We start from the raw sequence: 72,089 nt of genomic DNA, 5'->3' as shown, positions 1-72,089 counted from the left end.
GTCGGTTTGTTTAGCCTCAAAGCTGAAATTTGCCATAATTTTCAAGGACAGTAAATTTTGTGTGTGGTACAAGCAATAGTATTTTCCAAAAATATCCTTTCCAATCTTGTGAGTACAAAAACTCAGAGGTGTTAATTTCTGGGATGCACAGGGCTAGGGTAAGTGGAATCAATATTCAAAATACAGGAAGAGTAAATATGGCATCACCTTGCAACCCTTATGAGAAAACACCAGCATTTTGTACAAATAAGTACAGGCAGCCCTACTATCAGAAGAGATCCCTCAAGTGCAGGCAGAGAGTAGGACTCAGCCTGAGCTGGGGGTATTTTAAATGAACCCTTGTTTCTGAGTGTGTCACACTCCTCCTCCCCACAATGTCTTCTGCTTTAAGGGCTTTGCTGCCTTAAAGCAGTGAAGGAGGAGGGAGCAGCATTGCTGAGGACAGGAGGTTAAGGAGTAACCTGATTGGGGAAGAAGCCAAACAACAAAGGTTTAGAAATATCGCTGAAAATAGCATAACTTACCATTTTCCTCTGCCAGTGGCTGTCACACCACATTTTTTGTTCTTTTTAAAACCACAATGAACCATTCCCAAAAAAGGAAGTGTAACCTCTGTCTTCTACACTTCTGTCCTTCCCCTCATCTGGGGAAAACCTTTCCTTGCTGTATTTCTCATGACGCATTTGACTGGAGGGTTTCTTCACAGAGTTTCTGCTGGGGGCTGTTTGTTTTATCTCGCATTTTGCAGCAGATAACAGACCTGTATGCTGCATAGATTAGAGTTGGCAAATTTTGCCACTGACTTCTTTAGGCACAGATAAAATGCCTTAGTCTCCCACTCATATCTATACTTAAAGCAAAATTTTAAAATGTCTGTTAATGGGAGCCCCAAGTGATCTCTGCGTTTCCTCTGCTTCTCGGCTGGCCATGTGTGCTTGCTAATGAGACTCACGAATATTAAAAGTGGAATTTGGAGCAGAGCAGAGGCCAGCCTAATAAATCTGCTGCTAGTTCAGGCTCTGTGGTGATGTGGCTGCACCTGGGGGGAGGAAGGGCAGAAGCTGGGCGTCAGGCCCGAGGGACAGAAAAGAAGTCAGCTGTGGGCAGGCAGAGAGGCAGAATCTCCATTGCTGAGGGCTGGAGGCAAAAAGCAGCTTCTGAAGGAGTGCTGGGGGCAGGAGACTGGGCAAAAAACAAGCTGTAGCAATTTCATTTCAGGTGGTTGTACTGCAATGAGAGGATGAGTGGTTTTGGCATAAAAGGTTCTCTGTATCTAAGAGTAGAAAGTGAGAATATTTTTATATATAGATACATGTAAAATTATAAAAGTTTAATGCCTTAATTTGGAAGCCTCTTCCAGGAAAATAAAGCAACCCATTTTTGTCCTTCTAGTACAGACAAGATTTTATGCTGTCCAAGCTCTGACTTCAAAGCTGACCCTTCTCTGAGCAGGGGACTGGACCTGCTGACCTGAGAGGTCCCCACCAAACCTGAATGTTCTGTAATTCAGTTATTCTGAGAACTGAAGGTGAAATCTCTGCTCCCTTTCCCCTGATACCAGAAAATCTGGAATATTACCCTAAAAGAGTAATTGTAGTAAGTCATGGCCAACAGAGGAAAAGCAATTTAGATGAGAAAGGCTCTGTGTGTTCCAGGTTTGAATTTGATGGATGTCAGCTACAGTAGCTTGCCTGCCATGTTAGAGCCACTGACTCCTGTGAAACAGACAGGTGATACCCACTTCCCACTGAACAAAGGTTTAAGCAGCACCCACTTAGAGATTGGTTGGTAACTCAGCCTCAGAGGCAAGGATTTGAGTTGTAATAGTGGCCTCACTACTTGCTCCTGTTTCTCTCCCATGTGCAAGCACAAAGAATGTTTTACAGAGTGGGATTGTGGCTGTTAGCAATTTCATGTACCTCCAGGCCAGGCAGGGAGCAGGCTGGAGCTGTGTCTGTTTGGCACGTGAAGAGGGAGGTTTGGTTTCAGGAACTGGACGTCTGGTACTGTTGTGAGCATCAAGCCCATACAAGTGTGAAGGAAGAAGGCTGTTGGAAGAGAGAGGTTGTTCTCCAGAAGGGCCACACTGGCTTGGACTGGAAAACCCTATCAAAGACAGAACATGCAAAGCTGTAGATAATTAAAGCTATGGAGCAGCTCTAAACCTATGATGAATTAGACACTTGGTGGATAACAGAATCTCTTCAAAGTTACTTGCAAATGCTAAATTTCATTGTTACTCTCTCATGAAGTGTCTGTGTTTTTCAATTGTGCCTTCTTTAAAGATGATCATGAGTTGTAGCTATGCAGAAAAAATTGTTTCCCTGAAGTTATTTAATTCCAATTACTTCTCCTCAATCACATTCAGAAGAGACTTTATAGAGGGAGGAAAACAGATCTAAACAGCTGAACCTCATCACTTTACATTCCTGCTACATTCCTTCTAAAGGAGAGATGAATGCTTTTGCTGAGGATTATGAATTTCTTCTCAGAATTTATTTGGGTTGTTTCATCTAGTCCAATCCCCTGCGATGAGCAGGGACATCTTCATCTAAGTCAGGTTGCTCGGAGTCCTGTCCAACCTGTCCTTGAACATTTCCAGGCATGGGGCGTCCAGAGCTTCTCTGGGAAACCTCTTCCACTGTTTTACACCTATTCATAATTTTTTAAACTTATATCTACTCTAAATCTACCCTCTTATACTTTAAAACCATTCACCTTTGACCTAGTGTAACAGACCCCACTAAAAAAATTTGGCCCCATCTTCCTTTTAAGTCCACTTTAAATATTGAAAGGCCTCAAAAAGGTCTCTCCGGAACCTTTTCCAAGCTGAATAACCCCAGCCCTTTCAGTGTTTACTCATAGCAGAGGTGTTCCATCCACATCATTTCTGTGGTCCTGCTCCAACAGGTCCCTGTTCTTTCTGTGCTGGGGACCCCAGAGCTGAATGCAGACTCTGGGTGGGGTCACCAGGGTGGAGCAGTGAGGGACAATCCCCTCCCTCACCACTGGCTGATCTGCTTTGGATGCAGCCCAGGACACAGCTGGCTTTCTGGACTGCAAGAGCACATTGCCAGCTCATGTCCAGCCTTTCATTCACCAGCAATCCCAAGTCCTTCTCCTCAGGAATGCTCTCAATCCATTCTCCGCCAAGCCTGATTTGTGCTTGGGACTGCCCCAGCTCAGGTGCAGGACCTTGCACTTGGCCTTGTTTAACCACATGAGCTTCTTCTCTCGTTGCAGCACTTCCAGCTATTCCCATCCTCCTTGTCCTTTTGTGCTCCCTTTGTTAGCAATGTGTGCTTGGGCCACGATCACCTCACTGCATGCTGGCTATTATGAAGCTGCTGTTGACTGAATTTCTAAGAAATGCCATCAGATGTATCTCTCCCTATCTTATTTTTCATTTTTACAAGCAGTACACATCAAACAGGAAAATAAAGTGTGTTCTTTATACCATTCAAATTGCTGCTTGGAAACAATACATGTCAGCTCCAGGCTTAATGTACTAAATAACCTTGTTTCATAAACTCACAGCTATTTTGCTGAACAAACTGCTTCATCAAAATGTTGGAAAATGTACTGTACCACTGGGACAGTTCTGCCATAGACAGCTTTATTCCCCTCTCTTCTGTTATTTGTGCTTTAGGAAAATAAAAAAAGGAACAATATCATCACTATTGTTTTTATTACTCAAATATTTGCTCTGGAGCCTGGAGAACAGAAATAGTTATTATATATTAAGTAAGTGATATCTTTAAAGGAAGCAGTCTTAAAACAGTGCTACATTAACCCTTCTACAGCACCTAGCACCTCATTCTTCTTTGGCTGTTGACAAACAAGGCCAATTAACATCAGCAAGCTAATTAACTACAGCTCCAGGTAGTATTTGCATCTGGTCTATTGCTGTTTGGAAGCTGTCTCTTCTCCACACCTCCCTGCAGCTTGAAGGTGCTAATTTTAACACCTACAAAGTATGAAGTTTAGATTTGGTTGAAAGAAGAGCAAGAGTGTTTTTGGAGTTTTTTTTGTTATTTTTATTAAAGCATTAGGTGAATAATTATAATAGTGAAGTGATTTTAACCTTCTGCTAGACTTTTTATGTTTCTCCCAAATCATTTGCACATTCCGAGATGCTTTTTAAAATTGTCTTATATTCCATATGGCAAATAATTCTTTTTCAATGTCATATACTTAGAGTGAGAACACTTTGTGGATTGACTTAAGTGGTGGTCCAAAACCAAGATAATCATGTTTGTTGCCAAGGAAGGAAGAATCTTTTTCCTGGAGGCACAACAGTCATTTTATTAAATGATTGTACCAGCTGGAAACAAATTATTGCCTTTATTTTAAGCTGTCATTCAGAAGTCTAAGGCTTTATTTCAACAGGAAACAAATTTTTAGGAAGACTACAGCCCACCTGTTCTTGTAGTTTTTACTGGAGTGTGCTAAATTAATATAATTATCCATTACAGTGTTATTTGCCTTGGTTTTGATGAGCCTGTTCTTAACCTGCAAATCAATAGTTGATCCTACTGTTATTTCCTTTCTGTCTGATACCTCAGTTCATTTTGGAGTAAAGAAGAACATGTGCAGCAGGTGGGCTGTGTTTCTAAAAACACAGTTTTTAGTTTTCTTAAACATGTTATAAAGAGCCTTGCCAAGAAAATATCACTGTAGTGTTTTGAGCCCAGCTGGGTATGTATTGGAGCCTGGGGAAGGGAGGATAGAACAGCAAACTGAACCATGTTAATCTTTGGAGTCTCTCAGCCAAACTCACCTTGGGTGAATTTGGCTCTCCCTGTCCTCTAGAAAATGTTTTTGCCTGAGATTCTGTGGAGGGAAATTGAGGCATGTCTTGTGGGCACCTGGCAAGGTGAATGTGCACATTTATTTTTCCCTCTTAATGAAATTCTTATAAAATGTAGTTTCAGTTTAGAAAGGAACTCCTGAGGTTGAGAGGAACTGCATAGCTCAGTTATCTGGCTCAATTTCTTGATTGTGTGGGCACCCAGAACAAGAACAGGCTGATGGACAGAGAAGTTTGAACAAAAGCTCCCTAGGCCTTCCTTTCCCAGCTTTCCAAGCCAGAAATAGATAAGATATGTCTAAGAGCAATAGCAGTAGGGGTGCAGTAAGGGTCTGTGTTTTGGCAGCAAGTCGGATTTCACGGTCTCTAGATCAAAACTGCCTCAGCCACGTAATGCAGAGTGCTGACACACTATGAACTCACACTAGCATTTCAAATCTCTTCCAAAATGTTGAGGGATTAGGATTTTGACCACTTATCTTACTATCAACTCAAGTCGTTATCTCTTTAACTGTAGCAAGCATAAAATCCATATGCCTTGGCTAATCAAATGGAAATATGATCTTGGGCTCGTTCCTGAACTGAGTTAAATTTGTATTGCTGAATTATATCTGTCAGGCACTGCACTGCCTGTGCAGTACCAGTTTGGCTGCTCCCCTCCCTTCTCCCAGAAGGGAATGCAGCAAGGCTGGAGTGGTATTCCTTAGTGCTTTTCCAAAGGCTGCTGAACTGTTTTGGCTGGACTGCTCAAAAAAATTCAGTTTTATGAAACATGGAAAAGTTCAGTATGATTACATGCATCTGAAAAGTGCCAGGTAATCCTGTCAGCCCTGGGTCTTCTACAGCAAGTCAGACTCAGAGTACACATTGCTCTTCAGGTAACCATGATTAGCAGATGGGTGGTATGGCACTCAGCTTATTTTAAAAATTTCATGTCAAGTAAACTCTGTCATATACATGAACTTCTTTTCTTCAAATTAAATGTGGTGGGAAATAATCTGGTTTTTTAAGGAGTTTAGAGTTGGATTTTTTGTGAAGAAGTCAAATCAAGGGCCTCTTCCACCTCTTTGTGACACTGCCTTGATAGAAGCTTGGTGTAGAGAATGCTAATGTCCCCTAGCTTTTATGTCTGCTGTGCTATATGTGTAAGATAATTTCTGTAGCATTGTGCTGTAGTCTCCTGACAGCCTCTGAAAAATGAGTGGCTGTTGCCCTTTTCCTAGCCAGTAGGGTAATTCTGAAAATGTTGCAAGGATGCAGCCACCTACCTCAAACTATTGCCAGAGGCACCTTAGCAGCAGTGCCCATTTGTGCAGTAAAAGCTCTGTGATTAATTTAATACACATGAAGCACTGCCTTCCCTAGGGAAAGCAAGAATGGGATCAGAGAAGATAACCAGGGAGTTTGAAGGCTTCAGGAGAACAAACAGGTGTTGTCTGTGCGATGTTGCCTCCCACTTTGCATCTCAGTCTGGAGGATACATTATTTTCTTCTGTGACATCCAGGTCTTTTGCTTCAGGAAGGCTTTTTTCTTAGTCAAGTCTGAGTCCTGATGCATGAGCTAAAAGCCATCTGTGTGGTTTTTTTCCTTTTTTTCCTTTTTGGGTGTTACTGTCGCAACTGACTCTGCAGTCCAGAGACATAAAAAGGTTGAACAAGAAAGTAAAAAAGCACAAAATACCCTTTGGGGAAAGGAACATACAGTCAATCACCTCAAGGTCATACAAAGTACAATGAGCTTGTGCACTGGTGTAGGTTGAACAGATTTGATTCATTAATCAGAACTCATACAGTGATTGCAAAAAATAATTGACATTAGCAGAGCTATGCTACTTAGGATTTTGATATTAATCTCTCTGTTTAGTTATATTGAGGTTTAGAGTCAGAAAACAAGACTTTGCTTGTTCAGTAACAGTCTCCTTTATTAGCAGAGCAAACCTTTTGTCATATTATGTAGGAAAAATATTTTATTTTTAGCAATTAAGTAAATATCAAATTATTGTGCTTTGGTTTGGTAGAGGTCAATGCCAGATTCTGAAAGACGCTGCACTCTGAGGGAGTTCTCATGCACATTAGTGGGGGGAACCAGGAAGAAAATTTCAAGCATTAGTACAATACATTTTTAAAAGGTATATTTTTCTCAGGGAGGGAGGTGAGGAGGAGTGGGAAAAGAGAGGGGTCAGGATAGGGAGAATATATTGGGGAGAGGGATTTATTGAGTGGCTGGCTGAAAATGGAAAAGTGAAGGCAAGAAAGAGTTGTATTGGTATGAATTTAAAGGAAAATAAGGTGGATTACATTTTTCTCTAATAAGATAAATTCAAAAATATTTGATCATGATCTAATAATTGCATATTGCAGGTGCTGCTTATCCTGCAAATCATAGAATGAACTAGGTTGGAAAATGAGGTGATCAAGTCCCACTGTTAACCCAGCACTCCAAAGCTCACCACTAAATCTTGGTCCCTGAGCACCCTATCCAGACATCTTTTAAATACCTGCAGGGATGGTGACTCAACCATTTCCCTAGGCAGCCTGGTCCAGGGCCTGATAACCCTTTCTGTGATGAAATTTTTGCAAACCCTCCGCTCCCAACACTTTTTGTTTTGTTGGACCATGCCACCTTGCTGCACCCTCTGGCTGGGACAGCCTGGGTGCATTGCTCTACAAAAGGCAGCAGCAGTCTCCTAATGGGATGGTTGGTCTGGAGGAGGACACTCAGTGCTGCAAATCTGCTGCTCCCAATGCTCCACCCAGGCACCTGCATTTCCCAGTGCTCCTGCACATGCGCAAGTAGCAGCTCACTGGGTGAGCTATGTGCTTTGTTAGCTCAGTGCCTGGCAGAATGTGGCTTTGATCTGTGAAGCATCCATAAATATTGCTACAACCTGCATGGCTGGTCCACTCTTTCTGATGCTAAGTATCTGTCCTGTGGGGAAATCCTGGTGAAATCAATGGCTCGACAAAGCTATTGCTCACTTTAACAAAGATGGCAAAAGCATCTCCTCCTATACTTCATTCTTAATTGAAGACATGTTCCACAGCTGGTTTGTGTCCAGTGTGATCACTTCTCCCCTTTTACCATAGTTGGATTATATAAAAATATAGTTTGTTTAGAATAGAGAAATTCAAATAGAGAATAGAGAAACTTCTCAATAGAGAAATTCAAAATGTTTTTTTTTTTTTCAGTGAAAGTAAGCACCTCTCTATAACCACTGTACTCTTTCTGGGGCCTCCTTTCTTCACCATTTGAGGGACATTCAGCCACTCATGCTGGAGGGAGGTGAGCTTGGGGAAGTTCCCAGCTGAAAGGAGACAATCCGTGCTCCCCAGGTAGGTCTCATGAGGAGCTGCAAAGGTGGTGGCTAAGAGAAAGAACATTAATTGCTCTTTGTTTACTGAAGCTAAGTCCTTCCCCTTGTTCTTGGGCAACTTTTGGGTAAGGAATGGTCTGCTCCAGAGTTTCCATGTGCAGGTGCTAGGCTGAGCTCTCTGACCAGGGCTGGGGTCCTGCTGGCTGTTCAGGAAAGCCACAGCACAGAGGTGCAAGAGCTTTATCATGGCATGGGAAAAGGGCAGTGGCAGTGTCCTTCTCCATGTTCTCAGTGGAAGGAAGGGACCTGTCTAGAATTAAACTGCTTGGTTCTGCCATCCCACAGAGACAGTTGCTGTGGCACTGTCATTGGCCTCAGGAATTATGTTGCTGAAAGAACCTTCTAGCAAGAAAGTTGGTCCAAAATGGGTGGGATAGCAGAGTCCCTTCTGCACAGCACTGTAAAACAGAGCTGCACACAGCCTCTGACACACCTTGCTGTCTGCCTAGTCAAGGGGCCCCACAATAAAACAAGGACTTGCTCCCCCTCTAACTCTGCTAATTTCTGTTGCTTCTATTCCCCATTTTCATCTGTCCATCTGTCCATATTGTCACAGACCTCCAGTTTTTCATTTTCCTAAATAAATGCACTCTTTCAAAGGGGGATAGACTGTCTGCTCTTTGACCCAGCTGGTTTTCAGTAAGTTTTGTAGCTAAAAATTCTTACCTACTTACCTAGTACTTCTGGGTTCGACTCCTCACAGAAGGTATCAGCCAGGGAAAGCAACACTTCCTTTTTCTAACTGTAGCAGTTCTGTTGCCCTGACAGGACCCATTTTTACTGAAAGGACTAATAATACCTTGCTTTTCCTGCTACTGCTCTGCATTTTTCCAGTACTGCAGACAATTTCACTGAAAGCTTAACCAACATGCCCTCCTCTGTTTCCTGTGTCAGGTCAGGGTGCCACCAGTAATTTCAATGTAGCTTTGGCATTTTTCCAGCATTATCTGCCTCTTCAGGATTCAGCCCGTGCACCTCTGCATTGTTGACCTCTGGAGCTATTGATTTCTGTAGCTGGAACACATTCAAGTTGCTGAATGAAGAATCTGCTTTACCTTATCACTGAAAAAATTTTGGTCCTTCTGTAAACTGCATTTTTAATTTTGGGGCTTACTTCCAGAAAATGTTGTAAACAATGCTTGTTTATTAATAACATCTTGCTTATTATTTTCTATTCAGATACTTAATAAAAAGTAAACACCAAAATCTTTTGTTTAGAAATTACAAACTTAAGCACAAATCTGTACATCTAGTGGCAAAGTTCAGTGAGATTTTTTACAGAACTTTCTGATTTTCATCATTTTCCACATCAGAAAGATGTTTTCCTCACATCTGGGGGGATAATTAGGGGCATCTGGAAAAGTTTGTGCAAAAGGGCATTCACCCTTCCACCCACCCTACTCTAAATGGAAGAGGAGATACTTCTCCAGGCAGTACTGACTACATAGAAATGTGCTTCTTTCTTTGGGAACACTGGAGCCCTTTGCTGCCAAACTTCAGTTGTTCTTGTGTTCTAATCTTTTCTTTTCTTACTTATTTTATTTGCCAATGACTGCTGTTTCTCATGCCTGGAAGATATAATTAAAGACACCTGTACATCACAGACGGTATAGAATCATTTCCATCATCCTTAACATATTATGGATTGTTGATGAATTCTCAGCAGTGATTTGGCTCAGGAGAAGCAAAGTGTGTCTGATTTCACTGGCCTTCTCATTTGCACCAAGTCTGCCACACAGTGTTCTGCTAAAAGGGGCCTTGAATCAAGAACATTTGTTTACTGCCACTACTGCCTTCTGGCATATCCTAAGGAGCTCTAACATTGACATATTTGTTAACTGTGTTCTGACTGGCTGCATTTGGGACACTTTGTACACTTAGGCCACCATGTAATGGGGGAAAAATTAATCTATGGCTGCATCTTTCTCTGGGGCAGTTTTGTTTTCCGTGGTTGTCTGGGGTCTGTGGGTTTTTTAAGAGTTTTTGATTATGTGGTTCTCTGGGGCAGCCTCAAAGACTGTGGCTACAGAAGTCTGAGAAAAATGGGTAGCTGCTGATCTTGCAGTTGTGTGTTTGTCTGTGTACCTGTAGGTTGAAGGGCACTATTATTTCTTGAAATATTCCCATCAGCTGAAACACAGATTGCTTTTATGAGAACTGCAAAAATGGAATGTAAATGTTTATTTTAGTCTTTAAAAAAATACTGATGGCTGCCAAACAAAGCTATAAATTTTATTTTGTCTAAACCAAAAGAAAGGTTCAATCTTCCCAACATGAGACATTATGCTTTTTAATTCTCTTCTGAGACTTGAAGGCTCATTCAACTTCTTTAATTCCTCCCTCTGGAGCTTGTTATCCATCAGTTTAATAGGTTGATACAAACTGCTGTTTCCTGGTCCTGGTCTTTACTAGTTTTCTTTTTTAATTAACTAAATATTTTTTTTTCTCTCATTTACTTTTTTCATACTCTATCCATCTTTCCCATAGTAATGAACAAGAAATTGTCTTAATAAATTTGAATTAAATAAAGTCTGATTGCTGTCACAAATATTACCCAAAGCATGTTTGTGTGGAGTGAGGAGTGAGAGAGTCTTTTATTTCCTAATAAGTACCTCATGTCTTGCACACAGGTTTTTTCATCTCCTTTATCATCAGGTGCGTCTTGCAGGTTCAGATGGACAGACTGTGCCTATTGTAGCTGTGCCAGCTTCCCTGCTAAATGTTTGGCAGAGAAAGGTGTAAAACCCTACTCATGAACAGTCAAAAACAAGACCTGAAAGCAAATTCCCCTAGTGACCAGATCTTACATTTCCTCTCCATCCCACTGCTTCTAGCTCATCATGAATCCTCATCTCCCAAGCAAAATTAATATTAACTGTAGAAGTAGATCTTCATTGTAGAGGAAATGGTATTTTTTAAAGTTATCCTGCCTTGTGATTTACTTGGTTTACAAGAGTGCTTATTCTAATTTGATATTGTCAAGCCCTGAATGTGTAACTTGTAAATCAGAAAAAAAGGAGTCAGGCTTTAGTCTCTACACTGCCACCTCAGGTCTGTGTACGTGCCCTGTCTGGTGCAGCTCTGTCTTTCCAGGTCTTTGCTTTGTTGCTGGAAAAACAAAGCCCTGTCTTTTAAAAGCTGATAATATTTTCTTTTTGTATTTTTTTAATTGAGATGACAGAACATTTACAAACATCCACACAGACACACCAAATTTACACTTTTCTCCCCATGAATCTCTGCTCACTCTCCAGCAACTGCTGCTCTTTTCCTTGCTCTTAATTCACATACAAGTATCTGACTTCCAGTTGTCCTCCCTTTTCTTGTTTTTGGCAATACAGGTTTACTTTTGGAATCTCTACTTACAAAAGATTGACACGAAGGTTTTTGTTCCAGTGGCATAAAAAGTCCTTCCATCCACACTGAAAATCATGTTGCTTTTCAAGAATTCCACATGCATCCAAGTAAAAAGGTGAGGACTGCTGACAACGTGTACCTTTCAAAATTTAACAATATAGACTATTAAAATCAGTCCAAACACCTTGAGCTTTGAGAAATTATTTCCTACTGAACTGATTGGGAATCTGGAGAGAATAACTTTGATGTCCCACACAGTTTTGCAGACAAAGCCCTTACAGAAATGAGCTACACTTGTCAGGGAGTTCAGCAGAGCAGTGGGCACCACAGACACAGGAGATTTGTTTGTGCTGCACGTGCCCAGGTATTTGCAGAAGAGTGTTCATCTCAGTAAATCTTCTATTTTCATTTTCACTGTGAGCTTTGCTTTCACTTTATTGTCACAGGGAGGGTCACGTTTCAGCAAGGAGACTGGCAGTGATGAGCCACTGACATCAGTGTTGTCTGGCACTGAGAGTGACTCCTGCCATGTACAGCCCTTTATGGAATAAATATCTCAGTAACACTGCTTCAGACCAGATCCTGGGTCTCTGATATGTATTTTTGTATAGGTACTGATCTTTTTCTGGTTAATTTTGTTTTTAAAATAAATTTTCTGGTATGTGGAAATAGAATACAATATGTATTCAATATTTTTGGCCCAGATTAGCTGGAATTGTTTTGTGATACTTCTGGCTACACAAAAACCAAAACCCAAAACCACAAACAAATAAAACCAACAACAAGAAAAAGGTAGTGCTTTTGTAAAATCCAACCTTTTTCTTTTCTCTTTTAAATAAAGCCTAGCCAGCTAATAAAATCCAAGCTGTGTGGCTCTGCAAATCTACTCCAAAAAAGTATGTCTCCCCCTATTTCTAAAATCAGGTGTTTATGGGAGTTTCTTTTTCTAGGATTCATTTTAAAAATAAATGGGATTCTCTTTAAAAAATATTTTGGATTTGTTGCAATGCTGGCATTCCCTAATTTTTGTGAACTGCCTATAAGCAAATTATATGACATGGACCACTTAAATGAATTGGGAATATCTCTATAATCTCTACAGGTTTACATGGAGTCTGGTGAAAAACAGTATTGCCAAAATCTAACAAAAATATATTTAGACCAGTTGCATCACACTGGTTATCCTAGGATACAAGACTATTGGATTCCTGATATCTAAAAGGATTGTTTAATCTTGGCTTCTCCACATGCTGAACCAGAAAAATGGAACTATAAATCATACCTTGCAAAACTTGGTCAGGCTTCGATGCCTCAGACTTGGCAAGTTAATCTTATTATGAAGCAGCTGTTTCATACACTAAAGTAAACAGTAAAAATTAAATTTTTGAAAATAAAAGGAGGGAAAGAGGGTAAAAAGAGAGACTGACAGTGGAGGTTGTTCCAGAGCATGTAGCTCTGAAAGGGCATCTGATTCCCTGGGGTGTGATAATAAGAATTGCCTGGTTTTTTTCAACAGGCTGCACATGATCACTTTGAATCAAACCAGCCTGATGAGGAGAAGCACAGGCTCCCCTTGTTTTGGGAGACTGTGGTGTACATGTTGTGCTTCATACACCTTGTCTTTGGCTTGTATGGTTTCAGGGCAGCAGGGCACACTAGCTCATATTTGTTTGATTTGGAACTAAGAATGCTTCAGCAACTCACAGCGAAATAACCAATGGGTCTAGATGTAACAAAGGTCTGGTACTTGCCAGCTCTGCTCTCCCCAGAGCGTGGCCCCAGATCTCACATGGCCAATTCCTTCAATGGAAATAAGTTAAGCCTTCTTTGAATCCAGTGTTTTCTTCCTGCAGTTGTTTACTTCCAAAAATACTGCTTATGAGACGTGTAAACTGGAGAGAATCACGTTAGCAAGATTGGAAATCCATAGAGTTAGCAGGGCTGTGGTTGACTGGTTTGTCTTTTTGACTTACAGCATAGTGGTATTCAAACTGTCACCCACATTTAAGTCGTATTTAAATGGAAGTGACTCCAAACTGGCATGTAAAATTCAATTACAACACTGTGACAGCTCCTCTGTTGGCAGTCTGAGGATTGTGAGCAAAACAGCCATTAATGCTATATCTTAATACAGAATTATGAAATTTCTGGGGTCAGTTTCCTGTTGAATGATAAACAACAAAAATACAGAAGTAATGAAGTCTCATTTTAAAATGCAGCTGCTGTATTCAGCAGAAAATTAAGTTAATCAATAAACTAATTTGACAATTTAAATTCTGAGTAGAGGCTATGCATTGGGCAGATTTAATGCAGTTTGAAAGACAGATTAAATTATTAATAACATAAGCAGGCTGAATATCTTTATCCATTCATTCATACTGAAGGAGTGGGGCGACTAAATATGTAACAATAGCTGTAATAAGTGTTTTATGTAGGAAGAATAAGTTAGTTCATTTTTGTCAGTTTTGTGTATAGAAACTTGTTTGAGGGAATCTAAGCGAGAGAAGCACTGTAAATTGGTGCTGTGGCTGCTGCTTGGTGTTGGTCATAGTGCTCTTAGATAACTCAAGGAAAGCACGGAGTCTGTGTAGACTCTGTCTGCTGCATGTCTTATACTTAGTGGTGGGTTTGTTTTTATAGTGACATACAGATCTGGGAGACCATGGCCACAGAGTGATGGTCCTTCATATAGACATTGCACAAAATATCAGTGTAGAAAAGCTGGAGTGGTGGAGAGCAGAGAGAAGGGAGATCCTAAGGTAAATGGATGTGGTTCCTTGAGGTATTTGGCCTCATATGAGCCAGATCCTAGGCAGAGAACAGCATATTTAAAACTGCCTTGAAGAGACAATGTGGTCCCATTTTCTTCCTTGTGCTTTTTCCTTTGTTCTGTTCTTCTAATCAATCAGTCTTACCTACCTGTGTAGTCTTTTACTTGGACTAAAATTCTGTATATTTCTTATATTGAAGATAATGAATCTCTCCATCTGATCACCTTACTCACTTTTTTCTGCAGCATTGGGACTGTCATCCAGCTGCTGTCCGCCATGAGTTTCCTTCCTCAGCCTCTCCTTTCCCTTTCTTGCATGCCTGTATTTTGTTCTTTATAAACTATCCTGACTGCTGTAATATTTTGGAGTATAGTATCTTGGAAACATACACAGATTGATGATTGAAAAAAAATTATGTCAGTAGGCCAAAGAATCTGGTAAGAGACAAGAGATAAAGTTCAATTGAAAAGACATCCTGATGCTCAGTATACATCACTGAATCTTTGCTGTTATGTCTAAATACAACTGTATTTTCTTCCTCCAGCACTGATCTTTATATAAGCCTGTTTCTCTGACCTTCAGACTATATGAAGAGGATCTTTCAAGTTTACAGACTTCAAGAAAATACAAGTCCAGTTTTTCCAGGCTTCTCAGGGTCTCACACCATCATGCAGGAAGCTGCATCAGTCATAATGCTCAAGGACCCTGCAAAGCTGAAGTCATTGTATGCCATTGCAGCATTATACAAACAGGTCCATCTTGTTGGTTTTTGCCAGGTAAAACTGTACAAAGCCTGGCCTTGGCTCTTACAGTGCTTTTAGCCTGTCAGTGACCATATTACTTTCCTTCCATGCACAAATAGGTGCAGAGGTCATTTTGCACACTGGGTGTAGCTCCTAAAATGAGCCAGAGAGGAGGGGATATGAGCATGGGGGAACAGGTTCAGGAACTGTAAGGGAACCACTCCCAGCTAGTTAAAAAATTATTTCCATGTGAGCTAATACAATTCCTAAATCTCTTAGTGGAAACAGAGTTCAGTATTATCTAGCTACATCTGGAAAGGCTCTTAGAGTAAAATTTTTATAACATGGCTATTCTAGAAGCAAAGTGGAAGCTCTGTTAACTTTCAGTTTAGCTCCCTGAATGCTCTCACAACACTCAGGGTACTTTCCCTGCTCGACTAGCACCTGAATTATAAGAATAAAAATTTAGATCCAGTTGAACACACCTTGTAGTTTTTAATGAGTTTTCTGAGTAGCCGTAGTGAACATGTTTCCTGCATGGACATTTGTGTCTATGTGAGTGTGGTATGTGTTGTGCTAAGTGTGTATTACAGAGAGCATCAGAGTACTGAATGCCCACACTCAATATAAAAGCCTTTCTCAGGTTGCTTATGATTTCACAGCAATACAGCTTGAGAGTTTATGAACACCTGATGAAAAGGGCAAAGAAGCTGCTCTATCTTTCTCAAAGTGGGGGTGTGTGCATGTGTGTACACATCTTGTTCAGCACAGTCACTGTTTAGTGGAGGGAGCTGAGCACAATCAGCTTTCACTGACATCACTGACCATCATGAAAATTGTTTGAGACCATGCCACTTCCCCATTCTCAAACTTGATTTTCTTATATAGCAATGTCTGAAAGGAGGTATCAGGTGGAGAAGCATGGGAGAGTGTTTTGGTTGTTGGAAATACTACTAATTTTAGAAATATCAGGGAAATTAGAATCTGGATTTTTTTTTTTTTTTTTTTTTTTACTTTCCTGAAGGAACTTCAGAAGGTCTAAGTGAGATTTATTCTGAGCATAGTTATCCTTATTCAATTTAGTTCAGACTTGTACCTTTTTCTCCAAGTCCCTTCATTCAGTCCCTCTGTAGGTCTCCACATACTGTGGAATTTTCCAGTGCAGACAGGGCTGTTGTTTTGAATGTAAAACAGTCTGGGAAAAACACACCCCATTTTCAGTGGCTTCTCTCCATGATGAATAAATCTATAGAGGGGAACAGGCTTGTGCTTTTCCTTTCCTTGCTTTTCTGAAGCACTAAACTTCAGTGCAAACAGGCAGCCCTGTACTCTGGGTAAGTGGGATGCTTAGAAAAACAGGTTTTAGAAGTAATCCTGTAGTAAAGATCTGCCATTTTTATTATCTAAATAACAGAAGATAATTTTTATTGCTCTTCTTTTACAACTCTAGCCCATAAATCTCCCTGAGCATAGTTTATGTACTAAACAGCTCATTTGCCTACCTAGAGACTGTTAGAGCAGACAACTACCAAACTTGGTGCTTCCAAAAACCTTTTTAGGTTGCTCTGTAGAAATAACAAAGCAAATACAACCTGAAGCAAAAGTGAGATGGATCATTTTGAACAGATTTTAGGCTGAAGTACTGGATGATTGAGCTATAAAATGAGGCAAAGCCACTACTGCATCTGAAGTTGTGCCTTTGTGCACTTCTGCCTAAAGTCATTCAAAGCCTTCAAATTGACCCACTGTATGTAAAACACAGAGGGGAATTTGTTCTGTGACAAGTGGATAATTTCCAAACATGTCAGTAAACCTTCCACCATTAATAAACTGGCTTTAGTGGAATGATTGGTTAGAAAGTGTGGACAAACTGTATTTGGAAAGCACAGGGAAGAGAGAAACTTGTTGTAAGTGTTTATGTTATTTTCCTTTCTATGTATAATTTGAAGGAATTTGTAGGAAAAAAAAAATTGAAGCACATTGTCCTGCCTCTCTTCTCAAAATTAGAGCAGAAGATTGGGTTTTGCTAACCAGCAGCCAGCTGTGATTCTGTAATTTTCTCTAATGCTCTGCCATGGCTGGTGCAGGGCTGGCTAGCAGCAGGAGGCCATCATCTCCCAGGTGCTCCTAGCAGAGAATTACATGTATCATGAAGCTAAAAAATGTGGGGGCAAGATCACTCTGCTAGCATTTTCTGGTGTTTTTACCAGATTTCTGAATAGGTCAGGCTGAGAGGAGTCTTTAAAAGCAAACAAACAAATAAAGAAACCCAAACACAACCAAAAATAGCAAAAGGCACCAAACAAACTCCTCTCAAGTGTTATGAGAGGAGGGAGTCCATGTGCTGTGATACTCACACAGAAAGGCACCACAGTTTGTATGAGCAATGAAAATACAAAAAAAAAAAAGTAACAATAAAACCTTAGTATGTACCAAGACACAGTTTTTCACAGCTCTGTCAACCATCTTTGATCTGTAAATGCAAGCAATGTAATGTAAATATACCTTCACATTATTTCCACTCCTTGTGGATCATTTACCTAAAGTGCTTGTGGAGTGGATATTCTGCAGGCTTCTGGGCTTCTTTTGGTGTAATGGTTTTGGGGTTTGGTTTGGTTTGTGTGGATTTGAAAGAGACGAGATTACATTAAGAAAACAGCATATATATATACATATACACACATATATATATTTGGGGGAAATGGAAGAGCTTGAATCTGTATGACAGCAGACTCTTTACTGGAACTGAAGTAGCCCCATCTGCACAAGCAGGTCATTTCCTAGAAGGTGTGAGCAATAGTGAGGACAGAGGTTTTTGAGGCTGGTGATGGCAGGTTCAACACATCCAATGTTCCTGTCAATGTCAGTATTTCTCAGCCTGAGGGAAAATGCAGCCTGATGCAAACTGCATTAGGGTTGGGGCACTCAAATGGGAAGCATTTTTATAATCAGTCTATTTCCTGAAATGAAAGGAGAAGACCCACTGTGACATGCTGAGATATATGTTGTTAATTGCTCGTCATAACAATTCTGTTTCTTCAGTAAGATCTCTCTTTTCCCTTACCTCCTCTCCCTATGAAATGATCTTGTCAATATGGAAAAAGCAACCCTGAGGAATCTATAATTTAATGAAAAATTGCTGTTGCCATGGCATAGAGTTCATACGTTTATATTGAAATAATTTCTCAGTCTTCATTTGCATCCCCTGACTCCCTAAAAGCTATATCAGCTGTTAAGATGCAAACAATTAAAAATGCTCAATTATTAAGGAGAAATTAAAAGAAGAATCAGCTTAACACAATTTCAGCTCAAAAAAGCCTTCCCCAGCAGCTCAGAGGAGAAGCATATTTGGATGCTGTTAACATCCCAAATTGGCTTAAATTAAAATACACCGGGGCAAGATTAAACCAATGCAAAGACAGTGGAAAAAGAACCAGTGTTTTCTTTTCACTGTGAACAATATGAAATTTCATCAGCTTTTGTTGTTAGGATGTCATATGAAAATACTGTGCTGAAGCCTGCTGTGCAGGCTGTTACAGTTTCCTAAATGAGACTCTACTATAGATTTCCTGGCATCTACTGAATTCCTCTGTTTATTTGACTGAAATATTTGTGCCAGGGCTGTTCTTTTTCCACCTTCAGTGACTGAACATGAGGGAATTTTTGCTCTTCTTGTTATTTTTTTTAATTCCTTGGTTTTGTTGTGGGGTGTAATAAAGTTTTTCAATCCTGATGAACAGATAGTAACTGGGTTGAACTTAACAAAAGGGAGGCAGATGGCACCTACACCTCCTTTGCTATTCCTAAGACACCTATTGCCATAGTTAGAAGCCTCTGCTGTTATCATCTTGGATGTCTGCAGGATAGATGCTGCAAACTGCACTGCAGCTCACCAGATGATTTTGTGGCACATGGGGTGGTGCAATCTGTTGTACAATCACCAAGAGCATTGGCCAGCTTGTATGCCCCAGGTTAAAAAGCCTAAAACCATTAAAGTTTGGCTCCTGCCCCTTTAGATATCCTGAGCCAAACTTTGGGAATGTACGGCTGAGAAGTAAGAGTTTGTGTTTCCATTTTATTTCTGTCACTGAAGATTTTAGCTCAGATTACCTGACATAGGCAAGAGAGCCAGGCCTTCCTGGGATAATCAGCTTCAGAGCTCAAAGTCATAGTGGCTCTCTGCCCTATCTTGTGCTCTTCCCTTGGTGCCCTGCTCTCCAGTGTGACAATACTATTTTTTTCTTTTCCTCCCTCTTCCCTTCCCTTTCGAGAATATCCACTTCACTGTATATTTGACCCTCAATCATTTTCACATCTGTGGTTGAAATTCACCTCTAGAAGAAAGTTCAAACAGCACCTTAGGCACTTCCAGACACTCCTAGACTTTGAGAAGTGAGTCACACTCGTGCTCTGTGGTCTGGGACTGTCCCGAATGACATCACTGACCGTGGTTTGGTGATTTCACTCCTGCGTGGGCGAACCTCAAACCACTGCTTTGAAAATGAAACTTAACTTTGCTCAGAAGGAGGCTCTTCACCTCTGTGGCATTCCACACAGTGTCCATACGCCAGGGTTAACATGAAAGTCCTAATGGTTTTTCACTTGGTGAGTTAAAAGGCAATGATGGTCTAAGAATCGTTCACTTTTTTCAGACTTGCCATTCATATTCCCCAGTTTGCCTCCAGGACAGCTGATTTACAGATGGTTCTTTTACCAGCTATTTAAGAGCTAGCTTTATGGTACAAGGTATGGTCTCTTTCCCGGGCCAGGATGATTCCTCAGGAAGATCTGTCTGCTTACTTGATATAAGATTATTTTTCTAGCCTACAGCAGTCAGGAAGGCTGAGGTTGTTTGCCTGGAGGATTGGTTATTATTTGCTTTTTTCCCTAGACTACTGCATGTGTGGGGCAGAGGAGGAGGAAAAGGTGCAGATCAAAGCCTTCTAATCTCTAGTGTTTGATGAATAGTTAGTTTTGTTATTCTAACCTCATATAGCCATCTTAGGGTTGATGAAGGGATAGAAAATAATTGTGGACAAGTAATTTCTTAAACTTACCTGCCATAGCCAGTCTATCCCTGAACTTCAAGATTCATGTACTTGTTCCTAAAGTATCAAAAAAAACCTACTATTTTTATTTTGTATTCCCAAGTGACTGAGTCATTAAATATTAATAATCAAATTACTAGTGATTGATGTGGTCAAGAAAAAATGAAGCTCCCAACAAATTCGCACCACCCAGCTGGAGACATTCAGTTTCATTTCTATATGGAACATATCCCAAACTTTTAACTCACCTTGTAAATCAGTTATTCTTGGGCACATCAGGGCCCAGTGGTAGCTGATGCTCTTTCTCTTTTGCCAAGCTGGCTCAGTATCATGCTGTGACCAAAACAGGTTCTTCATCTGTCATTTAAGGAAAATATTTTTACTGCTTAAAGCTTCAAAGCAGAGGTAGTTGAATAAAATATTTATTAGGGCCTGGTGAGGTACTGTCAAAACGTGTAATGAACTCTCAAGACATGGATGATGTTTAATGAAAAATCTTCTCAACATTTTGTTTTCATAAGAAATTTGTTCATTAAACATGCTCATGTTTAAGTGTTGAAGCTTATATAATATTCTAGGCAGGGTCCAAAGGCTGCCCAATATTGGTTGTATGACACAGATTTTTCTTAGAGTCCTTGATTTCCTGTTTAGTTCAATTGAAACATAAATTAATCTTGGACTGGCATACATGGGCAGCTGCATTTAATAAGTGCATGCATGTTTCATATACATATTTTACAGAAACATATCAGAGATGAGCATGAGCTTGGATGGTGCTAATTAGAGGAATGAGACTTTGCTGGTGAATCAATTCCTTAGCAAAAGAAGTCTTTTTGTAGAAAGACTTCATCTTAAGTGGGATTATTGCTATCCTTTGAAACACTGATGAAATCTTCATAGGAATTAGGTGACAATGTTTGTCAGTAAGAACACCCAAGTTGTGTGTAAGAGCTAAACTGACTTTTGATCCCTCAGAATTATCTCCTGAGAACCCTTCTTGATTGCCTTTGCAAAACCAGATTTAACTTTATATGTTCTGCCTCCAAAGTCTTTCCTACCCTCTGCTCAGTGAATAAATAAAATGCTTTTAGATAGGTAAATGTTACCCTTTCATAAGAACAAGAAAAAGATATGCTGTTGTGAGCAGCTGACCTTTCTTTAGTCTTTTTTCCATTTCTCAGTGAAGCAAACAAAACCATGTAAATCTCAAGTACTTACAGGAAGGAAGAAAGAGGGACAGGCCATCACTTCTCTTTTTTTGGATCAAGGAGCAGCGCCCAGAGACACTCAACAGAAAGAAACACCCACTGTGCACAGGTTACATGGACACATGAAAGAAGCAGCCTGTTGTTTCAATATTACTGTGATAAATGTCTGCATGTATTTGATAACCCATAGTGTGCTGCTGCAAAGTGGTTTGTCTCCCAACAGCATCCCAGGAAATGTGTGAGTCTGTTTGCATTGCTTTTTCACAGAGCTGGAACTTAGAGCTGCTGCCTCACCAAGCAGAGGAACATGAGGGTGAGTTTAGATTTGTTTGGAAAGCTGGCTCCAATGTGGTTTCCTCCTGTTTGCCAGGTATCAGCTCTTGCTGACAGTATTCTGCAAGGGAATTTCCCCTAGGAAGAAAGGTTTTTATTGGACAAATGCTTCTCTGAAGGATGTATAAAGGAAAATAGCACTGGTAATGTCAGGCATGAAAAAATAACGGTAAGAGCTCCAGCAGGCCTCCCTAAATATTAGCACATGTTCTATGATACAGGGAATAAGAAAAATAAGTAGTGACTATAGAAAACCACATTTATATATGTTTTTGTTATCCACAAAGTCAGTATTGTATTTGAACAAAAGGACATCTCATACAATGTCAATTTTATATTTCTACCTTTTGTAAGAGGGCATGAAATTTCATAGTTCTATAATTCAGAAATATGATAATTGCCTGCTTCAATATTTAAATAATGAAAAGCTCTTAATAACATGGTCAGCCATGTCCAAATACTTTATGAAAAGTAGCAGAAAATATACTGTGTAAGTACACAATTTGTTAAGCCTCTGTATTTTGCACTGATGAGAAATACAGTGCAAATATATATGTATATATATATACACATATGTTTGAAAATGAAACTTTCATCATTATCATTTGATGCTTCAATTGCTAATTGTAATGTGGGATCCAATACAGCAATAAGCATCTACAGTAAACAGAAGCTAACTGTAGCTCAAGAGTAAGCATTTCCCATATCTGAATCTCACTTCTAAGTGTACATAATCCCATTTTTCTTTATTGTCTCCCCAAAGTTGTTTTTCTTCCATGTTACAAACACTTCCAGCTGTCAACCCAGAAGTCATTCTTAACTCGTATAGCTTAGGTCTGAAAAGCTATATATTCTACCATATTCTATCATAGCCATTGAGCCATGAAGGAAAGGTATATCAGATCTCCTGCTTCAGATTTTGACTGATAGGGACAAGCAATAAGAAGAGAAATCTCTCTCTCATCTTCTATCTCTGCTCAATTCAAAACCTTTGGATCCCACCTATCTCCTTGAGCTCTCTATTGCCTTTTCTCTGTGATTCCTCTGAGGAGCTGTTCCCTCTGCTGTCCTTAATGATATGTTTGACTCCCTGGATTCAGAAAGGCCAGTAACCCAGATTGTTGTTTTTTCTGTTAGCAGGGATGAAAAGAGAAAAAGTAAATATTTTTTTTTTTTCCATTCACATATATACTTAAAAGTCTATTTAAAATTCTATTTGTAATATGGGAGTGCTACACCTTTTTTCTCCTTTCCCCAAGTTGGCTCTCATTTCCTTGCTGACCTTTTAATGTAACGAGCCTGGAGATTTTTCTACTCGTTTTCAGTGGGGAAGCTCCAGCACTCCTGGAAATAGAGATACCTGTGTTAATCAGTGAGTGACTGAGCAATTATCAGATGAGCAAACATCCAGATTAGTGGACTGCTGTGGAGGATTTAGACCAACTTGTACCTTTATAAGCAAAAATACAATTGCTTCAACTGAACAATCCAATGGAGAAAGAGGGAAGACTAGAGTGTGCTTTCTATTTTATTAACATTTCTCTGTTCAGGTCCTCAGGAAAGCTCTGACCAGTATTTATTTGATGATGTCTCTGTCCAGGATAATATTATAAGAATCAAAGGAAGCGGGAAAAGTTTTCTTACTGAAATAAAGTGAAGGACAGTTTTTTTCCATTTTCCCAGCTTAAAGAACCTCTGGAAGAGTAACCCAAGATAGGACTTGGCAACTGCTTATTATGCTCCCTGCCAAATAATGTGTAGAGATCTAGCAAATCTAGTTATTAAATGAGCTAAGCAGGAAAACCTGTTTGAAACTGCATAGAAATACGAGCATTCTGCTCAACAGAGGACCAAAGATGCAAGGATTATGAACTGCAGTCACTGAGGCCTTGTGTTAACTAAGATCATAGTCACGAGCAGGAGAGAAGCAGGAGAGGGAAAATGAGTGTTGTTGAGGCTTGTGTGCTGCTCTTGGCACTCCACCTACTCTTGTTATTGTTACTTTGCTTGGCTTTTAGCTGATAAATAAAATATGGAGTAGTGTCTAGAAACACAGCCAGAAGACAGTTCATCTAGTGCTGCATAATTGCTGGGTGCTGCAGTTGCTGCATAAGAGCTATATTTTTGGAATTCAAATGGGAACCAGTGGCATCTTATGGACTGGGACCAGCCATAATGGTTTAAAGTAACAGACCATGAATATGGTGGTTGAGAGAAGTATAAAGGCTTTATTCCTAGGCAAATCCTGGGAATGGCATTTAGACAGACTGTCCAGAGAGTCTGGTCTGTAGCTGAACTGAACTGGCACCAGTTGCTAGAGCAGATTGCATAAATGCCCCAAAAGGGATGGCAGAGAATAGCTTTCCAACTCCCAAGAGCAGAGGGATCCTATTCAGGGAAGTTGTCTCAGCTGTCAGGGCAGTTTTTCTTCCATGTCAGTGGTCTGAAAAATATCTCTATTTTCCCCTTTGCAATCAAAAGCAAAAGCTGGCTTTTGAAAGACTATTTTAAAAGTAGCAGAGCTTCAGGCTTCTGAGGCCTGATCTTCCAAAATTTTAAAGGTGGCTCACAAAAGCTAGTATTCTGCAAAGAGACACTGTGCAATTTCTGCATTGCATCTCCTTAAAAGGTGACTCAATATGAAGGATAATGCACTTGCTATTTTAGAGGTGGGGAAGGTGCAACTTAATTTAATTTTGTAGCTGTATGGTCTCTCTTTTTCAGTACTGGGGAGGAAGTGCTGCTTCTTCCTACTGAAATCTTGCATAGGTGTGATGGAGAGAAATCTTGCCAGGAGCAGTGTGGCTGGGGTTCCCTAGGTAGCTTCTCTATCCTCCCAAGAGGATATTCACTTTGAGGCAGTGTTACTTGGGAAAAGGGGTGAGCCCTGACTGACTGAATTGTGCTGTGCCTTGAAGAAAACAGGGGAGAGCAGCAGCTTGCATTCCTCAGGGTTTCTGGGGCAGTAGACCAGGAGAGGTCTCCCGTATCTTTTTTCAGCCTGCTTTGGCTTTCCCTTCTTGCCTGGTGAAGGAGGGCCTCCATGTGCTTGGGGCTTTACTCTGAGCTCAGGGGCTGGGTTTGGGAATGGCTTTCGAATGTTAGCCAAAAATATTCGTCTGTGCATGTGTATGTGGAAGCGTGGGGGAGGGAGCGCTGCTCCCTTGTGCAGTCACACAGAACAAGCCACAATCTGGCGTGCTTTTGGTTATTAATAGCTAGAATATGGAAGTAGGGCAAATATCCATCCTGATTTATCCTGACCTGAATAATCCGTATAGTCTCCAGGCCATAGACTAGCGATTCTGTCTCTAGCTGTCACATTCCTGAATTTTAGGAAGCGATATCTGTGACCATTTTGTGTCATGATGATCAATGTCACATTAAAGAGAGAAGCCTGCAGGCAGGCGTGTGAGCTGCGTGAGCACTGCTTGATTAGGGAGGCGCTGGGGTGGGGATCCTGCTCGCTGTCACTCCTGCTCCCTGTCACTCCGCGCTGTCTGAGACCATGAGACAAAGGATCCCAAGGGAGAGGTCACCCTGGCCTGGGGCTGCTCTGTGGGGAGGGGGGAGCGACAAAGATGCTCTGAGAGGCAGGTCACAGGCAGAGGAGAGGAGTCACAGAGCCATGAAACAGCACTGAAGGAGGCAGGAGATGTTAGATTCAAGAGTGGGAGTGGGGAATGGAAGAGGCAGAGATGTGCAAAACCTTGTATCCCTATGGTTAACCATTTCTAGGCATTATCAGGGTATTCAGTTACTACAAGATGGGCTTTTTTTTCATTTTTGTTATAAAAATCATTAAGATATTAAATCCTATATTTTTATTCTCCTCTCAGCTTGCAATATGTTTTTCTTCACACCTACTTTTGAAATCAGAGCAACTTTTTTGGCCAATTCTGTAGATTTCCAATTGTGGCCTACAAACATTTCTAGCACGTGAAGAGAGACAAGCAAAAGGGCATTAGTTATGACAAACCCAGCAAAAAGATGCCTGGAACATAAATCAGAAGTCCTCATTTGGTCAGGTTTACCACTGACTTCCCCATGAACTGACATGATTCTTGAGTGAAGCATGCAAGCTGGAAGAATAGGGTGCACATTTGCATCCTGTTATTGTTCTGAGCATTATTCTGGCAGCAACTTTCTTTTTCTGGATGGGCACACAAAAAAGCAATAAATATTATTGCTGATTACATTTTAGAAACTACAGGCATTGTTGGAACATAGGCTTATTTATTAAGGCTAGAACGAGTATAAAGGGAAACAAGTTCTTGCCCAGAAGTATTTAAAGACAGATATTAAATCAAGACACGATGTAAGAAACAAGACTAGCATGAAACAAAGATGGTTGTGTTAACAGCGTGCTGTTAGTTAAGCCAGCTAATGAACAAACTGATAGCTTCAAATCACCTAACATTTTGTGGTATGTTTCTGTTCTGCTTTAACACAGATAAGCAAATACAAAACTGATTTCTACCAAGCTAATTTCTGGGGATGCAGTGTTCTACCAGAGCAAATTAGTCCATTTGTCAACACTCTGCTTCAGTGCTAGGAGCTCACATGCCAGTATGAAACCTCCCAGCCTTCCGTGCTGCAGCTCAGCAGCCATGGTTACACAAGGCGCAGCAGATGAGGATGCACTACAGCTCCCCCGGCTCTTCCCTGCGGATTTCACACTCTTCCGCCAACAAATGTGAGCCTCCATTGCCCTTCCCTCGGGGGAAGCTCCCAGCCAGAATGGCAGGCAGGGGATGCTGCCGCCTTCCCAGCACCCCGCCTTTGTCTGGGAGCAAAGGGCACTCACGGGTAGCATTCCCTTTCCTCTCCCAGCCGGGGAAACCACAGGGCCCCCCGTCCTGCCCCAGCCAGGGAGGCTGAGATTCCCACAGGCAGGGAAGATAGAGCAGGCCGGGATTTTCCTGTTTGTTTTCGAAAGGCAGGTGCTGGCTGTACGGGTGTCTGTGTGTGTGTCCCATGGGAAGCCTGAACCGGTGCTGGGCTCTGCGGCTTGGGCTCGGGTTTGAGCCCGGATTGTCAGCGGCGAGCTATTCTTGTTGGATTTCCAAGTAAACATCAGACAGATCCTTACCCCTTTGAGCTGTCATAGTCTGCCAAGAAAACTGTCTGAACTTTGAAATGTCTCCTTTTATTTTCCGCCTTCCTGACCCTGCCTCTGCCGCCGACAGCAGGTCCCTCTTGTCAGGGGAATGTCCTCCAGGCACAACACAGGGAAGGAGGAGGGGAAATTTCACCTCCAGAAATCCTGTTTGGCGAGACAAGGATGTCTGGGCCTGCGAGAGGGCCGGGGCAGGCAGCTCGGAGCAGCCCGGGCCCATGGATGAGCCTCTCCCAGAGGCTGCCCGAGCTGCTTTCCGCGGGGAGCGGGGGGCAGGGCAGCCGCGGGAGCCCGGTGACAGCGGCTCGGGTGACAGGCGACAGCTCATTAAGCTGTCACGGCGCCATGGCAACAGCGGGCATGGCATCCGCGTCTAAAGCAAACACACCGCCTTTGATCGGGCTTGTCTGACTGCACCGGCGGGGCTCAGCTGAGCCCGGGCTCCTCGGGAGCTGGGGACGTGGCCGCTTGAAGGATAAGCCCTGTCTTCCTCTGCAGGGACGCTTTTTTACCAGGTTGCGTTTTGCCCTGTCCAGTTCCTATCCAGGGCTAATGTGGAGGGTCAGCTTGGCCATCCTCTGAGCTGCGTGCAGGCAGCAGCCTTGGCTTTGCTTGCCTTCATTCCCTCAGTGAGGTTCTGCTCAGCACCTGGATACACAGTGGGGAGGGGTAGGGTTTGAAGGGCTTCTGTTGCGTGATCCATACCTTCCTTGGGCTTCCATGGACCCTGTGACTGAGATAATAAAACTTTAAAAATGCTAAACTATCTTATCCTTCTGCTTCTGCTTGTTTTCCCTTTAGGATATGACACAAAATTCTTAAAGCTACCAGTGTGAATTCTGGAATAGAGAGCATTAGCCATACTCCAGAACAGAACACCTTTTTGCTTTGAAAAATGAGCAGCTCTGGAAATGGTGTTTGAAGACAGTTTTTTATTGTGCTTGAGGTGCTGCATGCAAAGCATTTATTAATTACAAAAAGTAGTTTTACAGTTTTGGTCCTTGGAAGTGGTGAGGACTTCTGGCCTTTAGGGATTTCTTTGGTGAACAAAAGATCCAACTCTGCTGAATTAATGGGGTTTCTTCCATTGACTTTTACATTTTGGCTAATGTCCAATCTGACCTCCTTCAGCTTCTGTCTGTGTGTTTGAACAGTTAGATCATATTTGGCAGCTAGTAATATATTTTTGAATCTTTTATACCAAAATGAATCTCAGTGTTCAGCAGGTTATCAAAACACAAGCTTGCCTTACTGCAAAGAAGGCATTGCTGTTTGCTTTTCAAAGCCCAGTCTAGTGTTTCTTCTCATGTTGGGGAACAGCACTGTAAACGACACAAGGGAACAGAGGCATGGTTCATATGCATCCTGACAGTGAGCAGGTCGGTAAATACAGATGTTTTAGGAAAGAATCCTTGTGATGGATCTGTTTCACATAGGCTTACCAAATGTTGCAGGAGGTTGCATCTTTTATATGCCATGCAGGTCAAATCCTTAATAAAAATCTCCTTTTTCTTGTAATTCTTAGGACTTACACCTTCTTCCCAAACAAACATTTTCCTCTCTTCCTGCAATTCACTTTGTCCGGGTGTCAGGTCTCTGTGCCACAGGATTCTTCTATTCATGCAGGAATTCTTACTGGTTCCAGCTTCAGTTCTGGCCATGCCCATCTCCTGTCCTTGTCCTTTTCCTTAGAAGATGACCAAGAGCCAAAGTCAGTCTGTGATGGAAGGTCTGTAAACAGTTCTTAGAGCTGCAGTTGCCAGCTTCAGTGGTGCTCACCAGAGTAGGACCCAGCCAGCCTAAAGGGTGTGCTGAGCTGAACACATCCCAGTTACCTGTCATAACATACAGCGTGTACCATGCTGACAGTCATTTGTTTTTAGCATAGGTAATCACTGGCATGTTCTTTTAAGTGAGATTCATAGATGCTGATTACATTTACTGCATAAATTACTTCATTATTAAAATCAGGTCATTTGAGCCCCAAAACCATTAACATGCAAACTATTACCATAATTTCATAAGCTAATAAATCAAGCACAGGAAAAGAATTAAGTGGTTCCTAGTGATAAGTGTTTCTTCAGAGATTAAGAAACACAATTTTCTTATGCATATATTAACATTTTAAAAGTAAATTCATGCAAAAGCAATTTTTCTGCATATATAAAACTTACATTTAATAATCTCTGTACTCAGCCTCCAGAGTTGCTTCAAAATGAATGTTTTTCTTCTCAAATCACTGTACAGGAATTTGATGTTGAACCAGTCAGCCTGTTTCTGTATACCCTACTTGTAAAACACTTTATGCCTTTATTAAATAGTCAAAGTTAAGAAATAAAACAAGCCAAGATACAATTTGAAAGAAAAATAACTTGGGTTCATCTTACATAATGATCTGTTCATCAAAGGTAAATTTTGTGTTCTTAATATTAAGCAGTACCAATGAAATTGTAATTATCTCGATAATTGCAATCGAGAACTGTGGTTGTAATCTTACTAAAATGGTGCATTAAAATTGATTTAACTCTCATTTCTTACACAGTATAATATAATATTGGCCAGAATAATGCAAAGATAGACTCCTCTACTCACATTACTGACTAGTTTTAAAATAATACAGTAACACAACTGTTGCAGGAAAACAAAGAAAATTCCAATGTAAATGAAACTGTAATAAGCAACAGATGACAATGCCTAAGTATTTTACTATATTGCAAGATGTCCATGATTTATTTATGTTTAGCTTGTTTTGTTTTCCAGGTTCTAACCTGCTGTTTTGGTTTGTTTAGTTTATATCTTTTTCAGTATGAGGCACCGAATGTATTTGCTCCAGGGAATAAGAAAATGTGTTTTCAGAATGGTGCTCACTATCCTGCTTATTTCGGGTCTCTTGGTTGCTGCAGCAGTACCACAGCCTCCCACTTTTCTAGCCCACATGTGAAAAGACACTCAGAGAGCTTTTAGCAATGGCTTGTGCTTGCTGCTGTTTAATGGCTCTGTCGACTAAGACAACACCACACTGAGAAATGCCCCTCTGGAGAGGGTTGGCCTGTCCTGTCCCTCCCCCTGCACCAGTTCACTCAGAGGGCAGATAAGGACCACGACTGGTGGTGAGGAGGAGGTGACAACAAGCGACGTGTGGGGACATCCCTTGTCGTGGGAGCTGGCTGCTGCCTCAGATTTGCTGCCATTTGGAGCCACAGCCTCAGCCCCAGGAGAGACAGAGCATTGGGCTGAGCTCACCCACAGGCAGCTGAGGTAGTGGGACAGTCAGTGTTCAGCATGTGCAGGAAGGAGGCAAAATAGGGGACATGTTAGGGTCACTCTTTTTACAGAGGTGTAGTTTGCTCGTGTGGTAGATGAATTAGACCTGTGGCTCAGAAAGCCAAATATTTATTCCCCAAATAACAAAACAGCACTGTTGATTTGAAGCTTTCCATGTCTGTTGTCCTTACCCTTCTGGTTCTGTGTCCCATCCTCACCCCTTTGCCTCAGAAAGTACATGGATGCTGTAAATCTCTCAAATTATTAGCATTCTCCTTACCTTCCCTCTGCTGCAGGATTCAGTGCCTCATTCCTCAGTTATGGTCTCTTTTACATTCTTCATTTCAAACCAGATATTGAACTACTGCTGCTCCTGGCAAGTCTTCAGTTTGTTTGGAGGTTGTGTGTGCCATTGTATATGCATAAATCATTTCTATCTGTTCTGGATTCTACTGGGCTGTGTTTCAGGTATGTCTTCAGAGGAGTTTATCAAAACTCCATTCCAGGTCATAAACTCATTTTTCAGTGTTTGTGTAATTAATTGCACAGCAGAGATGATATATCTAGCACAGGGCAGGTGACAACACCCATGTGAAATGAGAATTTTCTAATCAAAATGTGAGTAATCCCAGTAAAATGGTTATGCAGTATTTGGCAGTGTTGCTTTCCATATTGCTGAAGCTGAATATTAAAAAGGAGATTTGATATCTCGTCTGGACAAATTGGCATGATTTGGGCATTTTTACAACTCAACAGTCCCTCTGGAAGATAAATGGAGGTGACTGCAAATGCAAAACATGCTTAGATTGTTTTGTTCATATGTGGCAGAATCCCATTGAAGTCAAAGGCAGATTACTCACCTGAATAAAATTTCTGGGTCAGGCTCCACATTTGCATGAATGAATATGTGTAAAAACAAGAATTTGAATGTCCAGGATTCTGTAATAATTATACTCAGGTAACACTGCTATCTTCCCTTTTAAAATGCTAACAAGTCTTTTTTAATGTGGAACACCCAACGTGAAGTACTTCACTTAGCCAGACAGTGTCCTAATTTTCAGCAGTGTGTGAAGGACAAGATTCCTCCAGGCAGTGTTTAGTGCACCTACCAAACTTCTGCTCTCACTGCCTCTCAGAGGACGGCATTCCTCTCCACATGCTGGAGGGGAAACCTCAGAAGATGTTTAGCTGGCAAAAAAGGCATTTCTGCCCAGGTTCATTGAATGTTCTCCCAAGAGAACAACAGAGAAAATAATTTCAACCACAGCACTTATGTTTCACTGTTAGGTTTTTTTCACTGTTGTTCATACTGCCATCCTTTCTCTTTCACCCTATTTATCTTTTTCTCTGTAAACTTTTCTCCCGACAAAGAGGTAATTTCAGCTTGGATGCAATTTCCAGCATAAACCGTTTTCTGGTGCACCTGTTTATCAAGGCTTACTAAGCAACGGAAACGGATATTTAAAAATCAGTCTTTGAATGACAGCTTATTCATTACCTTATAAGCTTATTCATTCACTAATTTGACCACTTCTGGACTACTACTAGCACATCATGTGAACTTTCTGGCTCAAGAGGGAAGAAAATGGAGACAAGTGGGCTATGTTTTCTATGCCTGGCAATCACGGTGCACATTGGCGGCAGGAGACTGAACAAAAGTTCAAATCCATCTCTAATGGATTCCTTCAATACAAAAAACTGCTTTCCATGTAATTGTGTGAGGGCTGCACTGCACACACAGAGGTCAGACCCAGGAAGGTCAGGAAGAGTCAGGCTGAGGCGTTTGGTTTCACTGGACTGGTTTCTTCCTGTGTATCTGGAGTGGCTGCTGTGCTACCATGTACCTGTTTCCATCCCAGGAAACACGGACATTTCTCAAGCACCACTATCAGAAGGGAAGCAGGCTGTCATCCTACCCCTAACTCCCTGTCATGTCTGCAAGTGTACAGCAAGGAATATTCTCCAGTGTTTGGGGAAGAGTGCTACACAGTCAACATTCCTGCTCTGGGCTGTGAGGGATTTCCTCCTTCTTTCCCAGGAAGCCAAAGTACTTATTGAAATCTTGACATTTCTCCCTGAAAATTGAGAAATTTTGAAATCTTCTCAAAAACTTTTCAAGAAATTTTTGAGAAATTTTGAAATCTTCTCAAAAACTTCTTGAGAAGTTTTTCTTCTAGGAAAATGGAACTGTCACAAAGATCTTTCCCAGAACAAGAATGGCTGCTGTTTGGGGGCTTTTGTTTTAGTGGGGCTTCTTTTGTTTGGGTCATTGGGTTTTTTAAGATCTCTGCCTACAACATAGAATGAATGCTGCTTTATTTTCTTCCCATACAGAGAAAATTCTGGTGGGGAGGGATGCTGTGTAAAAACCAGAATACTGCTCCTGTAAGATGTTCAAAAATAGGCTCATTCTTCACAACTAAAAATGCAATTTGCTTCTTTTTAAAATTGCAATTCTCCCAGTTATCCACCACATACAGCATTTTAGTTAGAAGTAAGTAATTTGGACGGTTGAGGTGGAAATGGGACTATCTATGAGAGGTTCCTACAGTAGAGGAGGCACAAAGTCTATTGGGACCTCAAAAAAAAAACCTCTGTGACCATTTCAGTAAATTGCTTTCTTACCAAATCCACTTATTATTAAACTAGTTACCCAGCTCAATCATAACTCAGTTTCTGAATTGGCAAATATTTCTTGAAGAACAAAACAGATGTGTAGTACCTGCCACTTAAAATAGATAAATAGATCCACAAACACCAAGATACAGGAAAGTGTTTTCTGAGCACCAAAGCTTTTGTGTCAGAAAAGAGTTCAAGAAAATTAGGATACAGATAGTACTCCTGCTTTCTTGCAGAAACTGTGGAGTTTGTGTAAGTGTGTGCTGGAGGTCTCTGATGTGGTATAAATAGCCTTGGATGATCACTATCTGATCATCATGCATTATGTTGACTCCATTCCTGTTTTTGGAATGAACTGCATGAACCATTCAAGAATGAGAACCAGTTCACTCAAATGGTTGTCTCTTAATTACACATCAGCAGTCATGTAGTTTCTCCATTTTCACACGGAACCTTAAATGGGTCAATAAATTTAATATTTTTATGAGTGTATTTGTTTGGGGGTTTTTTGGTTGGTTTTTTGTGTGGGGGGGGTTTTTTTGGTCTTCAGTCTCAAGATACCTGAAAAATTAATAGACTAAGGACACAGTGGGTTTTGTAGGGTTAATTTTATTTAAACAGAATTCAGAAGCTTACTTGACACCTTAAGAATTTCGGTAGAATTTTATGCAAAACAATGGGATTGAATATTCTTGAGATATGGTAATAATCTGCTTGTGCTTTATTTACTGTTCTGTGAGCCACTCACTAGAAATGGTGAAAAACCTTTCTTGAATTTATTGCAGATGACCTTTTGTTCCAGGTTCTTCCTCGAGAAAAATTGTAAGTTCTTAATCTAATTGAAAGATTTTAAGATAAACTGCAAAGGACAAAGAAAACTGTTCCACAAAGGCCAGAAAGTGGGCCCACAGGAATTATCTGAATTGTTGTAATATATCTCCCATGAAAACTGGAGGTGTGGGTTATTCTTCATTTTTATGTGATGAATGTTAGCTCACCTTTGTTTACTAATCCATCATGGACACTGTAGAGGACAATTATGCATAATAGTATATGTTTAGAATATTCTGGAATTATGATGTGCTTTCAAAAATGAGCCTCCAAAACTCACGTAAAAATCTATCTATGGCCTGTATTTCAAATAAACAGAATCAAATAAACAGATTCTTTGCTCAAACACTCTACCAGTGTTTATAAATTGACTGATGCTTGCAATTAGCTCATTTGGTAGCATGCTGTCCCCTTGTTTCAGCTGGCTCTCTGACACTGGGGACCCACTTTTAAACCAGTACACTTCCTGCTCACTTTCCCAATACCATTGGAATGTTCCAGGAGTGTCATTCAGAGTGCAAAGACAGTCAGCTCTTGACACTGTGGCTTGGCTAGGTGCTGGCTGACCCTGGTCACTGAAGTGTTTCAATGTGCTAAGGCATCAGGAATCCGGCCCAGCAGAGAGAGACCTTGTGGATTTTTTGGTGGGCAACCAAGCAGAAATGTGTCTCAATGGTGAGTGTCAAAAGTGGTGCAAGGATAAAGGAGGGTCAGCTCTACCAGCAGGAAGAGGGAGCTGCCATGTCACCTGAAGGGGAAGCATGGAACTGCAGCCTGTACAGGTAGCTGCTATGTGGTTTTCCCCACCCAGATGAGATATGCACTGCTGGTGATATGAACCTCATGCTGTCTGTTGAGAAACCTGTTTATCAGAATGGGGTATTGGCTTTAAAAGATTTGATGCCTAAATGAAGATGTAAGATGTCTGTGCATTATCATAACAGAAAAAGTCTTATCTTGCACAATAGGTAGATATTACTGCCACAGAGGACTGCCTTTTAGGAAACTTGAAGAGAGGGTAGAGTGGAAGATTATTACAACTGACATGTGTATGTAGTTTTACACTTATGATTACACAGATTTTGCTGAAGTGAGCCAACATCAGCTAAGTTTGTTTGCTGGTATGACATGTCCTTTCCTTCTCTTCAAGTCTTGTGTATGGAGAACTGCAGCACTGAACATGGAACTTTTACTTCCAGGCAATGCTAAATAAAGTCAGCCAAGAAAGTTAAGGTAAACCAAGTGAATTTGGGATATGAATCCAACTTCCATAAATTAAAATGCACTAAAACACTTCTGTGTTGTTTAGTTCATTCAGGTGTAGTGCAGCTGTAGGCTTGGTCAAGGATCAAGCTCACTTCTTGTCATTGTTTGCTCTTAAAATTAATGAACTTTAGAAAAACCCCAGCAGTGAGATAAAAAAAGTTGAAATGTGTGTCGTTTCTAATTGAACACTGAAAGGAAATGAAAAATGTCTTACCAAATTACTTACCTAGGTATAGTTTGAAAGAATACAATGTTGCTTAAATAGTCTTCTTCTCCAGTTCATGAAACACCTAACAACAATGGCACTTGCCTAAAAGATATCTTTTAAGCTGTATTCAGTGTGAAAACCATGGATAAATCAGGGCAGATATTCCTGAAGTGATTCCAAAGTAAACATATATATTTACATATTTTATTAATGTTTTACTAATATTTATTAATATGTTATCCTTGAGAAGAGATGGCTTAGGTGTGATCTTATCCATGTATATAAATACAGGATGATGCAAAGAAGACAGAACTATTCCCTTCTCACTGCTATCCAGGGAAGGGTAGGAGGCAGTGGGCACAAATTGAAACAGGGAGAATTCCATTAAACAGAAGAAGAAAGTTTTGTCCTGTGAGAGTAATCAAACACTGAATTAGAGAGAAGTGAAGTCTATGTTTTTGGAGATAGTTCAAAATGCAACTGGATATGGCCCTGAGCAACCTGATACCTTTTGGACCCTGCTTTGTGAGCAGCTGGACCTGAAGATCTCCAGAGGTTCCTTCCCTCCTTGGCTTTCTGTGTTTCTGTGTAGACAAGATGCTGTTACCAATTTTCTAGTGAAGAAATATGAGCAAAATTTCAGTCTCTAGAATTTCCTCTGACATCACCTTATTTACAGAACTCAATGTCTTAAGATGAGGTTTTAATTATTGAATTATTCTTTCTGTAATGCAGGGAAAAATATGTTTCAAATGTAAGTGGTCCTTTTGAGTATTAAAGTGAGAAATTAAAATGTTATGCCAGCTCTTTTTTTTGGTAGAATTCATGTTCAGTTGTCAATGATCTGGACACTGGTTTTATCTCTGCTTTACAAGAAATATTCCCTCAGATCTTCACTGATTTTTCATTTTGGATGATTTATGACATATGCCTTTTGACAATACACACGCTCATCTTCTTTTTCTTCCCCTTTGCTAGTTTTAGGATAGTATAATATGATGGAAATGGAGTGGAACCATGAATGACTTAGGAAATTTCAGTAGTCTGAGCATTTTTGCCCAAGCTGGCTTTTTTGACATCTCTGTTCCGATGTTCTGACTTTGCTCCCTTGCTAAGCAATCCAGCTGTTCAAACACCGGTTAAAGAGAAGCCATATCCACTTAATGGAAGTGTGCAAAGGTCTGTAAGACTGCAAAGAAGTGGAACTTCCTCTAATTTAGTCTACTGTCTATATTTATCACTGTTCATTTGCCATGTGCCTTCCCTCCCACCCCAGCTGCCACCTCACAGATGGCATTCCCAGCAAAAGAAACAGTTCGGATTCAGTACACTGTCATCTGGAAATGTCAGCAGATGACAGGGTGAGGGGAGGAAGAGGAGGGCTAGTTCCACATTTTTTTCAGGACAAAACTTGACCTCAAATTCTACTCAGTCACCACAGAGTTCTGGGGATTACCAGGGTGGGGGGGGGGGGAAGAGGGCACAAATGGAGCAAGAAAGAGTTGGATATGGTGCATATAATGATCTTTGTTTTGTTCTGAGGCTTGCTGGATAGAAATTTCCATACTGTGCAATTATTTACTTCTAACTCTATAACAGATTTAATTTATTAAAGGACTAAAAAAAAAAAAAAAAGAGTTTTAGTTTTGTTTGCCCTAGAAACCAAGTGAAAACAATGAGGAAGAAGAAGGCATCCCTGCAAAGCTGACACTATTAAGCCCAGGCACAAAGTGGAACGTTTACAGTGCCTATGAACAGATGTCTAATGACAAGCAAATAAAACAATAATTCTTAAGCAATGACTTGTTTCTGGATTAGGTTTTTAGTGCCTTTTATTCCTTTTATTCAGCCCTTTCATGTTATCATTTCTATATGCTTCTGGTGTTGTATGCTGGCTCGAGTGTTACTGGCAAAAATATGGTGGGCCTGGAACTTGATACAAGGAAAGAGACAGGGCAAGTTTTTAGATGTAAGGATAATGTAGCCACAGGTGTCCAATATTTGTCTTCAGAAATTTCAGATGTCACTAACCATGGTAAGATTTCATTCTGAAGGCTGAAGTCTGGAAAACTTGTGTGCCTCAGAGTAAAAAAGTTTCAGATACTGTTATTTTGTTGAACTAGGCTAAGAGAAAAGGTTGCAGGGCTGGGCATCTTCAAAACATTCTACAACTGTTTCTCTGGGGAGCTGTGGTACCTTCCTGTGTTACAACAAGGACTCAATATTCAGTACATTTTAACAGCAGGAGGGATTTTGGCTGCCTTGTGAATATTCATTCAAAATAGCTCTAAGACTACAGGCTTCTGAGAAATACCCACTCATAAACACACAGAAGATGCTGCCCAGCTGCACTGGGGCTGCTGAGGCACCTGGCCTGAGAGCAGAGGCAGATGTCCTTTTCAGTGACTCAAACTAGAGCACTTCAAGCAGGTATTGGCCCATCTGCTCCCGTATCTCAGATGTCGTGGCTGATTATCTGAACACTCAAGCTCTGTTGTAGTGAAAATTCAGGGAAGCAGTGTCATTCACTGACAATGACATTTTAACAGCCCCCAGCTGCTCATTCCCAGCCTATGCCCTCCTTTAGCTCTTGTAAAATTGTTTATGGAGCCAAGAACCTGGCTCCTGCCCTGCCATACTCCCAAAAAAGGTCAGATTATTTTTAGCCTGAACTGACTCTCACTCCTGGTTCAGTGCAGGGATGACTGTGGTTAGATTTGCTACAGGACAGCTGTTTGTGCCCTGCCATCAGGGAGATGGTCTTTTCCAGGCCCTGCATTTTCCTCTTGCTTTTTAAGTGCAGATGTCACAAGGAGACCCAAGTGTGTTTGTGCATGTTCTGCAGTCAGGAGAGCAAGGGGAGCAGCTGAGGGCTGACACTCTGCAGGCTTGATAAATCTGCTCTGGCACAGCACATCAGGCTCTTTGCTTGCTTTCCTACCACCCTAACAAGTAACCAAGCCTTAATAAGGCTTAAGTGTAAAGTTGAAGTCTCTGCTGGTGCCATGAGCACTTCATTATGCTCAAGAAATGTAGCAAGATTTCTATTTTGCACCACCAGCACAATTTTTCATTGAGCAGGAGGAAAATTTTCTCAAAATGGTTTGGCAAAATCCCTGGAGCTGGAACCAGAAAACACAGGACTATGGGACTAGGTAATCAACCAGCTTTCTAATGTCCCATTGTCACTTGGACAAGTCACTTAGAAACACAAGTCTGTGTTTGTAACCAGAGAGTAGCTGAACTTGGAAAAAATGGATTTTTTGAAAGCAGTGTAAAGGTAATTCAGTACTTGTACCCTGTGAGGAGTTTCTATGTGGAAACAAATTTGTAGTGCTGGTGCTGCTTTCCACATATAGTCCATGTATTCAAGAGGTCTTGAGCTTTTTACAAGAGATCTGTGCAAATTTACCTATGAAGATTCAGGGAGCTTTAATTTCCTACCGAAAACTGTGCCTTTTTGCTAGGAAGAAAAAGAAAACAAGAAGTCTGCTGACAGCTATGACTGAAAGACACTGATTTGGTGAAGTATTCATTTGTGATATAAATGACTGCGTGCTAATTTCCCAGGGAGGGCTAGCATGTGTGAATAAACCCATAATGGGTTTACTCATCTCCCAGGTTCTCAAGATGGTTTCTCTGTGACCTGAATTCTTGGGATGCAAATAAAATTCTCTGTTGCAGTGTGTCGCCATTTCCTGTCTCACCTATCCCATCCCCCTCAGGTATGCCAACCTTTCCCCCTCCCACTTTGCCCTCCTGCCTGGGAGCTGTCCATTAATCTTCACCTTCCAGCAAGGCATTGTGTGATTGGCAGATGCCCCCCAGGCCTGGGCTCATTGGTTTGTCCTAGCGTCCACATCCCCTGACCCTTCCCCTGCTCACACCTGGTTGGCCCTCACCTGTCCCTCCCCTCCCCCTGTCCCCAGGGCTTAAAAGGACACGAGACCATGCAGCCTGGTCTCTGTCTGTCTGGAACTGTTACTGCATTCAGAAGTCTACCATGCTACAATAAAACTCTGGATTCAAACTCTACGGCAGAACCCGCTCCTTTTCTCTTCACTGTCATCTGAACCTGTTCCACCAAAGGTAAACTGAGTTCCTATTTTGCCTGGATATGTTCTGAGCGCCCAGCTGCAGCATCCAGCTGGCCAAATGTATTTCTGAGGTAAAACGCCACAGCTGCCACCTTTGGTCCAGCAGCCAGGCCAGATGAAGCCAGGCAGGACACACCCCCAAAACATTCGGGGTCTAATATTTAATAATTCTCAGTGAATTTAGGTAGTGCAAGCTACAAACCTTGTGAGCAGAAGTGTTGTATTGCACTAAATAGTTTAATTAGTTGTTGTTTTTGCACTGGCCGATGGGGAATTTTTACTGGGTATGTCAGGTCATGCAAATGGTTTATTCCCCCTCCCTTTCACATGGTCTCTCCCTCACCCCCCCCGTTATACACTCCTGGTGGTCTGGTCCTTGCTTACCCCTCCCCTTGCCCCTCCTCAATGGAATCCCATTGGCCATGGTCCTCTTTCCCCGCCCCCATCTCTGGGGTATAAAACTCCACTGCAAGGGTACCATGCCCTATTTTCTACCTGGGTGGTTGCTGTTGCCAGCAGTGTCCTGTCCCAAGCCAATAAACAGGATACTCGTCCCCACGTGGAAAAGAGCGCTTCTCGTCTTTTATTTCTGTCTATGCAAGTCCGTGTGGGCCAGAGCCTGAGCTAGCTGGATTGGACTCATATAAAGCCCAGAGAGCCACAGATTACTGCACAGGAGAGCAATCTGTAGATTAGGTGAATATATGGAATTTGAATAGGCATATAAAGTAAAAGAAAAAAAAAGATGTTAAAAAACAAACAACTAAACATCCCAGGAAACCAAGCTCCAGTTCTTTCTCCTGACTAATTAAATTTTATGAGCTCCCTTTTTAAACAGCATATGGGACACAGATTTCCCAGTCAGCTGGGGATCAGTTAGATATGTGTCTGCGTGTTAGTCAAGTTCCAGCTGATTAAGCCTTTGCGTATATCAGAAGTTTCCTGTGATATTTGTAGACTATCATGGATAGCAGAGCTAGCCTGGAGCTCTTTTGACAAAATGAGTTTCATCCAAAAAGGCCTCTATTTGTCTTAGCCAAAACTTTGTCAGAAATAGGTCAAATCAGATTTCAAGGCCATGAAAAATTAGTTTATATAAAACAAGATTTTGACACATCAAATTAAAGATTTTGGTTTTCTGTAAAATAGCTTTTAGTTATAAGTACAGTTGAAATTCTTTAAAGATCACCTAAATGAAATATTTCTATTGACATTTTTGACATTATTATTACTCTTAGTTAATAAAATTTGTCAAGTTTTGGATTATTTTTCACAGTTTAAGAAAGACAGCTTTCCACAAGATTGGAAAGAGTCCAAATCCAGCACTAGTTCAGCCATTCCTAGAGAGAGGAATGCAAAACTCAGTGGAAGAGAATGAAGGAGAACACATAAGTGTTCTCAGAAAAAAAAGGAATGAGGTATTCTTGTTCTACTTGGCCTTCACATCTGCTCCTTAGCTTTTAATCATTCATTAGCATCTTTAGTTCTGGTACAATTCTTATCAGGTATCTATTCCTACAAGTGAAGCATAATAGTAATGAATAATGGGGATATATTATTTTAGCAACTGTTCCTGATTCTGTTTAATGACTGAATACAAAATGGCTTCTCTTCCTTCTAAGGTGGCTATTTAATTTAGATGTGCTACAGATAACTGCTTACAGAAGTCATTCCTTAAAGCAACAGGAAACTTTTGCATGTTTACAGATCTAATACAATGATGAAATAGCTTTTGTATTTTTCTCAAGGTTATATAGAAAACAAACTAATATGTTAACTATGGATCATTAGGGAATTGCATTACAATAGAAAAATTCTTTCTCCGTGTATGTCCTGAAAAAAATAAAAAAATATCACGGGTTAACTTCAAGCTATGGTGTTTGCTAAATGACTGAAGTTCTCCTTCACTGGTTGAAAATGAAAAAAAAAAAACAAAACTATTGCATTTTTGTTCAAAGCAAAGTGTTTTCTATGAATTATGTATTATTTAAATTACTTGATGCAGTTATTTGACCTAGAGACTGGAGTGAAAGAAAGTTTAGGTGGGACAACTAGGTGTGAGCTATGTAAGTCTCAGAGATTTCACTGTTAAGTATTGTAGAAGAAGCATGTACCATCAGAGATATTTTCTTGGGGAAAAGGGAACAGAATATTTCAGCCAAGTCTTCTAATGAAAACGATCCATGAAAATGAAAGTTGAAGGTTCCACAGCGTCCTGGCCTCACTTCTCAATGTATTATGTAAATCCTAGAAAATCCCCTGAGAGCAAAGGGCTGCAAGAAAGGGGGACTGCAGACTCTGTGCCATTGCTTCTCTTTTCTGTTTCCTTTTTGGTACAGGTCAGTGCACGGGAAGCTCAGTAAATGGTCAATTGACAGTCTTGTGTGCAATGAGCTCACTGCAAATTGTGCTTTGTGAGGCTGCATTTCCAATTTTGCTGAGCAGGTTCTCAGCTGCTGTGACTTGTTACAGATCTGCAGAAGTGGGTGAATCCTGAGTAGCTCATACTGCATGAGGATTTATTTTACAGAACAAATATGAAAGAACATTTTATCTTTAATCATTTTCCAGCTCAGGCTGAAAAAGATCCATCTAGACTAGTATTCTGGCTCCAAAAGTGATGAAAAGTGGTCAAAAATGAAGGGTGATTACTAAAGATCATTATAAAATGACAATATTGTAGTGACAGCTACCCACCTTATATTCTGAACTTCTAGCAAGATGACTTCCAAAGTCAGAGGTAGAATCTTTCTATTGAACAATGGATGAGTTTGTCCAGGAAATCTTTAATTCACATCAAGTTCTGTAAACCACAGCCCTCTGGCTGTGGCAAGGAGGCTCCAAGTTACCACCATGCTGTTGGAAGGAATACTTTTGGTTTCCTTTGTTTTCAAGCAGATAATGATTTGATGCATCCTTGTTCACTGCCACCCATGTCACCAAAATCTTTCATTCCTTATTAGACCTTTCTTTGTTATTCATGTTTTAGAGAGTTCACTTGTCTTTGCCACACACACTATTCCTAGCTTTTGTTATCCTTTGAAATTGTTACAACTTAGTTTTCTATTTCTTCTATTTTCTCTTTCTTAGAAACAAACCGATATATAATTTTCAGTGATCTCTCCAATATATGCTGTATAAAGGGCTGTACAAGGGAACCTCCTTGAGTTTAGAGCAAACAGGGATGCAAAGAATTCCTGCAGCTCACTGGCAGGACATTCTCTCCCCTGTGTGCTCCTTTATATCTTGGCAATCTACTGCAGCATTCTTTCAGGTGTCTTGCTTGCTACAGGAAAGTATTAACTAAAAGTTTTTGATACATGTCAATGTCTTTTTGGGCATATGATCACTTTATGGTTTATGTCTTATTTTCACCTTAAACTTTGTGAGGGTTATAATATTTGGCAATAAACTACCTCTGTAACCACAGCAGCCTTTTCTGTGCTTACTCTGAGACCTTGAGCTGCTGGGAGGTATCTTCCTCTTGGGCTTGTCACTTTTGATACATCTTTTACAAGCTTCCACTTTTTTTCTTAACCTCAGTATCTACCATAGTAGATTTTTTGGGGGTTTTTATTCCTCATGCATGCATAATAAGTCTAATTTCATTACAGTTATTGTTAACATGATTCTTTGATACAGAAGGATTCAAATGACAGGTCAGATGGCTTTCATGGTCAGCTTCATGTACTGTGTCTGTGGATTCTTTTTTCCCCAATAACTTTTCCTTTCATTTAAAATGATGTGACCATCTACCTTTTTCAAGTTGTTGTGAACAAAGTTTAAAAATGGAAGATGTTTCTTTTTCACTCAGCGCACTACCTTTATTTACTGCCTTAATTGTATTATTTACAATACCTGTGCTTGTAAGGCAAGAGAAAGGTGCTGAAGTTCTTCCACACAAGGAGCAGCTGGTTAGTGCCAGTAACTCAAGCTGTGGGGCTGAGCCTGGCGTGTTTCCTGGTAGTGTCATGGTGGCTGCCCTGGTGTTGTGCCACACAGGACGATGCTGCCTGGTGTGCCCAGCCACCCATGGCAGGGTTTGGAGTAGGAGAATAGGAACACTGCCCTTCCAGAGAGGCCAGGGTTTACCGTTTCCCTCTGACCAAGGTCTCTGGGCCAAGTTCCACCCAGAACACCTTTGTGGAGCTGCAGTACACATTAATAATGACATAGAGGCATATGGGGAGCGGGCAGGCTGCTGCATGAGGCATGCTAACTGCAAAAAGCCAAATTCGGGGAAGTAATCTGAGAGAGTGCTACCAAAAAGTATTTGTCATTTTAAAATATGTTTCCCTAGTGCCTTTGCATTTGATTGATGGATTTACCTTACCTGAAATGTACCCTGAAAGGCTCTGGCGGTTCAGCAAGGAAGAAAATTTCAAATAAGTACTTGTAGCTGTATCTGCAGTGATGAAAGCTAAACTGAAGGAGAGGAAAAACTATTAAATGATTTTATGCTTCTGGAGGAAATTAAAACTTGAAAAAGTACTTTCTTTTTTTTCCCCAAAAATCACATATTGGAGATGCCAGGGGAAATGTACTTAAATGAAAACTTGCATCCCAGGTATCATTGCACTATCATTAGTGTGGTTGTTGGGCTGGGCCCTGCTAACAAAATGCACCATCTATTTTGCTATTAACTTTTACATCAAGGTGTTACAAAAGCAGTAGGTGGCCAGGACACAGGAACTATCCTCATTTTCCTTGGAATGTGCCCTACACTGTCAAATACAAGGAGAAGGCTATAAAGGAGCCAGTAAGGTTCAGGGAGGGCTCAGTTCTTTTTCAGATTGTGCAAGGTTGCACTGTCACAAGCACCATTAATCTAAGAGCATTTAAGATAGTAGTACAATTACAATAATGCACAAATGAATTAAATTCTTGTTTAAAGAGACTATCTTGTCTTCCCTCATGCTTCATTTTAGTGAAAGAGGCTTTATGTCTAGACAGGCAAAGACTTGAGACCTACTTTTATACCAATCATTTTGCCTGTGCTCATTGAGGACTTTAAGAAATCTTTGAAACCTTCAAGGGATCCAAGCAAATTTTTGCAGGATCATAAATTTTTTTCTCCCCTTATAAGTCTTTAGTGCTGAGCTGTCCTGAAACATGTGCAGAAATAATCCTCTGCCAAGATGTGGGATCCAATATGCCTGTAACCACCCTGGCTTCAGGTTACCTGTAAACTGAGAAAGACATTCTTAAATGTTCTTAAACATGATGAGAACACCCTTTATGTTCCAGCAGAAATTAAAACTTGCTATCAAAAATGGATCTGGAGAGAGAGTATTCCCTATGCACATGTTGATTCAGATATTCTCAGTGTGGGAAGTGTCCCTGTCTAGGCGTAGAGCTTTAGGTGTGACCACTTTGTATCTCTTTGTTTCTGTCTGGCCATCCTTCCTCACTTGCTAGGCACTGGATGTTAGTCACCAAGCTGATCCTTGTCCAGTCTGCTTCAAGAGATGAGGACCAAAGGCACGTGAGTGGGAGCCCAGACTTTTGAGGTGTTTTGCGCCTTTAGCTCCTGGTGACATCGGACTAAAATGCACATTTAAATCTCTCTCAGTGTCTTCTTTAGGCCTTTGAAAGCAGCTCTCCAGCAGTTCTCCAGCAGCACAGTCCAGAGCACCTGCAAGAGTCCATGGGCAGTGAGTGATTGAAGCTGTATGTGGCAGTCTGAAGCAGCTTTATTGCAACACTGTGGTGATACCATCCCAACTGAGGTCTTTTTATAAAGGGCAGCATTGTTTGCCAGACCGATGTTAACATGCGTGATTTAAATGATGGCACAAGCAGAACCTCCGCTCCAAATGGAGATATTAAAGATACCAAAATATTATCTTTCCTCTTGCCAATAAGAACAGCTGGCAGGATGGGTTTACTGTACAAAAACTTTGGCCAGCAGACAAAGGTTATCGTTTTCACAGACTTTCCTTCTGAAGTACAGGATTAACAAAACATGCTATTTTTTTTATTTCAAAATTGGAGGGTTTGTGTCTTTCATCTGGTCAAATTTAGCTTAAAAGTAGAAATAATATCAAAGTTACATGCACCATAGGGAGACTGTTAATGTGGTAACAAAGGGCATTTGGCCAGTTAAAATAATAAAAGACTATACAGCTTTCCCAGTGATGGCTGGAGCCCAGTTAGTACTTTCCAAGTTGAGCCACAATATTCTTTTCCAAATTATGTGGTTTGGCATGATTCAGAGTGAGTAAACTTACTTTCCTACAAGGGAAAAATATAATTAAGAGAGAAAACAAGGTCATGCAATATTATGCTTCAAGTAAGCAATAATACACCATGGGGTATACATAAGTCAATATTCATACACCCTGGACAGGCTGAGACAGAGACAAAGCAATGGCTCAGCATATAAAAAGATACATATATTATCTTAATAAACCTATGTGCAAAAGTAAAATGCAAATGGATGTTTTATTTCCTTACTAGATTATTTCAAGGGTGTATATGTTCAATGTTCATGTCTATAACACTCATAAATGTTACTTAAAAATATCTTTTATGTTAACATTTTATACTTTTTAGTAGTAAATGATCTGTCTGTTTTCATTTTGTCAGGCTATCTGTTTTATTGGGGATTTTTTTCTCCTATTAAAGCAAAAAATGGTTTGAATTTTTTTTTTTTAAATCATTAACTGATTAAGTTTGTTAAAAGGACTTTCAACCTTGATAGTCACACTGGAAGCCTCTCAGAGTCTATTCTTACATTACAGTAATCCACCATCTGGGATTCTGCAAGTGACACAAAGCCTGCAAAGACTCAACAAAGTTGAGGGTAAAGTCTCAGGATTGGAAAAAAAGAAAGAGCAGCTTCAAATTTGGAAGTGAACTTGCAAGGACTTTCTGTTAGTGTTTTTTAAATAAACAAATTGTTTAGCTGAAGCTCAGACAGAGAGGGGAACATGTAAAAAGAAAGCTTGGTGACCCCGTGTCTGTAATACGTTGGTACCAAAATGGGAACAGCCCCGTGAGACATCTGCTTGATTTTTGCTGCTGACACTGCTCATGGGAAAGGCCTGTGACATGCCGGGAGGAAAATGAAAAAAGAAGAAAAACTTCAAAAAACATGGAACCATTCCCATCACCTGAAGCTTAGACCACACACCTGAAAGGGAGTAACCCACATCCAGCTCGGGTGCACAGCCTGAGCAACCTTATCTCCCTTTCAACTCAACCATTTTGCACATCTCGTGTATAAAGTTCTTGTAAGGGAGGAATTGATTATTTATTTCCTGATTCTTTAATAATTATGGTAATCTGTAATTATTAAAGAAACAGGAAATAAATAATCAATTTATTTAAAGAAATTGGAAATAACCTGGTATTATAAACCTTCAGGAGTTGCAGCATCTCACCATTGCTGCTATTTGGCTCTCAGTTGGTACAGTTTCTTTCACTTCCCAGCTCCACTGGGGATTACCTGCTCTACTAAGGTCCCAAAGAGCCTCCTAAACTAGCCCTGCCTATTGCAGTTCTGTGCAAAGAAGCAGGAAATGTGTGGGCAGTGAAATTGGGAGCACATTTGTGACTCAAATATATCATTTCAATAGTCACACATAGGCTGTGCACATACTCATACTGCCTTCTCTGAAAGCACAAGTCAACAACTACTTGCATACAACACTCCAGTCATCCACACAAAATATGCCCTGACACACCTGAATTTAAGGTGTCACTTGAAAGACAGACAAATCCTCATCAGCTATAGAGTTTCTCTCAGTATTGAACTACTCTGAAGCAGGACCAAGTGCCAAAGCCCTCATATTGTAGACCTGTATCATTGAAAATTATATCGTTTTAATCCACTGCCATCCCAGACTGAAGGGGAAGCTGGAGTCAGTGCTGGAGCAAGGCACAGGGCTCTGTCCCATCAGTCTGCATGGCACAGCAGCATCCATACTGATGCACAGCTCCTAATTCCCTGAGTGGACTTTTGTCCCACTTTTTATCTTGAATTAACATGGCACTCCTTACAATGTGAAATTGAAACCTATCATATCCTTCTGGTTTGCCTCCACCTTAACCCTCTTAAAACAGATTTATGTCACCAAAGTTAACTTATCATCTCCATACTAAATAATCTTCTTTCAGGAAACAACAGATCTATTTCGCCCCAAATCAGAGCTCCAAGAAATCTAATGGCAAGGAAGCCAACACAAGTAATAAAGAGAAAACAACTGAGGGGAAAAAAAAATCTCTGTTTTACACAGAAAATATTTTCTGGATGCTTCTCTGTATAGGTGCCAAAAACTATTAGCTTACTGATGAGGCCAGCTTCTCAGAGAAGCATAAATTGTCTCAGCTTGGGAAATTATTATTGATTTTCATTTCAAAATGGCACCAGAAGGTACTGCACAAGAGGAGAAACTCCTATTTTGTATTGAGTGTTTCACATGTAAATGAATGTTGAAGGATGATTCTCTGCTCTTATTTCCTCCCCCCCCCCCCGCAAGCTATCTTAAATCACTTTAAAAATATTTTTCTATATTGAATCTTTATTAATAACAAAATTATGCTGTGCAAAAGAACATCTTGTCAAACAAGTATGCCATGTTTACCTGCAAAACCCACCATACTTGGATGCAGAAACTGTGTTTTAGTTTTCTTGTATGTTCTTGCAATGACCCCTATGGTCCTATATATCCTCCAGCAGTATATGAAGCAATGTGACAGGTATCTGTCATGTGTAGTTTAATTCTTTTTTTATTAGCCCAAACCCTCTATGAGATTAAAATCCGTAGGGTAGTGTTACCCTCTGCTACATGTTTTGCTTTCTGTGGTGTTTCACTTTGTCAGGCACTTTGCAAATCCCTTTCCTTTATCAACACAAAAAGTCTATAATTGTCTAAAGAGGAAAGACTAATAACAAAACCTTTGTCCCAGTTTGACAAATACTTTTACTAATTACAAATAGCAAAAAAAGAAAGGAGTGTATTAAGGGAAAGAACTGTTTTAAAATTAATCTTGTCAAGTTAATGTGATTGGGTTGCACGCTGCTGCAGTGAAAGCCTGCAAGTTTTTGATGTCTCAAATATTTATAGAAATACAGTGAATTATGGGTAAAGAAAATAAATGCTTATAACAGAAATATCAATTAATTTACTTTTTGAAGCCACTATTTGCATATCATAGAATCCTAGAATGGTTTTGGTTGGAAGGAACCTTAAAGATCATCTAGTTTCAAACCCTCTGCCAAGTGCAGAGACACCTTTCACTGGACCAGTTTGTTCAAAGCCTCCTCCAGCCTAGACTTGAACACTTTCAGGGGAGGGGCATCCACAGTTTCTCTGGGCAACCTGTTCCAGTGCCTCCCCACCCTCACAGTCAAGAAGTTTTTCCTGATACCTAATCTAAACATACTCTCTTTCAGTTTGAAGCCATTTCCCCTTGTCCTTTCACTACATGCCCATGGGAAATGCTCCTCTCCACCTATATTGCAGGCTGCCTCCAAGTACTGGAAGGCCACAATTGGGTTACCCCAAAGCCTAGTCTCCTCCAGGCTGAGCAATCCCAATTCTCTCAGCCATTCCTCACTGGGGACATGCTCCAGCTCTCTGATCATCGTGTTGGCCCACATCTGGACTCACTCCAACAAGCTGATGTCCTTCCTGTGCTGGGAATGCCAGAGCTGCATCCCAGTGCACTCCAGGCACTCCTCTGCTTTGTACAGCAGTGATTATTGCATAGCTATCAGCTCCATAGGGGTGCCTGTGTATTTATTATACATATCATAATATATAGCTTATTTATTTATTATACATATATTTGTTTATATTTATATTTATATGATGTTATTTATTTATTATATGTTATAATAAAGAATATATTACATATATATAATAAAGAATATATTATTATTAATTTATTATTTTTGTCAATAAATTTTATTAACAAAATAAAATTTATTAAACATTATTTATAATGCCTCAAAAAGTTAATGTGTTCGCTTTACCACTTCAACATCAAAGAAGGTATTATGTAGCAATAGTCAAGGAGGGCACACTAAGTAAAACTACCTTTTAATAACTTAATAAAATAATCCTGAGCAGATACAGATTCCCTTCCCATCAAATTTAAAACTGACAAAAAATATTTTTCAAGAATTCTCTAAAAATCTGCATGCTCTAGCAGATAACTCTTTTAAATAAATTTTCTCATCCAGCACTCTTATGCAAAATTTTTTAAGAAAAGCTATCACATGACTTTAAAATAACCTTTCTCTCTCTAAAAAATCCTTCAGGAATCTAGTTTAGCTTTCTAATTAAGGGTGAAGCTGCTAAGTGTTGGAATTTACTACCCTTCTGCTATCTGTAATTGCACAGCTAAAGGTATTTTATAGATTTATGGCTTCCACATCCAAATGAGGAAATATCTATCATTTTCTTAAGGATTCAAAGTTTCTAAATTCCTAGTTATTTGAACTTGTAGTCCAAAATCATCAAGGTGCTTGTGAAAGTGTCCATGTCTGTTAAAATTTAGGAGTTATATAGTGTTCATTCCAGAATTTATGGTCCTTAAATGGACTCTTTACAACCAGGCAGTATCAAAGCTTTTTTTACCCTGGAACTAATTGATATAATAATCCTGATTATTTTGAAATGCATCATTTAAGCAGCTGTGAGAATACAAGGCCAAAAAAGAATGTCCTAATGTGTTGTATGCAGTGTCTCACACTCAAACCTTTCTGTTCTATCATATTACACTGAAGCATTTGTGAAAAGTCCTTATTCCTTAATACACCACGCCTGGTGCTGTCAGCGTGCTGAGTACCTCTCTTTGGTCTCACAACATTATTCCTTTTTATTTTTTTATTATTTTTGGCATCAGCTTATCCCAAACATGTGTTACCCTTGGAAAAAGCACATTAAAAATACACATTGCTAAATTCACTCTTGAAATGCACGCTGTTGGCAGTGGAGACATGCACTCAAGGATTAATTTAAAAATGTGCTGTAAACTAGGAGCCTATCAGTTGTAAATAACACAGGAGATAGATCTATGTATGCATATTAGCTGACTGCAGGCTTGCTACGTTGCCAGTGGGATACAACCATGAAAAAGCAGATGCCACCCAAGTGTGAACCAGATAAACTATTTCTTATTAGACTAAAGTAAAAATTTATGCCATTGCTTAAAGCACCTGAGAGATCTTTTTCACAGATCTTTTTCATCACGTCTGTGGAAGGTGAAACAGGTGAAAAACTGCCTAAATTACCAGAGTGAAATGCTTTTAAGAGCAAAGCTCAAAAATTTTTGCTTGTTTAGTCTAGTAGAAGCAAAAACTGATACAGGAAATAATTATTCTCTAAAAACACAATAGGGTGGTAAACAGTAGGCAAGGAAAAAGCTATTTACCCTAGCAGACAATGTTGGCACAAGAACAAATGGGTGTAATTTGGCCATGAATAAATTTAGGCTGGAAGCTAGAGAGATTCTGGCCATGAAAGTGGTGAGGTTCTAGAGTAGTTTTTCAGTACAAGTTGTGGGGACAAAAAAAATAACAGCTCAAGCTACTTAATGATAAGGATTATTGAGTTCATGGAAAATGCCACAAGCACAGTTCCCTTGGTAAGCAAAAGTCTGCATTTTGATCATCCAAGAGATTGTTTCCAGCATTTTTTGCCTATGCCCTGAAAGTGTGGGGTAAAATAAAAAACCAAAACATTGAAATTAAACTCGATTTATGCATACAGTGTTAAAAATAGTCCTTAAGCAAGTGCCATCCATATGAAAAGGCCTCTGTAATTATATTTGTGCTTTGCAACAGGAAAACAATTTAACTTGATAGATAGGCATTGCATTGTACTTAATGGTTGGAAGTTAATTCTTTTTAATGTGAAGATGCAATTTGTCACATTCTAATTTTCCTGGGGTTTATAGTGTATCTTTCTACTACTTTTATTTTACCTTGTTTTCTTGAAAGGTGTAGACAACAGTATTATCACTGTGTGGACAACAGAGAGACACAGATGGAAAATAACATCTGCCTATTTATTTATACTAGTTGAGCCACATTTGGCCCCTGAGTTCCTCAGATGAGCAGTTGCTGTTAGTCTAAATCAGTACTAAGGAAAAAAGCCCCTGATGGTCACCATGGAAAGATGGAATCTGAATATCAGAAAGAAAGAAGCAAGCAAAAACAAAACATATTTGAGTTAGAATTACTTAAAGTCAGAAAGGATGTCCAAAGAAAACAAGGAATATGTTGTGAAGCTATCTTCCACTAACACAGAGAGAATTTGCTGAGATTGCAGTCAGGGGTTTAGTCTAGAGACCCAACATGAAAGTATTCCTTAGGGTTTTCTTGTGCAGTTTCTGATGCCTGTTTTAGTCTCACTATTAGTAGCTAATAAATATGTTTCACCCAACACTGTAGTGGCTCTTGAAATTCAGATCTGTGGTATACCACTATGCCATCTGAAGACCTACAGTTATTTAAAAACTAATCTGTGTTATCTCATCAGCAAAGCCAAGCAGGCAGAAAGAAAACCAAAACATTGCAAAGGCAATATAGTGATATTTCCCTATCAGTGTGAAACTATAAATAAGTGACAGAACTCTACTGAAAATAAAGTTAAATGACTGCATATGCATAAAGCTGTGATAAAAATTCTTATTTGCAAGTGCATGTGTGCACATATGTATGTAATCATAAATGTATTTTTTCATAAATTATTCATAATTTGTCTTCTCTCTAAGCCCACTTGCAAAAGATCTACTATGGAAGAAACTGTATTATCAGCTGCATAGCTGTTAGCTTCTTGTAAAAATGTCAAAACATAATATTCAGTTCAATTTAATTCAATTCACCTTTGTATGAAAATGTTTTTTCTCTTCTTTTTTTTTAACCTCTTTTTAGCTGTATTTGCTAGCTCCAGTGTTCAGCAGCTTTTGCCATTCACATCTAACTTAAGCTATGAGCCTGAAAGCCTCAGTAATCTTTTGGGAGGACACCATGCCTTGTCTGTGAAACACAAGAATGTGTTTCTGCTCTGTGAAGTCTGGTCTGCCCATCCCAATAGCAGCCAGCCACCAGGTGGGACTCGGTAAAGTTTTACTGTGGCTTGTAAATGAATAGCTGCTGATTTAGCTTTTGAAAGTGAAACTGCAGTTTCCAAGGAGGAGAAACAAAGAGAAGCCACCGTAAGTGCTGGGTTATTGTGTGTTTCTGAAGGCTGTAAACAATGGAAATGCAACTACAATATGGGATGAAATTTAACACATTTGGTGTGATCAGTGCTCAGAAGAGGTCAGAGAGATGAAAGCAAAGGTGTCTCTCTCCATTAAGTTTTACACCTTTGCTGGTGGTGAAGAGGTTGTGAGCAAAACCCAAATCATTGGTAAGAATCCAAAAGATGATTTGGCTTATACTCAGTAGCAAATCCTGCCAAATCTGACTCTTAAAATGCAATTAAGAGGACCAGATTTTAGTTCTGTCCCTTCTGACTCATGTCTCAGTCCTGCACTCCACGCCCCACTGCTCGCAGTCTCTGTTTATAAGTTGCATTCAACCTCAATTTATGATCTCTAGGTTTTACTTAAGACTCATGTCTCTGCTGTGGTGCAATGGGACAGACAAGACCCAAAATTCTGCCTTGAGTAGTTTTCCAGCTTTGAAAGGATTCATGATTTAACTAGCGAACTGAGCCTCAAAGAATAAAATTAGTAGAAAGGCTCTAGTGGTCATCAACATTGGAAATATGGTGAAATAGAGGCAGTAATCCATGGTTTCTGATTTATCTTTGTTTTGGACTAGTTTGAATTTCTGTCTTTGACAATTGAATGTGCAGATTTTTGAAGTAAATTTTCTCAACAGACTATGTTCTAATCCAGCAGGAAAATGTAATATTTGGGAAGATATTAAACACAGTTTCAATACCCTTGGTGGTGTCTATTAATTATCAGAAAACTGAATAAACCAGTTTTGGAGTAAGAAAGAATATTAAATAAAAGTACTTTGCAAGTGGCGATGAATCTTAAAAGGAGGGAGAGAAGAGTAAATATACTTTTAAGAAACTTGGTGACAGGAACTTCTAAAATAACTAGGTACTTATCCATCATCAATGAAAATTGCATTCCTGATTGTGCAAAAGCCACCTTGTCCCTTCATATAGCTTTGCCTCACTCATTTAAATCATTTTCTCATGCAGATACAGCAAGATTGACTAAACCTGGACTGTGAAGAAATTCAACTAAACTTGCAGCCCTGATGCAGGTTAATGACCACTTTTTTCAAACTGAAAACCCAGCTAAACTTTATAGCTACAATAATTTAAAAACCAAATGCACATAATGGGAATATTGACAAATACTTTTGGTGTAAATTGCTTGTCTGTCTAAACCAAGAAGTTTTCCTACTTCTGATATTCCCTGACATGTTAATTTATTTTCTAGATTTTCTTATTTCAAATCTGTCTCTTAAAATTCAGTGTTCCATCTGTGGGTAGGGAAAATCAGCAATTTACTGTGAATTGTTTAAATGAAAATACAGAAACTTCCCTGTTACCATGGTAGGTTGTTACATGAGCATGAATATATCTGTTTTTTACAACGTATTTAACTGAGCACTGATAAATATACAGAATATTGGCTACCTCGTATCTAGAAGTCTTTGTCCAGGCCTGATAAGTTCTTAAAACTCTGCAGAAGACACACGAAGTTTACAAAACTGGTGCTGACAGAAGGAAAGCTTTTCAAGACTTCCATGCATATTAAACTATTTTTTGCTACATGTAAGTTTATGAATGCTGTAAGAATGACTGGTTAAGGGTATCATTATTGTTATTTCTAACATCTAATCAGGTCTGAAAGCAGTTATTCTTTGGAGGGAGTGGGAGTCACACTTTCTTTTAAATGCAATCATCAATTCATCACTGTGGGTGCATTTAATTTTTGATGAAAAAAGGTAAGAGGCTTGCAATAAGGTTGTTCAAAACCTGGGTTACTCCTATAAAATGAATATTTCAGCTATAATTTATACCTTTGTTATATGTTTTCTAAAAATTATCTTCTTTATCTGAAGATGGCATATTGTCCTCTCCAATATTTAGTGATTATTCTTCCTTCAGATAAAAATCTACTCCAAAGTATGGACCTTTGGTTTTCCCTTCATACAGTGCCTTGCACAGTAAGAATGGTTTTTCTGGACAGGTATTGTGATTAAATATATAGTAATGCAAATATTTTCCACTGTGCTGTTATGAATGCACAGAAATTGTGGAAGAAAATAGACTACTTATCCACAAATAATATAAAATATCTTGGTAGAAATACGTACCTGCCTAGAGTCCCTAGGCTACTGCTGTAGTGGAAGATGAAAGGACCTCTCCAAATTTGAAACAAAAGGGAAGTTGGGATTTTTTCAGTACTACATTAAGACAGCATTTTAATGCTTTATAAATAAACACAAAAAAATTACAGTTAGGTCTTCAGTAATTTTCACACATTTATGATACTCCTTGACAACTATATTTTATTTTTAGTCCCTAACATTTCCAAAGTACCACTGAAACTTCAAAATCTTTGGAGTAGCCAATTTTATAACTTTTGTGAATTTGCTAGTGATCAAAATTCCCCAAAGTTATGTATGAATGTGTGTATATAGATATATACATATGTGTATATATATGTGTATATATATATATATGTATTTATCTCAAACACAAACTTAGGATGTTCTTATTGTTCTTAAAGAGCATGAACTCTGTGCTCAAGACAAACTCTTAATGAGCAGCAATTCCGCCTTTTTGTCCTCATTTCCTGAAGAGCCTGCTCCTAATTTACCATGCACAGCACTAATGATGAGAGCACTACTTTCCATCAGGATTTCCCCCAACTGTTACTGATTCATTATGTGACTCACATTTGTTAAAGAAATTATTTTCATGAAGTGCCCTGTAAGGTGAAAGAATTGTGTTTAGCAGTACTTATCTACAAAAGTAAAATAAAGAATCAAAGATTATGGCTACAAGTATTGTCTAAAGTGAGGCAAACAGTCAGAAGCACCAGAAAATTACTTTCTTTTTTTTTTTTTTTTCCCAATGAAATACATCCTACACATACTCCAGATTCTGCTCTGAAAGCTCAGGAAGTCACACATACTCTGAAGCATTCAGAAGATGAAGCACATGTCCTTAATTTTTTTTAAGTAATTACCTAGCATTAAGTTCTGTGGCTGAGGAAAGGGTGCACTCCAACTTCTAAATATAAGAAAACATACACAGAATACAAAAAATACAAACTGCAAGCAATTCATAACCATATCAAGCCCATCAGCTTGCAAAGACAGGCATGTCTGTACTAAACTTGCCACCTTTCTTTATGGAAAAGTGCTAAGTTTAGTATGGACAAGCTTTGAGGAAAAATTGTACCTTTTGACAAAAGGAGTTGCAACAATTCATGCTTACTTGCATGCATAGCAAAGGGCATGCTATGTCACTCAAAGGAAAAGCAAAAATACCATTATCAAAAAGGCCACTTTAAATGGGATGTAGCTGCTTAAGCCAAATCTGAAATATACAGTCACTTTACAGACATTATGGGTGTAGTGGCATAGGCAGCTGCATTTACATGCAAATTAAATGTAATGCTCACTATGTTTGAGTAAACATTAGTGTAGTCTCTTGGGTTATGGACCCTTCTACCACAATCTCAATTGACAATTTAAATTTTCTCTGTGACTTGGAGCTTCACACATGATAGTCGTGCTAGGTATAAATTTGACAAGTCTGCAGAAGAGCTGCCTTTGAAAAGATAGAAATTAAAGATGTTCCTATTCCTCTTTAATTACTTAATAATGATGTTTTCCCACTTTTGCTTTGTAGGAGAGTCAGAAGTGTGTCATATCCATGCCCCTCTGCACACCTGCCTCTCCCCTGGCCCCACCAACCAGGACATTGCCTTTAGCAGCACAAGATGAGGGATCTCATCCTTTGGCTACCTCAGTGAAACTTCTTACCTGCAGGTTAGAGGGGTAGCCAATTCTTGTGACTGCTGTGCCACTGGAGGTGAGTTTTGAATAAACATAGGCAGAAGAAATAGAAACAGGTGAGTCCAACATAAGGCTTTTCTATGCAGCTGCCTATTGAGCATTTCACTGAGTGTAATTGTGTATAATTTAGCTGTACATTTATTTCTGCACTATCTCTGTGAAGTATTGAGTATAACTGAACAGTACAGTGGCAACACCATAATATATCCATTTATATTTTTTTCTATTTCAACATTTCCCTGTTTAGCTCACAACTACTAATTTGTTGCGTGTGCTTCACTATGCATGACCATCTACAAATGAAATATAGCATTGCAAATATTATTTTGAACAGAGTTTCTTGGTAAACTTTGAGGCAAGGCCTGTGGCAGAAATAATCTCAAATGTAGTTTGAAAATAAAAAAATTCCCTTATGGTTTTGGGCAAAACTTTGGCCATGTTTTGAATTCCCGCTCATTTTTAACTATGGGGGTTTTTAAGAACAAGTTCTAACACAATAAGAAGTTTAACCTGACCTGGAAAAACCCCAGCAAGCATCTCTGTTGGCATGAGACCTGGGAAACCCATTGCCTCTTCTGCAATTCCCATTTAGGTTTTCGTTTCCCTCTTTAGGTTGGTCAGAAATCATTTGATTTTCAGAACTTCTGGTTGTGTTACTCAGCTAAAAGCACAGAGCAGGTGTACATTTGTAGTCCACAAAGAAACTGAACTGATGCTGTGAAATGCAGTGCAAATACTTTTAAAGCCAAAAGAAGGGGTTGATCTTATATGTATAGTATAAACTGACATGGCAAAATTATTTACCTTTATCACATCCTGGAGTTATGACATCAAAGAGTAAGGGAGCTGCTCAGGTATTTTAATTGTGTCAGTGAACCACTTGGATTTTGTTCTGTTTAACTGTGAATTTCCTGTGTCAAAAATGATTGGTTTGGAAATGCTGCTGTTTTCATTTCAAGTTACGTTGGTCTTACTTTCTCCCTAATGTTTTTCTTTGGAGATGACGGTGTGAAATTCACAGCAGCCAGAATGCAGGGGAATCTAGCAATTCTTCATACATAATCATTAATAATGTATTTCTCTACATTCTTAAGGGATCATATTTCCATAGGCAGTTGCAATTAATTCAAAGCAACAGTCCAGTGAAAAAAACCAGCAATGAAACCCACAACAGACTCCCTATCCTCAGGGCTCTTGTCCAAATAGATACAAACATTACAGATCAGAACTTGTGTGTTTTATAGCAGATGATAATGCAGAATTGACAAACAAGTGAGCACAAATATTATCAACTACGGATGAGAAGATCCCTTCAGTTGTCAAATAAAGCTGTCCTGAGATGTTGATTTCAGTGTATGTTTTGCTCAGGTCTTGTGTCCTGGTGGACAGAAAGGATCTTCTGTTCAGCGTTGTGTCAACTATACATGACTGTGGTAAGCAAGGATGAAAAAACCCAACAAAATAGCAGCAACTTTCACAAAAAGGATGTAATGGAAGGAAATTATTGGATCTATCTTTTATGTTGATGGCACAGGGAGACTTATTAGTAAATTCGAAGGTAATAGAATGGGCTCCAATATGTTTTTCATGTGTGTGGTTGCATCATGCTTGCTGCCTAGCTGCAGATAAGGGTCCACCAAATGCATGGGAGTAATTTTACTGGGGTGGATATCTATGTTTAGTTGGAAACTCATGTAAGGAAGGGTTTTGTCCATCATTTGCCATTGCAGATTGATTTATAGACAAGTGTAAAACAGTGAAAAGCAGGTATAAAACCAGACCAATACATCTTTTGATATGATGAATACTAACTGTTGAATCCCTATTGCTGAAATTAGTGGCCTTACGTTAGAAATTTCATGTTGTAGTCTGCCATTTATTTTCACACATACAATTATAAATACAAAACACTTCAGCTATAGCTATCTCATAGAAAATACAGAAAATCATGGATGATATAACTTGACTACATTTTAATACTTTCTATTAAGTAATATTGCTAATATTCTCTTCACAATCCTGCATCTGGAAAAGTTTAAAGGCTTTTTTACCCATTTGCACGTGCAGTCTATCCTGCTGACAGATGGCAATCTTGCTGCCTTTGAAACACACATCACCCCAAATGGCGGAGTTCACTTCCCAAGGTTTCCAAACTTGTCCAGAGTACTTTTAGCAGAGTCTCATGGATACTCTCACCTCCTGGGTGTGCTGTCCTAACAATGTCTGGCAAATCCTGCAGGAGCTCACACTGGCAAACAGCATTAAGCCTGACCAGCACAGCATGTTTTGGAATGTGAGGCCAGTGTGGAGCAGTGGGAGAAAGCCAGCAGCATGCTTAAAGCTGAATAACAGAAACACAAAGTTAGAGGACTCCAGCACAGTTCCACAGAAGGATTTGTTTTGGGCCCTTATGTGAAGCCACCAATAGCTTGTGAGGTCTCCCTTAGCTCTGCTCTGCACTTGTTAATGAGGACACCTTGCACCCCATGGCCAGCTGCTCTCTACAAGCTGTTGCAGCAGCTAAGACTGGTAAAAAATTAGGGTTGTAAATACCACGTGGAATCCAGTTGGTTAACCATGATTTCAATGCAGTATATGGTACTAGAGGAGTGTGGCAGTGTGACTAATACCGTAAATGCTGCCAGGTACTTGTACGGTATTTTGCAAAACATTCACATTCTGGTTTGCATGGTGCTTGCAGTATAGTACTTATATCAGTATATATTATATTTCTGTATATAAAAACATAAAATGCCCTTCATAAAATAGTTAAACCACAATGACTAGTTCTCTTCAGCAAAGTTCAGTCTAAATGTCTTGATTTTATTACCACAGTAACATAATGTAGGTGTTACACTTTTACCAAATTTTTGGTATTTACTCTCAGCTTTTTCTTTGTTAAGTTTCAAATACTATGGGAAAATGAAGAATATAAATATAAATATAGCACTGAATGGACTAATTATTTCCAGATGGTGTAGTATTTTGAGAGTGTGTTGTCTAAGAACTGCATTTTGCTAAATCACATTACTGAATCATTTAAAATTTGAGACTTTTGTATAATCATATTTTGTGCCCTTTCAAGATCCTTTGTTATAACAGCTCAAGCTGTAAAACCTTTCACCCCTTCTATCTCTAGAGAAGAGTCTCCACTAATATACTGAAAATTTGGAAGTACAGTAAAATGTGTTTTGAAAAGACAAAATATATAAAAACCGAAGGCTTCAAGACTATTAGTATTTAGGTAGAATAGGCACTTACTTAACAACAGTAAAGAGCAAAAGATGAATGCAAACAAAATCTGTAAATTGTTTTTCTACAGCATTTTTAGAAGTGTATTTTCAATAAAAATCCATATTTTAAATATGCTTTCTTGCTCAGTTTTAATGTGAACAAATATTGAAACATTTAATTAGATGTCATGAGATCATGCCATATTATAAAACTATGTGCTGTAAACATGCATTTCCCCTAACAGAAATACAACACCGCCACAGAAATAAGAAGAAATACTGCTTACCTTCCTTCCTTAGAAAATATTCCCTGAAGGCAGAGTAAATCTGATTATAAAATGAAAAACAAGCCTGAAGTGTACAACTCACACACATACAAACAGCAGATACAGTCGCCTCCATGCCTGCTTCTAGCCTTCTGTACGTTTCTCACTTCTTCACATTCTACTTATGCTACAAGGACTCAAACTATGCTTAAAATACTATTCTGCAGCATAGCCGTAGCCACCAACATATTGTATAAATGTTACTTACTGTTCCAGAAGTCACGTATCATCCTATAGGAAATTTACACCTTCAAAAGAGGGATTTGTTACAACTGAGCAGATTGCAGCAAAACACAGCGCCTGGCTTGTCAGAGAAAGTTGTTACTTTCAGAGATCAGCACATATTCATTCACAGAGCACAGTAGCTTTACATTTCTGTATGTGCATGCATACCTACACACACACACACACACACATGCAGGAGTCACAGCCTGTCTCTCACAACCACATGCTAATTGCTGAATGGGGGGAAAATCTTGTTAGTATTACACGCAATCATTTCTCTTGACCATGGCTTTTGCATACATTTTTCACGTAGTACAACCAAGACCGGTGATGCTACAAAGCATTTCTAACTCAGACAGGAGTAATTATTCACATAAGGCACAGGACTCTTTTTGGCTTCCCCAGTGAGAGTGCTACAACTGCAGCAGCAGTGCAGGGTCCCTGTGCTGGCACTCACTTGCTGCAGTCTTTGTGCATGCGTATACATTATAAACTAATTAGTAACACAAAGACATCTGATACCCAAGAACTAAAGAAAATCATAGAGAATCAATCAGATCCTACAGGAGGCATGTAGATTGGCTGTAAAAACATTTAACAGCAGGTGGATTTTTTCCTGTGCTGTCAAAGGTACCAAAAGGAAGCACACGCTAAGGCATTTTTGTTCCACTGTGATATTGATCCAATGCCAGACGTGGTGAAACACAATGGGCACACAGTCAGCCTTGGTAAATTAGGTAGATTAGAGATCATTTGATGGTATTCTATTGTTGCTATTGTAATCACAGTAATTTTCACTGGTAATGGTGCTTCGTGATGAAGTGCGGTTCTCACAGGATAATTGTGAAAGGTATCGAAAGATTCAGGGTGTAGCATCTGGTTTTAAAAGCTCTTCAGATTCAAATTGGCATTTTACTTTATCTTGAAAATTTATTAGAGATTCAGATCATGCCGGTTTAAATGGAAAGGTGAAAGCAGGGTAATTTCAATCTATGAATTATTCAGATTCAGACTGGTGAAATTGCCATACATGAACTGATTCTCTGACAGTCTCTTTTGCAGAGCCTCCATTATGCTTGTCATTTTTATTTCTTTATCTACAATCTCTCCCTCAGTTACTGAGCTAGTCCCTTAGGGCTGTGCTTCACAAACCAAGTATTTAAAATTGGCAATAACCTAAATGTGTTGCTGTCTCGAATCGCAGTCTCCACAGGCTGTCTTTTCCAAATCATTAAATGCCACATTCACGATGGTGTCTGTTAGGCTCTTCGATTAGTTGAATTAAATTTTAAAAAAATAAAAAGCCAGCAAAGAGAAGAGACCAGGGTGTCATATCGAAGAAGAGCTATGTTCCTGTAACAGTCCAGCAAAGAAAGTGGTGCTTTGTGCTTGTTCCTTTGTTGTCAGTGTAACCCATTCTAGTTGCATAGCATCACGCAGAAAGAAACAACTGTTAAAGCAGGCTGACTTCGTGCCCCGGTTTCCAGCAGGAGCAGATAAGGACTGCATTATAGACAGACTAATCCACGCAAATGTACAGGCAGAGACCAAACGCAATTAACAGCTTCTTACAGCCAAGAGAAACAGAAGCAGCAGCAGTAGTAGTTGCAGTTGTAGTATTTGTAGTATTAGAAGAAGAAGCGACTGGATACTCGAAAGGGTTTCATTCTCTCAGACTCCAACTGATACAGATTGCAATCCCAGAGACTCTCCACTTGATGGCTGGTTGTGTCATTGCTAGTCGACTGCTGCCCTGTATCCAGAAGGACTGGGACTGATTTAGGTCAGAGAGTCTGGTTTCTTGTCTGAGCTTTACCCTAACTGATGTAAGAAATTGCGGCAATCTGTATCACCAATCTATCTGACCCTGGGATGCTGGTACAGCTTCGGCTGTGGAGTACCTGCAAAAGGCCCCAGTCGGACGGACAGTGACAAGTGCCATCTCCTTTGTCCTATTGCTGCAGGTACATCACTGTAGCATAAAGAAAAAAACCCTCTTAGTACGCAAAGTGGGAAATCAGGCGTTCTTCCTCAGAGGCAATTTGGGTACAGAGCTCCGAGCAATCCCTACTCAGCTGAAAATGCTGCCAGGCGGAAGCCAACACATCCAAGCTGTGTCTGTTCCTACGCTAACACCAGGAATATTCCCCTCATATGAAAAAGAGAAGAATAAAAAAAAATCTATGCTGCTTTGTGCCTGGTTCTATGCGTCTGCTTTGCCGCACTGCGACTAGAAAACTGCAGCAGTAAGAGCTCTGGCAGTTGCGATAATGTAGAAAGCAGCAGCTCTGTGACACAGCAGTCAGCTGACTCGCAGTGTTATCATTCAATGTCCTCTATAGAATAAGGCCAGTTTCTAAGGTAGCACCAGGAGGATGACCTTGCACACAGAAACTGGGCAAGAAGGAGTGGCAAGACTTGTGTACACCTGCGAGTGATTTTGTGGTGATGTATAGCATTATCATTGGGACTCTGTCGGTTTTAAAGGTCTCTTTTCCCTCTCTTCTTTCCTCCTTGGCCAAACAGAACTTGTCATCTGTTGAGCAGTATTTCTTCCATCACAATATGATCATGTACAGGCAATGACAACTATTATCATTAATAACAGTGTTTGGGTACACTGTTTTAAAAACATTGCTTTTTTTTTTTCCTTGTGGTTACATTTCCACAAGAAATTGTAGGTTTTTATTAACTTCCCTCTCTCTGTGACTATGGACATGCTCCAGGAGACAGAAAGTTATCAGGTAAACACCCCTGAAAGGCAAATCCTAGCTGGCAAGAGTATGTCTCTGAATTCTAATTGAGGCATCTGACTACCTAGACTGATTTTCACGGTTCTCTGTAGCTCCCAACTAAATTCACTGGTAACAGCTTTTTGTTCCTGCCTCTGGGAAATCAGAGGGGAGAAATTTAAACTTCCAGCTGGCAAATATGGAAACTTACTAGAGTTCTGAGTCAACAGGAGTCAAATACTCCACCGCCACCAGGGGCTTTGAAAGTTCCCGTGGGGAGCATCAGGCAAGCTCTTGAAAACCTTCAGCATGTGTCTGCCTACTTAAATTATACCTAAAGCTACAGCAGGTTTGTCAGAAATTGCCATAAATCAACTTGTCAGTCACTTACTGAAAGAATTTCTATTACAGCACGTTATCCTTGGCCAAGGACAGATCATCTTCCACTCATCTCAGTGGATGTGTTGTACGTGCCCAGGCCAGGGCTAAATTGGCTCGCACAACTACTACTGTAGACTGTGCAATTTCTGTGAGACAGTTTATAAGTTCATTTTAAAGCACACAGAAAGTCTTATCCTGGAGTTTAGCAACAGCCAAGTAAGGAGCAGCCATTTTACACCAAGCTGGTATTTCCTGTGATTTCCATGCTCATGCTAAATTACATAAGCATTAAAATGGACATAATACAGGATTCTGTTAGAACACAGCAGTTTGCACCAAAACCTAAACAAACTGTAATAAAGCCATAAAATTGGTAAAAGTCCTGCTGTATCTTTAAAGTGCAATTCTCTTGGACAACTCAAAGAGCAGATCACCCATGCAATGACTGTAGTCCATTGCTGGATTGCTTCAGGGGGAGGGATGTCTGATCTCATGTGCAGACGGTTAATGGGTGAGTAATGTAGCCACAGTCCTGTCTCTTCCTTAATAATTTTTTATTAAATGCCCTGAAGGCCACTATTTCTGCAATCAGCAAATCAGCACAGACGTCAGCTGGGGAAATGCCTGTGCTCTGCCCCCTGCCTTACAACCCCCAGACCTTGACTACTGGCTGTGCCTCCTCAGCCCCATACGTTTGATGCTCAAGACTATCTTTTTACTTGCTCATCTGGGATCTCCTACAGAAGCCTAGGAAAGAAGCATGAAGTCTAAGCAAACTCCTGGAAGCCAGGGATTCCAGTTTTCCTGCCTTGCAGGATTTGCTGAGTGACAAGTGTTGTCTTGACTGAAGGCTCTTTTTCTGCTGAGCTCTGCATAGCCCCAGTTTTTGGCTTTGAGATAAGATGGATGGCTGTTCCTCCAACGGGGGCCTTTCAAGCCTCAGCTCTTCCTAAGCAAAGGATGGTCTGTAGATGGCAGAATTTGTGTTTCTGCCGATCATTACTGCCTTTGAAGGGGGAGGGCAGGAGGGAGCACTTCTCTCCTCCAGCCCCCACCTCTGTGGGGGCAACTACAGCTGTAACAATCATAAATCTGAATTTTCCACCATGTTTCTTTTCCCTGTAATCCTGTTGTAGAGGTATTTTATTCCCCCAAAGCCCTGTAGGTTGATACATGCTTTGCAGCCTTTGCTGAGGGAAGGGTGAGGAAAGCCAGCAGTGCCTGGGGGGTCAGCAATGTGTGAAATGCAGGATGGGACATATCACTGAGAACATTTCAGAAGCTCTTTTAAAGCCCACATCAGGGTTTGTTTCTGAGATTGACTTTTCACTTTAGTTTTCTGGTGTTGATGAAGGCTAATGCAATTTCCTGCCATGTGTGCAGAACTCCTTCTCTAGTCATTAACACACACATTTCCCCCCATGAACAAGATCGTAATTGGGTTTTCTTGAAGAGGGTTCAAAGATGAGTGTTTTGATTAGTTCTTGCCTATGTATCCATGTGTTTATACTATGTTACACCGAATGTTATTGCATTGTGTTTTGGGCAACAAATCACACTTGGACAAATTTGGGAAAAGAGGTTGAAACTTTTACCTCATTTACCACTTAAGCACTCCAGGAAAAGAACAGATTTAAATTTTGCCTCTTTTCTCCCCTTTTTCTTTTTCACTGTAATGGAAATTGCATCCAAGCCCATAAATTGGATGCCAAGTTTCAACTGAACACAATTAGAAACAGCTTAAATATTAAACTGAAAGCTGAGGGGCCAATGACATTATGACATTTAAGGTATGCTCTCTCCCAGGCTCTCAACCATAGCACTTCTGACAGAATGCTGTGTTAGAGATTCATTTCTAAGGCATCACCAAATATATCCCCCATATGATCCTACATAAATGACAAATTCAGAATGTTTTGGAAGTCTTTTGGGTGCTGTGTCCCGTGTCCCCCCTTATAAACATGTGCAACACTATATCCATTCGTCAGAAGGGATATTTCTTTTGGTATTTCTTATATTGCTTATACTTTTTAGTCAATGCATACAATTAAACACTATTTTTTCACCAAATAATATTTATTACAAATGGACCTTTTCAGGTTTTTTCTTTTTACTTGTCAGATTTAAGTAAATCTGATTGTCTTGATTTTACTGATACTATTGTGTAGGCAAGTAACAGGGAATACATGAACCTACAGGTTTTTCATGTCCATTGTTCATTGACTTGTTTTTTGTCATTACTTCCCGGTGTACAAACCTGGGGCCTTCAGGCATTTTAAATGATAAGCACATACTGTATAAGATCTTCCCAACAGCTGGTTCTCTTAGGATTTCACCTGTGTCTCTTTATCTTCAATAAGCTTCATGTAAGTTGAGTCTACTGGGAGAAAAACCCTTACTTTTCTTCCACAAAATTTGCTAAGGAACTGACTTTTCTGAAAACCAGAAAAGGCTTTCAGTACTAGTCCCTAAATACACTTTAAAAATGGCCTTATCAAATGGGACTCAAATTTGAGACAAGAATTAAACTTTTACAAACTGCCCTTGGAAGACTAACCGGCTAATTAAAAATGCAACTCCTGTCATGGAAGTGAAAGAGAATCCTGTGTATTTCCCAATCCTGCTTCTGCAAATCCTTCCTGCTAAAACAGCTGAATCAGAACAAATTGCTTGTGTGTGAGTTACTTCAGCCATATGGTGAAGGAAAAAAAGAGCTGTGTGCCTCCTCAGCTATGTAGTAAATAGGAACTACCTCCACGTGGGTTTAAACATTTATAGTTAATGTGGAGACTTAAATGTGAAATCAGGGAAATTAAATGAATTTGTGGGTCCCTCTCATACATATATATATATATATATATATATATACACACACACATATACATAAATGCTAATTTCTGGTATGAATTACCTTTTCTCATTCAAGTGATTAAAATACAAACAAGACTGTGTGAAAAATAGAACAAAATGGTGATACACAAGCCCCACTAACAATGACATGTAAATTTTTTGATCCAAAGTGCGAGAGGATCACTGCACAAGGTTGGTGAATAGGATGTGACAGGAATGTCAGTAAAGGACAGGCGCAAAAGAGACATCTTGTTGTCTGTGACACATCATTGGCGTCAGTCACTAATGATCTTCCTGACATGTTGAGAATATAGCTCAGAATGTATCAACATTACTTCTTTTTTCTATCATTACTGTTGGAAGTCAGTTTTAAGTTCCCATGATAGAAACCAAGGCTTGTGCAAAGGGGTGGTTGCGTGCCTTGAGGAAGATTACAATTACATATTTGACCTTATTTGGATATGGCATTTGATAAATCTGGGATAATTAATCACGGAATAATCAATGAGATTATCCATTTGGGGCCTCTGGTTTTTCAGCTTTTGTTTGTGCTTGACTTGGTAGTTCTGTTTGCTGAGAAAGACTGCAGTAGTGCCAGGGATGAATGAGGAAACAATTCTGGAGAGAAATGAAAAGGGAAAAATATGGCATAAATAGGGGGACCTCTATAAAAGGACAGAACTGAGAGAGTGCTCTGAATGTATTGGCCAAACGCAGCAGTCTGGAGATAAAGCCATTAATCTGCAACAGCCCACCCAGAAACTTGAAATTCTCCACAAACTCTCAGGAACCTAATCCTCTAATAAAAAAAATTCACACCTATATCCAGATCCCCAAGCTGTCAGTGCTTACATTGTTGTGTATTTTTTTGTGTTTGATAGGTAATGATTTTGTTTAAAATTCTCTTGCTCTTAATAGATACATTTTTAATGACCACTATTACTTGCAAAATTAGAAAATAAATCAATATGTTGAGTTAAATTATAAAAATACACACAGCTAAAAATAAAAATTGAAATTAAAAATTACAAATAGAAACAAACATGCAGGGAAGTGCTAAAATGAATGCAATCAGTTCCAGATTTAAAACAGCCTCCCCACACTCTCACCCTCCCCCCCTTTCCACTACTGGGTGGTCATGGACTCATGGCAGTTACTAGTGGTTTTCTTTAGAGGCATTCCAGACTTCTATTTTCACTCATTTACCAATGGGAAGAAACAGAGGTATTGACTTAATTTTCTACATGTTCTACACTAGGTTTCAAAATTAAGGAAGCAGCCTCCTGAAATATGGCAGAGTGTTCCTAATCAGTGGAGCAGCAGGAGTCTGGAAGAGGCTTGTGGTACGTAGAAGCTGGGCTAAAAAGCCATGAGAAGTTATTATCCCTCAGGATGGATCTTGCTAGGTTTATAGAGGGCAGTCTCTGACAGACAGTGGTTGGGAAGGGCTGGAGCCCACTAACAGCTGATACAGCACAGCACTTGATGCTGAGCACCTGGGACTGGCCCTGTATGAGCTTGTGAGGCTTACTTGGTACTTTACAGCTGAAAGGTGTGCTTCAAAAGATCCCTCTTGATCCAAGCTGAAGTGGTAGTACAGCCACAGACAGAGACCCTGTTCCCATCCTATGGTCAGTCCTATAACACTGGACTGTTTCAATGAAACAGGTACTGGGGACCTGCCATTCTGGCCTCTGCTCCCTTACCAGCCTTCACCTGCTGCATGTCCTAAGTAAGGCCCTGTGTGGTACAAAACTTCTTAATATTGTATCCAATAGCCAGAAGTATATCAGCACCTGGGGTTTTGTGTAAAACTAAAAAAAGAAATTTGTGTAGGAACACTATGTGGGTTGGTGTAATGTAATTAAGTAATCAATTAAAGCAGTTACTTTTTTTTTTTTCCTGCTCCCATTCAGTTACTAAATAAGCACTTTAAAGGATATTGCATTGCTACTTGTTTTAACTTGCATATTTCTTACTTTTTCCTTTCTCACAGCACAACTCTGATGGCCACTTGCCATTTGACTCTCTGGTTCTGAGATGTAACTGTGACTCGATCTGACCTCCCCTGCTAGAGGGGCAAGAGCTCAGCCTTGTGTCCCACCCACCCAGGTGTGTTGATTTGACAAGTCCCAGCTTGAAGTTCTCCTACGTGTGTGCAGTGCAAAGTTCAGCTCTAAATACCCTGCCTTTCAGAGCATGAAAAGAAGCACCTAGCTGTGAGGTAGCAAGGAGCTAATCCACATCAGCTCCAAGGAAAAACCCCAAAGGACAAGAGAAAATGTCCTGAGAGCTTGACTTGGCTGCAGGCAAACCTGTTAAAGCCTCCTGCACAGTCCTCCTCTCTGGACACAGGGCTCCCCATACCCTGGATGTCAGCTTAGCTTTCCTAAACTAAAATACATATTTTTAATGAGCTTTAGCAAGATTTCTCTGCAAATATTCTTTCTGACATTCTAAAGTAAGTAGGGCAATAAATCATAGTGTAATGCAGGTTTCATGTTTGGTCTGCAGGGATCTGTGGAGCTGTGGCAACACAGCCACTTAGTTAGAATTAACCAAATCATTGGTCTGCTCACTTGCTTAATGGAAACCACTTTACATAAAGATTTGTTACTTGTTTTTCTGTTGAACTGTAAGAACACTTGCACTTGTGCACTGCTTTTGTACTGCACCTGGCATAGCTCACTCTTCCAAAGCTGTGAAGTTTCTTGTACAATAAAGTATTATCACTCAGAATTAGTAAGATTATTAAAACTGGTTTCGATGCTGCTGAAGGCAACCACTGTGTTTCACTTCTTAAATTAAGAGAAGATGATGTACATAAGCTCCTGTATAAAGGAATAAACTCTTCTCTTATTCAAGTGCACCCAAAGGTAACATCTGGAAGACCTTCTTCCATACATGTATGGGGATTTTTGACAGGCCCAAAACCCAAGCACAGTTCATGGGTAAGACACGTGGGCACACCTGCAAACAGGTTCAGGCTTGAGCACCTGGAACACTGGAAGCTCCTGTGCAGGTAAAGACCCTACACACAATGACCTCTCTTTCATCCTTCACCCAGGAACTTTCCTTCTTTTTTAAGCAGGGGTAAACCACACTTACACACCACATTTCATACCAAGACACAAATGCAGGCAGGCAAACTCACTGCTATGCATGTAGGACATGCAAATTGCTAAGTCTAAAGGGATGTGTCTGTGGAAATACCATCTTAGACTTAACCCACTTTCTCATGCTTTTTTTTTTTTCCAACATTCCTCTTTCCAGAAGCAGAAAACTGCCTGATGGACTCTCACCCGCTCAGAGGAACTCTAAAGCAATTATATAAGCACACATCACTTAGCAGCCATGCACTTACATCCACAACTCATTCACCAGCCATGTGAGAGTGCTTCACAGTCACTCACAGTTTACAGGCTTCTTCACTTTACATTTTCAGTTTTGCTCTATTTAATGTGTCTGTAGTTTTATATAGCCCCTGAAAATTAGTCATTCCTCCTTCTGTCTGCAAATCAAACATAGCTTGATCAAAAATGAAACAGAATTTAAATCTATTTCAGAGGAAATAAAAATGTGCCATTCTAGTTTGAAATTTATAAAGAATAATAGTGGTTCTATTTTCCCATTGACTTAACAGGGCCAGGATTTGATGTGCAGTATTTCCTCCTCTGCAGTCTGAGGATGGGAATCATGTTTCTATGTGTCTTTGACTTAACACAAAATGCAGTGTATCTCTGATCTTATCTGGAACTATAAAGTGTTGTTATGCTAAACAATAAAGTAATTAATGATTTAAAAAGAAAAATCAGCAAATGAAGCTCAACCAGTTCTTCTAGTAGAGCTATTAGATGCAATTAACATTTGCCTCAAATTTATCTCTTCATTCCTTTCTGGCGTAGTTTAAAAACTGAACTAAATGGCTTTAAAAGTAACAGAAGCCTCATTTTAAGTATATGCTTAAAATTACTTAAAAACACTTTCCTGTAAAGAGGTTTCTTGGGTCTCTGTTAACCATTTTCCTGAAAGTTCACTCAGGTGAACGTTTTTTATTTGTTTTCCTGTTTGATCTTAGTTCTGTGGTCTGTGAGCAACTTTTGGGCTGGTGAGTTGCTATGTGGTTGTTATTTCTTTGGTTTTAAGTTTAAGCAGTCGAATGTGTTGAGTTAGAGACTGAAATTCTACATTCAAAATACAGTGTGCATCTATAACAGCATAAACAAAGTTGTGTATATTTACCATACCATTAAATTAGTCATAATGCATTTTAAAAATATGTACCAATGCTTCTGAAAGATAGAATAAAATCAGTGTAAAATTAGGTGAATCCAATCCTTATGAATTAACAACTCCTTTCCTGCTGCGAGATACTGTCTTAATTTTATTGTTGCAATACTTAAACTGCTTAGGCTGAAATATTTTGTGGCACACATCTAGTTGAGGCAGGCAATTTACTGAGAAGTTGTAGTTGAGTCCATTTTGATATTGTGACCAAGAAAGAACATATCCTCATTAGGAGCACCACCCACTTTACAAGAAGCTGTCTCAAGAAGCTGCTTTGTTGAAACAGGGACTGAAAATCTGAGAGCCCAAGAACTGCATCATTGTGAAATAGTATGACAAAATAATTAATGTTTGAAATATCAAAGCTCACGTGTTTGGGGTATAAGGTCTAATATTCAGTATTTTTGAAAATTAGGAGCTGCCCACAGGCTCTGCTTGTTCCATCTCCAGAGTGACTGATGGTGCTCCATCACCTTGCATTTCTGGGTATGTGGCAGGCCAATGCCCATGTCAGTCCAAGGAAACATTATATAGCCTGAGGTTGCAGCATTTCCTTGTACTTGCACTTTTTGACCATTGAAGGCTGCTGCAATCCCAAGAAGATTGCCATACTACTTGTCAAGAGAAAATCTATTTTCTTATATAATAAAAATATATATATTAAGTAAATACAATAAGTGTTTTTACAGAATGCCAAGATTAAGGTTAAAATTAAAGAAATGCATTACTAATATATCCTACAGACTTCTGGGCCAACATTTTAAATTGTATTTTAAATAGTCCCACTTTCACCACATAATTTCATTGCACAGAACTTTGTATTTAATAATTACTTCTCAACTTGCTCATAGCTGTTTTATAGCCATTTAAACTTTTGATAACCCCATTCTTAGCTTAACTCTGCTGGAGCTGTTTACCCTATTTGCTGTTTATTTTAAGTAAGTAGAAGTCCAATCCACTACCTCTATATTGCCAAATTAAAGAAACCAACCGTTTTTAGCCTCCATACACCCATCAGATATCTCTACTCCCTCAGGGAGTGACTATTCTCTAAGTCTATACTAATCTGAATTAATCTTTTCAGAAAAATGAAGGACTAGTGTCCCAGGTTTCTCACTGGTATCTTACCAGGACTGTGTATAACAGTATTAATGCTTTGCAAAACCTCCGCTGAAAAAAATAAGATTGATCTTAGAATGATTATGATTTATAAAATTATTAAATTTATGGCTTTCTGTGTCTGCTGTGCCTTGACAGATAGTAACCCTACGGTGACAGACCTGTACATGCAGAATGTTCCATCTGCCTTTATCATTTATAAGCACTGAACACTTATCCCCCAGTAATAATGATTGCTGGTAATCTCTACCAGCTTGGACTCACACTTTGTATTTTGTAGCCTTTTTCTCCTGCCCCATTCCTATGGTAACCCAGTTTTTCCTGCAAGTTATCCCAGTCCTGCTCTCTAATAGCAGTATCTCTGAGTTATGAGCAAATTTCCCTAATGTGCTTCCAAACCATTAATAAAAATACTAAATGAAAACAGTGTCAGGACCAATCCTTGTCTACTTCACTGTGAGCTTCCCTCTAGCTCAAACCTTTTCTTTTCAGCAGCCCCCAGAGCTGATCTCCCTGCCCCCATGCCTCACTAATGTCACAAATAAAATTTCCTCATCTTCTCCAGTTAAATTAATTATTTCCTCTGCAGCACTGCATCAAATACTTTATTGACCTCTTAATCCTTCTTTTTGTTTTCCTAGAGAATTTTTTATTTTATCTAATGCAGCCTTTGAGTCACTCAGCCAGAAGATGCCTTTTGTGGAGCCTAAACTGTGTTTGTTCCATCTACCATCTGTACACTACACTGCCTGGACTGATGAGGATCAAAGACATTTCTTTTTATCACCTTGATCTGATTTTGTTCTAAAACTCAATTATTACTGGGTGCACCAAAGGTACCCGTGGTATCATCTGTCCCTTCTGTGTC

At 39.8% G+C, this 72,089-nt stretch overlaps 2 long non-coding RNA genes across 2 annotated transcripts; both read right to left on the bottom strand.

The window, feature by feature from the left end:
* Positions 1-27,675: 27,675 nt before the first annotated feature.
* Positions 27,676-29,743, bottom strand: LOC118684424 (uncharacterized). Its single transcript, XR_004979835.2, has 2 exons — positions 28,206-29,743; positions 27,676-28,085 (listed from the first exon to the last, which is right to left on the bottom strand). It is a non-coding gene; the product is annotated as an uncharacterized LOC118684424 (long non-coding RNA).
* Positions 29,744-39,607: 9,864 nt separating this feature from the next.
* LOC118696709 (uncharacterized) lies at positions 39,608-62,122 on the bottom strand. Its single transcript, XR_008508224.1, has 2 exons — positions 56,036-62,122; positions 39,608-45,282 (listed from the first exon to the last, which is right to left on the bottom strand). It is a non-coding gene; the product is annotated as an uncharacterized LOC118696709 (long non-coding RNA).
* Between the last annotated feature and the right edge of the window lie 9,967 nt (positions 62,123-72,089).

The sequence above is a fragment of the Molothrus ater genome, chromosome 1, assembly GCF_012460135.2.
Source record: "Molothrus ater isolate BHLD 08-10-18 breed brown headed cowbird chromosome 1, BPBGC_Mater_1.1, whole genome shotgun sequence".
NCBI lineage: Eukaryota > Metazoa > Chordata > Aves > Passeriformes > Icteridae > Molothrus > Molothrus ater.
This window is presented reverse-complemented; position numbering and strand designations above follow the sequence as displayed.